General features: G+C 37.0%; 1 protein-coding gene across 1 annotated transcript; it reads left to right on the forward strand.

The window, feature by feature from the left end:
• Window positions 1-14278: 14278 nt before the first annotated feature.
• ALX1 (ALX homeobox 1) lies at window positions 14279-36806 on the forward strand. The gene is given in 6 exon segments (XM_006083987.3): window positions 14279-14326; window positions 14328-14443; window positions 14445-14503; window positions 17259-17563; window positions 20507-20635; window positions 36405-36806. Coding segments are annotated over 6 exon segments (978 nt in total). The 3' UTR covers window positions 36726-36806.
• The last annotated feature ends 35283 nt before the right edge of the window (window positions 36807-72089 follow it).

Here is a 72089-nt window from a genome sequence, read left to right on the forward strand (position 1 = left end):
ATAATGCATTTGAAAATAACAAATGTGTTTATAACTTCTAAAACATGAAATCAACACATGCTTTATGCAGTACTGCCAAAGCACCATTCTTCCTTTCCCTCCAAATATCATATAGATCATCTACTGCTCCTAGGAGCCAGAATTTTACCCAAATGAAAAATTGAAAAACTTGTCATGTGGCTTTTCACTTATAACCTGTATCCCTGCCTGCACTCTAGGGTAAGAGCCCTCTCTAGTAGATCAGGAATGACCACCTACCTGCAGGGAAGAGGCCTATTTAGAGCTCAGTAAGGAAGAATTGATAAAGCAGCACGAGAGAGCACCACAACTGGCAATGTTCGCTTTCACACTGCATGGTCAGAATGAGGGCTTCTCTGGTACTTGTTCCTCATCTTTGCTTTTGGAAAATAATTAGCCAAGGTACTACAAAAAGACAGATCCCTTCTATAAAGCTTTTGATAAAAGTAAACCAATTCAATTAACAGTACAGCAGGTGAAGTTTCCCTCTTGTTTCCAGGCTTATTTTTGCCATGACTGAATGTAGTTTTCATAGCATCCCTCCCTGTTAGGAAGTGTGGGTATAACCACGTTTACATTGCAAGAACAAGGGTGAGAACACACTTCAAGCCTAGGCTTTCCTTATGGGGGCCTGAATGCATCCACCAGGTGAGTAAATATAAAATAATGTTTTTAACATGTCATTGGAATTTCTGAAAACTAATTTTCTCCTCAAAGGCTATAACAGAAACTTTCAAACTTGTTTTAGGATCCTCATAGAATTGGCCTAGATCAGCATTATACAGTACAAATATAACATGAGCTACATATTTAATTTTTCTGGTAGCCACATCACAAATGTAAAAAGAAATTGATAAATTAATATATTTTATTTACTCCAATATACCCAATGTGTTATTTTTATCAAATGAAATTATAAAGCCATTATATTATAAGGAAAATTTCAGTTATACTATCCCCTAAAATACATATCTTGGAGAAAAATAAAAATGATCTAAAAATGATTTCTGATATCTATAAATGTGTAACTATTAGTAATATTAAACTATGCATATTCCAAATTGAATAAATAAATACTAACTCTACTGCTTTGCTTTTTGATGTGGATTTGAGGTTCCCTCCCACATTATTGGATTCAAGATATCTCTCCAAATTTCATATCAACAGAAAATTGCAAGAAGACATAGTGAGGGTGTTTCTCTTCTTCTCTCTCTGGCTTATTCAGGTTTGGTTTAACCATTGACTTTCTAATAACTTTAAAATGAAACCAATGCTTAACATAACTCAGTGTAATACATAGAAGAAAGTAAGGAATCAGCATAGCAATTTTGTTCTGCTTAGTACATATTCTAATATGATGCATATGGAAGAAAGTGAAAAAAAAATCATGCATTTCGTAATTCAATTGTCCTGTGTTCTAACATCCATTGATATGCCATTTTGGACAAGTAGCAAATTCTCTGAGCCTGTTTGCTTATTAAATTAAGATTATAACTCATAGGATGCTATGGGATTAAGTGACAAAGTCTATGTAAAGCCCCTGGCTCAGTACCTTGGGTATCATAAGCACTCAATAAATGGTGACTTGACACAGAAAACCTTTCCAGACCAATCTTCCAAAATTAAACCAAAATCGGATCAATTCTGCAAACCTTATTTAGGAAGTATTTCTATGAAAGGATGGAAAAATACTTTTAAAAGATCTTTAAAATGGATTCTCTAGAGTTGCCTTGAAATGGCAGTGGAATTCAATGTTTCCAATATATACATATTGAACATCCTTTACTGAAAGTGTGCAGAATACTTGGCATTATGAATGACATACATTTCTAATAACATGTTAACTTAATTTTTCATGTGGACAAGTAAAATATATATTTCTAAAAAACAGGCTGAGATGTCAGCACTAGAACTCTGTGTGCAAAGCTTTTATTCCAAAATAGAGCCCTGAAAATCTTTCCACTACCAGGTCCCAAAGCAGATGCCAGGTAATTGGCTAAACTGGTGACTGGCTCACATTCTTCATTTCTCTCTCATTCTCCACTTCTAATCCGTTTCCTATTTTCTCTGTAGGGAGACAGAAGGATATCCATCCCTTGACTTGATTTCTTAATGTTTTTTCTATTTTTTGAGAACAAAAAAATTATTTGATAAATAAAAATTAATTTTAAAAGATGGGTATTAAATTAGACCCAATAAACAACCCTTAAGAAACTTTTATTTTAGTATTCTAAAGGAGATAAATAATGTTTTGTGTATGGAAAGGATTAATTTCAAATGAGAATGGGCAAGGAAAGGGTGCTTTCATATTCTACTTAACTGATATTGAAGAAGAATATTGACAAAAGCATTTTAGGCAAAGGCTACAGCCTGGGTAAGTATGTGGAGACAGATAACAGCGACATATCCAGGGAATGGAGAATAGAGCAATCAGGGACACTGTTATTGGACAGAACTAAGAGAGCCTGGTGTAAAAGGCTGGGAATTCGTGGGAAATGTGACTGAGAAGTAGGATTGGGTAAAACACCCTGAGACCTCTCCAGCCTATAGATTTTAGGTTATAAGTGTGATCTCTAAGTGGAAAACTTCTATGTGATGGTTTTCAAGAATAGGAGTGTGATAGGATTCTCAGATAACATTATTACCAATAATTACAGGGATCATATAAAAATAAATATGATTAGGAGGAAATATTGATTTAATTCAAATATGAAATAACAGTAAAGTTACTTACACCAAAGCCCCTAATTAATGGGTACACTGATTTATTATTATTTTTTTAAATATTTGTTATTGATTTTTCACAGAGAGGAAGGGAAAGGGATAGTTAGAAACATCATCGATGAGAGAGAAACATCGATCAGCTGCCCTCTTACTGGGGATGTGCCTGCAACTGAGGTACATGCCCTTGACTGGAATCGAACCTGGGACCCTTCAGTCCGCACGCAGGCTGACGCTCTATCCACTGAGCCAAACCGGTTAGGGCATATTATATTATTATTATTATTATTATTAATGTTAGGTAGGTAAAAACTTGAATGACAGAGGCATTAGCCTTTCAGTCTGTTGGAGGTTGATTTACATATGCGGGTACTTCTTAAATATGAGGGAAACTCTTTGTAAATGTGGACACTGGCAGATCTCTCTGTAAATGCTTTTCTCAGAAGGATATTGATACTGACAGTAATTTTCAGAACAAGCTTTTCCACTTCCCCAAGAATGAGTTCCATGAAGCCTTCAGAAGCACTGTGCTGAGTCCTCTAAGTCTAGTAATGGCTGTAAAAAGTGAGTTTCTAATATTATTGATGTGGAGTATATTAGAAAGAAAAATATTAAAAGGTCTCTGTCTTCATCTGCTTGAGCTGCTCTAACAAAGTACCGAAGACTGGGTGACTTAAGCAACAAACATTTATTTCTTGGTTCTGGAGGCTTGAATTCCAAGATCAAGGTTCCAAAATGGGTGGGTTCTTGGCTTACAGATGGCAGTCTTCCTACCTTATCCTCCCCTGGAATGGAGAGAGACATCATGTCTCTTCACTCATTGATGAGAGCATTAATCTCATCATGAAGGCTCTACTCTCCTTCAGGTATATCATCCTAATTGCCTTCTAAATACTCCACTTTCAAATGACACACTGGGGACTGTTTCAACATACAAATTTTGAGGGAACGCAAACATTCAGTCCATAGCACCCTGCTAGAGACTGCATAGTTTAACTGATAAGAATTGTATTTCTAATAATAACTTCAGTATAATCTTTTTTCAATACATTGCTTAAAATGAGAACATTTTAACAAGATGTTGAGATCTTAATAGAGACCTGTACTTGTTTTAGGTTATACAGGTTGATGTGTTAATTACAGAGCTGGGAGTAGGACTCCAGTCTTCCAAGTCACAAAAATCTTTTAAAAATTGTTAGGAGTAAGCCCTGGCTGGGTAGCTCAGTTGGTTGGAGCATCATCCTGTACACCAAAAGGTTACAGGTTTGATTCCCAGTAGGGCACATATCTAGATTGAGGGCTCAGTCCCAGGTCTGGTGGGTATAGGAAGCTACCAATAGATGTTTCTCTCTCACATTTCTCTCTCTCTCTCTCTCTCTCTCTCTCTCTCTCTCTCTCACACACACACACACATCTTGCTCTGAAATCAATATCAATAATAATGTATTAATAATAAATAATTAATAAATAATAATTGTAAAAACATTATCAAGTAAGAACTTAAAAAAATTAGGGGTAATACCAAAGAGCCTAACAATAGTGGTTTGGGGCAAGCACACTTACCTTAAACTAGTACATCTGGACATAGAATTCTCATGGAGATTTGTCCCCCATATGTGATCCTTTCTCTTCCCTTAAATAATTTATAATTCTATATTTGATTTTCTGAAATAGTTGAATTTTCTACTTTAAAACATTTTTTGTATTGATTTTTAGAGAGAGAGAAAGGGAAAAGGAGAGCAAAACATCCATCGGCTGCTTCCTGCACACCCCCTACCGAGGATTGAGCCCACAACCCCAGGCATGTGCCCTGGTGGGCATGGGCCCTGACCAGGAGTAGGAAACCTTTCGGTGCCCCAGATGATGCCCAACCAACTGAGCTGTACCAGCCAGGGCTGAATTTTTTATTTCTAAGTCAATTTCTGTTTCATAATACTATTAGTTTATTTTTACTATGCCCATAATCTTTATTAAATGCTTCCCCATTCTGAATTTTAAAAATCATGATTACAGTAAACAAACAGTGCTTATAGTATGGCCAGGCACTGCCCCTGAGTGCTTTAGATACATGGACTCTCTTTATATTTACTCCCACCCTTTGACATAGACACTATTCAGAGCCCCATTTTACAGAAGATAGTCAGGTACCTTTCTCAGCATCACACAGCCAGCAGGTGGGAGAGTTGGATTCAAATCCTGTGAGGCTGAATCTAATTTGTACTTTATTACACTTTTTATGTTATAGATGAAATAGATGTGCATACATATACATTTTCACAAAAGTTGTGAACCAGTTAACCAAACTTGCCATTCATAGGTAATCAAAAGGGTTATCTAGATCATAAAAATATAGGCAGATCAGAATGATGCTGTGGTTACTAGACAGAAAACTTGCTCTCTAAGTGTAGTCTTTAATTTCAGGTATCATTATTGAGGCAAAATATGATAAAAATTTATTTTTTCTCCTTAGAGAAAACTAATTCTAACTTGGAAATTAATAGTGCAGCAGTTTTTGTGTGGTAACGAAACTTCAGAGATGTGATGCTGTTGTGAGCATGAAGGGCATCATTCGCTGGCTTTGGTTTGGAAGAGACTTGCACAGCACATTCACATCTGCAACACCTCTTGTCTGGTACAGTGCAGCTTTGAAAAAGCCCACTTTAGTCATAGAGCACGTTCGTTGTTAGAAAGCTTGCTTTTTACATTAAAACAACAACAACAACAACTGTATTTTACCTTGAGCCAATCCACCTATTTCCACCACTAGGGCTAAATTGCGTAGGTTTAATAACTCCTTTGCAGATCTCTTCTTAGCTAAAAATCACTATTCTTTTAACCATTCATAGCATGACATGGTTTCCAAATCCCCTTTGACTCACCCACTGTTCACTAGCAAAGCTCAAAGTTATCAGTTTCTCTGAGCACTTCTCAGTTCCCTTGATTTCTGTTATAATACAGTGTGTAGTGAGGATCTGATCTGTCTTGATGCGTGACTGCTTCACTTTTGTTAATGTAATGTAAGTTAATTTTGTTTTAGCTACTTTAGCAACTAAGTCATGCTGTAGATTCAAAATATCCTCAGATCTTTAATGTATGGACCTTTATAAGCTTTGTTTTCCCTCTCCTATATTTATTTTTTAACTTAATTTGTGACTTTGTTTGTCTCCATTGATTTAATTCCATCATTCCACCGTCTCCAAAAATATTTGCCTCTCATTTTTTCTCTTTTAGCTTTATAAGTAAGAATGCATACTTTGTAAAACCATGTAACTACAGGATCATATTTGAGAATTATAGAATTAAGGCCCACCTTTAATGGATAGTACTTGAAGGAAATTTGTTTAATGATTTACAGGATTCCCCAGTGTTCATCTCTGGAGCTAACGAAGTTGTTTGGAAGTCCTTATGCCCTATACAGTTTGCCTCAGTATAGTCTTTTGTCAATACATTGCTTATAATGAGAATATTTTAGGAAGAGATGTTAAGATCTTAATAGAGAACTGTATTTGTTTTAGGTTATACAGGTTGATGTGTGAATAATAAGAGCTGGAATTAGGAACCCAGTCTCCCAAGTCACAAAAATATTTTAAAAATTGTTAGGGTTAATACCAAACAGCATAACAGCTGTGATCCAGCAGTTAGAGATGCCCAAAGATGCTTATATGGCTCAAATGAGATTGCCCATAGACCTGTTTTATTGCATAAATGAAAATTACATTAACAAAGTTTCTTTTCTTTGTTCATTTTGCCAAGGCTTATATTTCTTTTTAAAGTCTAAGTCAGTATTCCAAGTTGTATTAACATTAGAAAGAAGACATGATTAAAAGGCATTCTTACACAAAAGAGAATAATCAGTTACTTCAATGTTGCTTAATTCAATTTAATTATTGAACAATTCTTTATGTAGCAAAAGAATGACTGTAAACCCCACTCCCCAACACAGGTGAATCAAATGGTGTAAAAGACACCATTTCATTAACATTAATCAGAAATAAACTTTATTGGAAATGTTAGGATTTCCTATAAGTAACTGCATTTAAGAGATTTTCCCCCAAACACGTTCCTTTTATACTGAAAATTCTCTTTAAGAACTGAGTTTATTATAATGTTTTGATATTGTGTAAGTGATGGCAATCTCACAAATAATCTAATATAAATGAACTACTTAAAGCCAAATTTCTCTGTCTTTCTGATAACTTGAAAAAATACTTGCTGAAGTTTTTGATAAACTAGCAGTAAATACTTCAATGGCTTGTTCTATTTGAACTTAATAATCGGCACGTTCATGGTGTGGCGGGGCCACCCTGCTAGAGATAGTGCGCTCAGTTTTGTTCAATAAAAAGGAAGACACACGCTCAGAAAAGGTGAAGAAGCTTTCCCTATGCCCGCCTTTTCCCAACGGGAGAGCGAGGCTCCTTCGCTCCTGAAGACAGGTCAGGGCGAGGCGTGCGCTGGCCACACACACACACACACACACACACACACACACACACACACACACACACGCTACTGTCAAAGAGAGTTACAACTCTTCTGCTTCGTCCCCCAAATCTGCAGCAATTTGCAGTATGGATGAATTCTGTTTGCCGACTTGTACAACAAAAAGGGCAGTGTCCTTACCAGGGGGCGGTTGGGTGATCTATTTGCCAATATCAATATTTGGATAGAAAGCTTAAAAGACGTTGCTTTCCAAGAGTTAGACTTGAAAGGAGGGAAAGCACTACCCGCGAAACCTTAGCAGCAAGTGGGTTAAGCACTGACTTCTCTCTGTCCTGGGGGATCTTTTGAGTTGACAGGAGAGGCAAGCTTCCCTCTCTGCTCAGAACAGAGACGACTCCTCCTGTGCGCCCTTAACCACAGCGTGGTCCCGGGTCCGAGGCGGCTTCGCCCACGGCCTCGAGGTTCAATCCAGCGGCCTTTGGAGACTCAGCCCTCACCCCAGAGGCCCCCCAGGGCGGTGCCCTGCGGCTCCCGGGACGGGCGGTCCCTCGCCGCGGTGCGCCCGGGCTGGCGGCCGTGCCGGGGGCCCCTCCCGCCTCGCCTGCCCCCGGAAACCTGCTCTGCTCACGGCCTTCGCACAGGGTTCCCCGCGACGGCGCGGCGTGAGGCTGAGCCGCCGCGGACCGGTTCAAGGCGCAGCTACGGGGACCGATCCCAACCGCCGGGCGCGTCCACCAGCGGAAACTGTCGACTTCAAGAGGGCACTACCAGCTCACTCTTCTACCGGCACAGAGAGCTTTTTGTTCGGAATCCCTGCTGAAGACACTTTGCAAATTAAAACTCATCAAAATCCCATCAGGAATCCATAACGCTGGGGGCGGGCTGCACAGATGGGGAGAGGGAAGTGAGTGAACAGGAATCTTCATCCTTCTCTAAAGTTCTTTAATACTTTTTCCAGTAAAGGATTTGGCGCTCCCTCCCCTCTCTTTCCCCCTGAATAATCCTGGAGCGATACAGGTGTTTGCGTTTTTCTTCTTTCTGTTGAATTCACGAAGCACCGCCGCAAAGAGGGTAAGCTGGATAGCTCAGGGTTTTCAGCTACTCACAAAAGGTGCCTTCTGAGCTCACCGACCAGGAGCCCCAACCCAGTCCTCCCTCCAGAGGTGAAGGGTGTCGGTGGGCGAGGGTGGGGCACCGTAGGTGGGGGTCTACCCAGAGGACAATCTCATTCTCTCTGTTTGGACCCGCCTTGATTATGTCTATTGGCCGGGCCTTGACCAGGTTTGCTTAATGACCATGGACGGTATACTTACATTGTATAAGCCCAGTCCAAAGGAGAAACACACGTTGTTATTTTGCCTCTATCTATATTGCAATATGCTTTAAGGAAAGGTAAAAAAAAAATCAATGTGTGAATGTGTATGGATGACACTGTTTTGGAAAGAAGCTGTCTTTCAGACATATCTAGTGAATCAGCAGGAAAGTGTATCTAAAATATTTTAGATAGAACTTTTACCAATTGATATCTCAAATAAGATAGCGGAAGATGTGTCATAGGTAAAAGATGATTAATTTCTGGTAAAATCTGTATTTTTAAAATTTAATATCAGTGGTTCTCAACCTCCTGGCCCTTTAAATACAGTTCCTCATGTTGTGACCCAACCATAAAATTATTTTCGTTGCTACTTCATAACTGTAATGTTGCTACTGTTATGAATCGTAATGTAAATATCTGATATGCAGGATGGTCTTGTGAAAGGGTCGTTAGACCGCCAAAGGGGTCTGACCCACAAGTTGAGAACCTCTGGCTAGCTTATTATTCATATTTTAAAGGTATGTATCATAGAAGAAATCTAACTTTAATGTTTTTTATAGAGCAAAAAATAAAGGTGATTAGAATTATTGCATTATGATTTTTAACATTTGTAGTAAAATGCACTTCTATAATAAATGTAAGTAATATCTATAGTAAGTGTCAACAATGACATTAGAAAGTCAAAATATTTGCATGTGGGGGAAATAATCTTATTATATTTTTACATTTCAATTGAATCCTTTAGATAGTCAAATCTGTTTCTTTAAGAAAAGGTCAACTATGTGAAAACTATTATTGAAACAAATTGAATTTCAAAACCAAGTATAGCTTTTGAAAAATCCTGTGACTTCTTGAATTGCCAAAACACTCAATATTATTATTTAAGTCACAGATAAATTGTATCCATTATATTTGAGAACGTTGTAACAGTACACTTGAAAGCCTGATGGGATTGATTGAAATTCAGTTATTGGTTTTTTAAGTTAAAATTTAGAGGCTTCAAAGACGTGACAAAGTTATATAGTAGTCTGTGGGTGTGTTTTCTGGAGTAGATAATGTTGGACTGGGACATATATTTTACAGAAAAGCTTAAATACTTCTTTGTGTATGCATATATTTATTTTCATCTTGATGCAAAGCTCTTGAACTGCTTTGATGCAAAATGTTTCTTTATCTCCTCTGTCCGCAGAGTTGTGAGAAGCTGAAGATGAAGCCAGGGAAAAACACAGCAGTGGAGCACACACAAACATGAGGCCGCCTGGCTTCTTGCCAACATACATGACATTCAATTATTTTAGTGCTTTTTCATGAGAGTTTTCCCTCCACCCAGCTTCCCTGCCCTTCTCCAAACCCTTGCTTTCTACATTTGGCATAGTTCGTCGGATTCAGCACGCATTTTTCCCAGCGTCACTTACTAATATGTCTCAAACTCGCCCACAAAATAAAGTGCTAAGATTAAAATTCTTGCAATCCTATCTTGACATTCCCACTATTACTATATAACTGTGACGTTTCTTTTAATAAATTGAGAAAGAAAGGAGCTAGAGTGGTCCACACAGTGCTTCAACTGCTGCTTTGATGTATGAACTCCAAATATTTTTCATTTCCCAAAATATATTCTCATGGGGGAGGAGGGCATTAAAAACAGCTTTTAGAGCTTGAGATATTTTTTTTTCAAAGTGTAATAATTTAGCCGACAGACAGGCAATCTCTTATCTGAACTTGACTTATCTGAATTTACCTTTATGTGTACATGGTGGCAGGGGTCACTAGTCATTTCAGAGGACTTTTCAACTAGTTTAACTTATTCAATTGCTTTAGTTCTAGACTCTAAAGGGAACTAAATAAAGACAACTTTATTAAAATACCCCAAATCTCTGTGTTTGGGGAGTTGGCACCTAATAACAACAGCAACAGCCACAAACTGTCTGCGGGGAATGTTAGATATAACTTCAAGTCAGAACACCAGCCACTTCACAGAATAGCCTTTCTACTGTGTTGGCATCCAATGATGCCAGAGGAATGAAGAGAAAACCGTATATCAAAGAGGCTGAGATGCGAACCTGCAATATGTTTTGTTAACCCTCAGTCTTTTGCTTCCTGGACTATGCACATTCCTTCACTGCGCTTCACTCCCATCAAGGCGATTCGAGGAAGCATCAGTGGTTACACAGCACCCCGAGGTCTGCCAGTGCTGGAATCCTAGGATGTCCAATATTTTGTTAGACTTCAAAAGAAACTGATGCCTCCCCCAACTCTGTCTCCCTCCTACTCCCACTCTCACCCATCACCTCCTACTAGTGTTGCCCGTGTATAAATAGCAAAGGAGAGTCGCGTTATGCCTAGCAGATTAATTGATTGACATGAAGGATGGGAAGCAGAATCCTGGGATTAGAACCCAGGCTCTCCTGTGGAAAGATATGAACTGTTGATACTCTCAGAGGTGAGATAGAAAGCTGGAGCACAGATGGGAGTGGTGGCCTGAGGGTGATGGGCTGGGCCTGCTAAGACAAAATCCCAATCAGAACCTCACTTAATAACTGGGTCTCACTATCCAGCTGATGGCTCCACAGAACACTGGCCCCTGGGGCCCTGGCCATGGGCAACTGTTTGGAACTGGGGAGGGTTAAGATAGGGAATGAAGGTTAGGAACAGGTTTTAAAAACCTACAGAGGAGTGAGCCATGCAGGTCTGGATAGGGTAGCTGCAAGTGCTGGTCAAAGGGATATGGTCATTTTCCGAGAAGGCTATTCTCCAAGTGCCAGTTGGCACTCGTATGTCTCAGAGAAGACGAGACAGCCTCCCATCTGACTTCTGCTCTCTCCTCGTGACCTCTGGAAATCAACTATGATCGTTTCAATTAATATTATTTTACATTTATTTTTAATACTCCAATACTCCATTGGCTAGAGCTGTGCCATTCCCATAAACTCCCTCTCAACCTCTCAAAATCTATTTAATGAAGCTCTTGGCAAACAGAAACCCAGTTTCTTGCCAAAAACTGCAGATTAAGCATTCCTTATGGGAGTTTGCCATTAGCTGTTCCTTCTGTAATAGGCACATGTGGTTACATGTTCCAGAACACACAGGATTCCCTGTGAGAGACTTGCATTTCCAGGAGTTTCCAGGGATGTTAAGTGGGGTTGGTGACACTTGGTCCCATCCCTCCGACCACCACCATCTCACGTGGGTCCGAGGGAAGGGTGGGAAGGACTTGCCGGGCAGTGGTCCCCCGTGGCTTCCCTGTACCTTCCTAGGAGCTGAACTTGTATTGGTGTACATATACTAGAGCTCACATCATATGCCTTTCATTTAAAAGACACCGAATGTTTCTCAGGGAACTTAGGGCTCTTAAGACGCATATTTATAAACAAGCCGACATGGCTCTACGACATAACTAAGTTTATAGCTAGGAGTTGTTTGTATATGTCCTCCAGTCTGCAAGGCGTTCCTGCTGCTGTGAATTTTTAGGGGGGAAAAAACACACTACTAAACGGTCATTTCTCTTATACCCCCGTGTTTATTAGAGAAACTCAGACTTTCTGTATATCTGAAAGTACAGAGGGGGATGGAGCATGAAAAAGCACCAACCCACACAGGAGTGAGTGGATAACTCTACACTCAGCTTTCCCACAGGGGCGGCCCAGGAACCCGCTAGGAAATGTCCAGGGAGGGCATGGCCGCTCCTCCTTACGCACAGCCGGGGGCCCCAGCCTTTCCTGGGCTTTTATGGGGTGCCCAGCCCAGGATGTCAGGCTTGGATTTCCCGAGCCTTGATGCAGTCTGGCTCTCTCCTGGATCAAAGTCCCTGAAAGCTTTTCTGTGGCCCTGCTGGGTGCTGGCTGCAGGAGACAGTAACAATAATAATACAGCAAAAGCTACATCATTACAGGAATCGTGTCAACTCCCCGGAACCTGACTGCGCGCCCAAGTCCACTCCGAGCGCGCGGAGCGTGAACTGAGCGAGTGCCCCTGCTCGGGAGAAGCGACTGGGGGAGCGAGGCTGCTGCTTGGGGCCGCCGCTGGGCCGCCATCAGACCGGACCTGGGTGTTTCGGCCCGGCCTGGCGTCTGGGGCAGTGCCGGGAGCCGCTCCGAGGTGCGCAGCGCTCCGTGATCTCCATGGTGGTTCCTTCCTGGCTGTGGCCTGTCCTGGCCTCCAAGAGGGCCTGCCAGCGAGGCTTGGGTCAGCCAAGACCCCGAAGAGGGTGGGCATTTCCGAACGCGTGCGGACGTCCGGATGCCCGCCAGCGTGGGGCTTGGCCTCGCCGCTCCCAGAGTCGGGGCAGGGCTGCCCGACGTGCCAGATTGGCCCGGGGACACGCGACGGGCGCTGCGGGGCCTGTGCGGGAAAGCCCGGAGCAGAGGCGTCCCTGGCCAGGCGCAAGCCTCAGTCTCCAACGGGTGGGAGCTTTTTACCAAATTTGCTAGTTTTAGAGACCTGTCGCCAATGGCTGCCTTCTCGTGCCCAAGGCCCTGCACGCGTTCCCCTCGGGGGCCGCGGGCTGCTCGGACACCCGAGTCTGTCCCAAAGTCACGAGGGGCCTCTCCATCCCGCAGCGCTACCCCGCCCTCGGGGAGCGGCGGGTGCCGGGCCGGCCTTCCACCCTCGGGCGGTCCAGGCCCTGTGCGCGCCCCGGTCGCCGCCTCTCCCGCATCCAGCTCCGCGCGCCCCGCGCTCCCTGCACGCGCTTTTCAAAGTCATTGCACCGCATTTCTTTAAAAGAAAAGGAAAAAAAAAGAATAGTGTTTAAAAAACAAGGCTGAAGGCCGTCCTCGTTCACAGATCCCTTTGTGTAATGAGCACCCCTCTGGCCTACACCAAGAATCCCTCGGAGGCACTTTTCCTACGGAGTTTTCTTAAAATAATCTGGATCTCAGGATAAAATCGTGGACCGCGGGGATGGCTGGGGAGGGAAGGGGAGAATAGGATGGTATTGGTGTAACGGTTCCCAGGCCTCTGGCTGGGCTGCCCGCTCCCACCCAGCGCCACCAGCCTCCGGGGCCACTCGCCGCTGGCTCCGGACGGGCCGCGGGCTCGGCAGCGCCGCGAGCGCCGGGTTGGGAGCAGAAGCGGGCCCCCTACCTCCGCCACCCCAGGTCATCGCTGCCCAGGTATCTGGCTTCTCGGGCTTCGGATTAATGTGGATCTTCCACACAAACGATTTACGGATGAAATAAAAGCCCCGTAGAGCAACACTTCCTTTCAAGTTCTTCAGACGCCTCTAAATCTTTCTGGTCGTGAGTGGCCGGCGTGGGGGCGGGGTAGGGCCGGGGGCGGGCGGACCGGGAGCGCGCAGCGAGCGGGGAGTGGAGGGTTAAGTGCTTTGCGATCTCACCCAGCTCTTCCGAAATGCCAGTCGCTGCGACAGTGTTTCTGGGTGTCGGGGCCTCGTCCCTCCTGGCATGTGTCTGAAATGGAGCTGCCTGTCTAACCTCGGCCCGGACGCGCCCTGCCCGGGGAAGTGGGGGAAGGTGGGGAGAGGGTGGGGGCGGAGGGGGACCCGGGGTGGAGTTAGTCGCTGGCCTATTTTCATATTCATTAGAACTGGGAGGTTGCCCGAGGAGCCCAGCTGAGTTTCAAGATATAAAAGCAACTTCGGGTGCCCCCTTTCCAGCCGGGACGCATTAAAGGGCTGGGAGCGGGGCAGCTCCCGGCGCCGCAGCGCTCGCTTCCCCTTTCCCTCCTCGCGGCCCCTCCCCTCCTCCCGCCCGCCCCTTTCCCTCCCCCCAGCGCTCCCCAGACTTCGCGCCCCCTGGAGCCCCCGAGACAGCTACCGGGATTATGGAGTTTCTGAGCGAGAAAGTTTTCCCCTCAAGGAGCCCGCAGAGTAAAAAACAGTGACTTTTACATGGGCGCGGGAGGCGCGTTGGAGCACGTTATGGAGACGCTGGACAATGAGTCCTTTTACAGCAAAGGCGCGGCGGGCAAATGCGTGCAGGCCTTCGGGCCCCCGCGCCGAGCATCACGTGCGCCTGGAGAGGACCTCGCCCTGTCAGGACGGCAGCGGTGAGTCGGCGGCCCCAGCCCCAGCCCCAGCTCCCGTCGCGGTAGCCCGTGTGCAAATCCGAAGTTCCGGGGACCCATCGGGACAGTGAAGGAGGAAGGGAAGGGAAGCGGGAGGGCGGAGGGAGGCAGGGCAACGCTGCGGGTATCGGGAAACGGTGTTGAGCTGCCGGCGACTTGGGAGGGCAGCGGGAGGAGTGGGCACCGCCGTGCCTCCGCGGCTCCCCTTGGGCTGCGCACTGTTGTCCCCCGCGGGTCCCGATTCTCTGTACCCAGGTCCAGGCGTAAACCGATAGGCGGTAAATAAAGCGTAATTGAGTCAAGACAGCGCGCTTTCTCTGCTAGCCCGCCGCGCCGCCCGGCAGCGGGAGCTGAAATCCATCACAGCTCGTTAGAGGATGTCACTGTCGTCACGAATGAGAACACTCTGAACTCCTTTAGATGAAAAACCTTTTTTTTTTTTTTAAATTTCCCCCCAAGACGTAGCGATATCTTACTGTGCGAAGCTGGAGAGTTGCTAGATTAGCTTGTGTGAATTTGTAATTTCTGCTTCTTTGGGTTTGCAATACAACCCAAATTTTTGAAGAACAGTCACTTTAAATAGCTTCGGGCAAAGGACCCCAGTATAATCACTCACTCCGGAATTGTGCACGGTGCAGTTTTCTGACTCCACGTTAAAAGTCACCGCAGAAGCTTTCGGAATGCTTCTGGGTGAAATCTTCAACTTTGAATGGCCAAGTCTCTCAAAGTCAAAATGTTATCAAAACAAACCATCTTTCTATCTTGTAACCCAATACAAACCTATTTTTTCTCAGAGCGCGACAGCTCAATCAAGTTTACAATTCCAAGAGGACTTTTCCTTATCATTGTATATATTCCACAGTTAAGCTGTAAGGAGCGGGTTGCTTTAAAATAACAAACGAATTAAGTGTGAAATATTTACAACAAGCCTCCTGCCCCCTGTTTTAATGGAGGTTGAAGATCTGGCAAGCACTGGCTCATAGTAGCTCCTTTTCTAAATACTTTGTACACAGTTCCTACTTTATTCAATGTTGCAAGTTTCTTTTGACTTGCAACGTTAAACCAAAAATAAAGGCGGAAGCGATAGAGAAAATCAGTTAATCGTTTCGGTCATTTATTTAGAAAGACACATCAATTCATTTTTATTTTTAATACACTAAATGTTTGGCTTTCTGGATGTATTTTCAGACTGCAGTATCTTTAGATGTTTGGAATTCTTAGGTATCTACGTAAGAATGGACAGGATTTTGTTCTTAAATGGTTCTGTAATGCCCTGTGCTGACTGCTGGATAGAACTCAATCATAATATTTTAAATTGTCGGGAATCCACAACAAGAAGAGAAATAGGTGATTTTTGATGCTTTATCGACTTTTAAATGAACATCACACTCCTAGGACTAGTTTTACTGTGAAAGAAGGAAGGTGTACATAGGCAGCAGTCCGCTCCCTTTAGGAAAGTTCAGTCTTTCTCCTGAGATGCCCTTAGTTACAGGACTGCTTCCCCTCCCCCTATCGCTAATTACCGCAGTTCCCCATTTAACTCTGTCCACAGAGACAAAACCGAATTGTTCATCAGTCATGGCTCTTCTTTATATTTAGTTTTACATCACATCTTCTTTTGCACAAAAGTTATTTGGCATTTCAATTATATAGGCATTCAAGTTCAATAAATTGGTAAAATGATTAAAGCAGTTATAAAGATCATTTCAATACAGACAAAAGCAAAAAAAATTATGACAGTTCATTGGAAATTATTGTTCTGGCTGGGTTGACTTTACTTTTCAAAAAATGCCTCCCATTTTATTATGTGCATTAATTGCATTTGTGTGTGTGTGTGGCACCACATGATACATTTTTTTGTTTTATATCATACCCCAAGCATGCAACCAAATCTGGAGGAAATCACTGAAATTAAAACATCCCTAAACAAAATGCCAGCTGTAATTCTTTGTAATCTTTTAATAGATGGTTTAATTGCTATGCTTTATTAGAGGTAAAAATAAAGCTTTCTACCTTAAAACATATTTTATGAGTTAAGAATAAATATGGCATATTTAGCAAGAACTGTAAACAAATTTATAAGCTGAAGAAGTCTACTTCAGTTTTCTATGGTAAACACTTTCAGAAACTAATATAAAATCATTTTTAAAATTTAGATCACTTTTTGAAAAAAAATTAAAGTGCAGACATGAATATACAGTTGAAATATTCAAAATATAGTAGAAACAACACCATGTGGGAAATCTATAGCTTTTGTGTGGAGGAGGAAGATAACTTTTGGAAAGAGTTTGGATTTTGGTTTACAGATATTTAAATTTGAAATATCTTTCTTGGGCCATGTAAGTAGCTTAATTTTAATTCTGTCTGCTGTGAATAAATATATGACTTATATTAAATTTGATTCAGTTTTCAAAAATTATGCTCACTTAGGCTTTTTAAAATCTGGAGCACTTTTAATTTGACTGCCTTAATTTGATTATAAATTATGTGCATAAACATTGCATTAGTCCTGTAGAACGATGAATTTGGGCAAATTATATGAGTTCCATGTACACATTTTAAAATGGCTTTAAACCTGCCCAAAGTGGATTAATACTTGTACCTAATGTGATGATTGAATTAGTACGGGCACAATAAATCATTAGCAGACCATTTTCCTGATGCTCTAAATTGCAATGTAAGTCCTTCATCTAAATGCTTCACAGTGTTGAGAACTGTTGTTTTCCCCTGGTTACAGTGAACTATGGGATCACTAAAGTAGAAGGACAGCCACTTCACACTGAACTAAATAGAGCTATGGACAACTGTAACAGTCTCCGGATGTCTCCCGTGAAAGGGATGCCAGAGAAGGGAGAACTGGATGAACTTGGGGATAAATGTGACAGCAACGTATCCAGCAGTAAGAAGCGGAGACACCGAACCACCTTCACCAGCTTGCAGCTGGAGGAGCTGGAGAAGGTCTTTCAGAAAACTCATTACCCAGATGTGTACGTCAGAGAACAACTTGCTCTGAGGACAGAGCTCACTGAGGCCAGGGTCCAGGTAGGAGCCATATGATGGCCTTGGGTGGGTGCTGGTGGGTGTAGGTAGGTAGTGTTAGAATAATTCAATAGTTGCATTTGCCGCAAAGGAACTATTGAAAGATGTAGAACAATGTTATGTATGTAGGTCTGCTAAAATTTCTTTTTACTTGCAAAGAATGTAACAACTTACATAAAAACATAAAAAAGAATACTTGAGTTATATAGGCATAAAACCATCGATTATTTAAAGAACTGAATATCTTAACATACCTCTGATTTCAAAAATTAATTTTAAAAGGCAAAAGATAGAACCATAGTTATTCACTTATTAATGCATGTGTTTTATTTTGTTTTTCTATTTTATCAGCTATTGAGTTTTGTTTTAAGGTTATACACCAGGTATTGACAAGTTATTTGTATAATGGCCTATAAATATATAATTTTATTGAAGTTAAGGTGATAATAAGACAAAGAAAAAAAGAAACAATCTCATAAATTCCCAATTGTTATGTAAAGCAACTCTATTTTTATTATACATAATTAAAGAAAGATCATATAACTCATTTTCAATTTTATCACCTTAGTAGTTGCCAGTGATGTCATTCCATTCAATATTTTAAATATAGATAACTTATATAGTTTTTGCAGAGGCAATAGAAATAATGATCATACAGTAATTTAAAAATATGTAGTAAATTATAAGTTGTATTCAAATGATCAAATTGGATGATTTAATATACTATATTTGTAATCATTTGAAAAGGAAAAATTATACTGGATAAAATTTTATACTCTTAGGCATGTTTTATTTTTATTAGAGTTGATATTCTTGCACTACATTTTATTAGGTTCCAAATAACAATCATTTGGGAGAATGACCTTTTTCCTTGGCATGCTTTTATTACTCTAAATAGGAAACTATTGAATTCTGCAGTTCCCATAAACGACAGAATAAATGAATGAGTGAAAACTTTTGTGCTTAGTGGAGTAATAGTATTTATTCTGAAGATTAAGCCATCGTTAAGGCCTTTACATCATTAAACACAACATCTGGTGGTGCAGGGGTAACAAGCAGCAGGTTTTTTTCTGTAGTTGTGGAAGCAAATGGTTACTTTATCTTAGTTCAGGAAGTAGGTATATAGAAAGTTGATGCTAACGAAAAGTTTTAGAATTGTCAAGTGTTAACAGGAGCCCGCATGTGTTCCTTTTTCCTGGTACCCACATATTTAAATTAGTTATACTTGTAAGCATAGAAAAACGTGTTTGCATACAGAGGGGTCAGCTGTGTACAATGCATATTTCCCCCTTAACATTTCATCAAGTCCTGATTCATTTTTTTGTCTGAGAACATGCACAGAGAGCCAGCCTGAACCTAATTTACTCAGGTTGTTTTCTTTCCTGCTTTTCACATCAGAGTGGTTATTGGCATCCATTTTAAGGAGATTGTCAAGGTCTTTTCTTAGTGAAAAACACACACAAAAAAGCACACCTTACTACTGAATTCCCTTAGTATGCTCTTGGTGCCTATCTGTGGAGACAGCAAGGCATTACATTTTGTTTGGTTTGGTTGTTGATGTTGTCTTGAGTCTGGGCATAGTGGGTAACACACATTGGCCAGCAGTGTTGTAAGAAACCACACTGAACAGGTAACTCCCTTTGCCTTGTTTTAATTGCTGCAAACTCTTCCAAAGTGCCATCTTAAATCTGCGATATATGTTTACATATTAAACTGAGTGTTCAAATGTTTCCATAAGTGTGATTATAATTGAATTTGCAAAAGAATAAAGCTTTCGAGTAATTTTAATAAAAGGCTTTTTAACAATTTGCATTTTTATATTTGATTTCCAGCTTCTTTCCTAAATATTTTATATTCTGAACATACTTGTGTAAAGACTAAAGAGTTCCTGGAAGCTGCTTGTGTCATGTCTACTCAAAAATATCAATTTATACATATTGAAGATGCTTTTCTATATCTCCCTTTAATACATGAAAATATTAAAATGAAAATTCTGGAGAGTGATAAGTATGAATTAGTGAATATTTAACCCTCTGTGGAAAATGGTTGTTGCAATAAATATTGTTAGTATGAGAGTGTAGTGACCCTGTAGAGGTCCCACTAACTCATAGACTTCCTTCACACTTGGTTATATCTGCTCTATTTCTTTTATTATTTATTATCTGTAAGTCATTTACATTGGAGAATAATTTTGATGATGGCTGAATATTTTTTATAAGAGAAGATAAATGTTATAAGTGGTATGATGTAATAAACACATTTGTTTATTTCAAAACCATAATTGTACTTCAGATGATTCCATTTTACCTTTTGTCTCTATCATGCTCAGTATTATATCTAATCTTAATATTTTATGTTTCTATATAATCATGATATTTCTGCTGATGCCATCTAGTTTTAGATGAAGTCTTTATATTTAAATTTTTTTCTAAGAGTATGTAAGTATGGGTATAATCAAAAGTCTTCACTTTATGAAATGCTTTAAAGATAATTGTTTTGATAGACCCAGATATTCATTTGGTTATAAATTGGCTGGGTTAATGTCATGTGCATAATCCCCAATTATAAAGTCATGAACATCTCTCAAACTTGCAGCATTCTCTGAGAGGAGGATTATCTATGATAGTTTGGAGATATAAGGAGTCTTCAGGATCATATACTCTAAATACTTTTTATTTTCCATAACTGAAAAAACAGAGGCTCAAACATATTAAATAAATGTTTTTAAAGTATTTTGTCTTTTTATGTTAATTTATAGTGCCTCATGGTTATACCACTTATCTAAAGGTAAAATAGAAAGTAAAATTTGTGGATTTTTTCTGATAAAAATTTCTTTTATTAGTAATTATATTGACCTGATTTACCTTTCTGATTTGAATTATTTTAACATCACATTTATATTATCAAGTATTCTTTAGCTAAAATTCTACTTCTTTGAAAAATTAGGTTTGGTTTCAAAATCGAAGGGCCAAGTGGAGGAAAAGAGAACGTTATGGCCAAATACAACAAGCTAAAAGCCATTTTGCTGCCACCTATGATATATCAGTTTTGCCCAGGACTGACAGCTATCCTCAGGTATGATAAACTGTGTGAAATACTGATCAAGAAAAATACATGCAGTGTGTATATTATTAAAAGAGCTAGTATAGGCTTTATTATATCTAATATAGAGGTTTGGAATGAGAATTTTAAACTCCAGAAGGCCTTTTTTCATGTTTGTTAAATTTTACTAAAATATTTATTTTGTTACTATTTTTCCCCCAGAGCCATTCATTGAACAATATTTCAGGGTCTCTTCCTTGTTATACAATGCAACAGCTGAAGTAGCATCATTCAATTGTATATGTATGCTAATTACTCTGCATTTTAATTATTCAAAATCACTTCCCTTGTTTATTTCAAAAATATATTGAATATTGTTTGGCATGCTATCTCTGTAGATAATGTTTCACAAGTTGGTCCTACACAACCTAGTGTCAAATGTAGTATAAGTTGCTCATTGTTTGAAGGAAACATTGAGTCCTTTGCTTCTTAACATGCATGTAGAATTAGGACTGAATATAATTTAAAATTTTTTTATCATGTAAAAAAATGCTTCCCTTTATAATGGGAGTTCTCATTTTAAGGACTAGAAATTATTTTTTCATCTATTTTTTTAATTTAGAGTGTTTTTTTTCTTATCCATACTCTTTAATGCATGTAAGTAAAAAATATTCTTACCTTTCTAAATGAGTATTACTTTATCCTAACACTGAATTATTCAGAACTGTATTTGGTACATGATTGATGCATATTATAAGGAGCAAGCCATCTGTTATTTACTTCCTTTTTGTTTAATGATATGCGCTGTAAGAAACCACTTAGATAACAAATATGTAACGTGTATGTTGGTGGAATACCTTGATAGTCCAGTAACGAAATCGTCACAGCCTCAAACTTACTTAAGGTACTCATTTTCTTCAACTATAAATTCATACCCTTTCAGTATGAATTCAGTCCTCTATTTTTCTACTATCCTTATGTTCTGATGCCTTTTTTGACCCTTAACAGCCTATCTTGAGACCTTCACTCCTCCAGATAAATTCACCAAATTTATTCGTGTAACATTATATATGTACAAGAGCCTTAGAGATCATTTTATTCTGCTTCTTCATTTTAGAAGTTAGGAAAGCAGACCCAGGTGAGCTAAGGAATTGGTCTGTGATCATACAAGCAGCTCCTTACAGGCCAGTCTGTAAGGGAGGCTGTGGCTCAGCCTTGTACCACAGTTTGCTAGTAGCTTTGGAATAAATGCCACACCTGCCATGAGAAGAACTGTGTTTTCTCTTACTTTTAAAAATGTATCTTAAAGCAGTTCCCTTACTTTTCCCTTCTGTTTAAAAGCAGGTATACACTCCTGGTTACTTATCATCATAGGGCTAATGAAATGTTATGCACCAAATATTTTTGAGTGTCCTAGTTGAGTTCTAAGCAGAGGCCTAAGGGGCTCTTTCCCCTCTTGGCTACAAGCTCCCTGAGAACAGGCACTGCAGTGTTCTCCTCGTTGTTATATGACTATAGCCCTTACTCTCTGAGGCACTGTTCTAAGCAGGGTGTGTATATGAACTCATTTAATCCCCACAGCAACCTTATGTGGTTTGCATTATTATTTATCCCCATGTCTCCTGTGAGGAAACTGAGGCACAGAGAGGGGAGGTATATACTCATCTCCACTGGTGGTGAAGCCCTGATTTGACCAGAGGCATTCTGGCTCCCAAGGGCAAGAACTTAACTGTCAATATAGACTGTCTCAGCAAATATGTTTAAATGATTGCAGGGTTAGCAAATTAATACCAAAGGAGCATACTGCTTAAGCTGTTTATTCGAATTTGCATTTTAGTTTAGGGGAGCAGCGAATATATTCACAACCAGTGAAATAACAATAAAAATAATAGCATATATTTTATTTTATTTTTTAAATATATTTTATTAATTTTTTACAGAGAGAAAGGGAGAGGGATAGAGAGTTAGAAACATTGATGAGGGAGAAACATCGAGCAGCTGCCTCCTGCACACCTCCCACTGGGTATGTGCCTGAAACCAAGGTACAGAATCAAACCAGAATCGAACCTGGGACCCTTGAGTCCGCAGGCCAACGCTCCATCCACTGAGTCAAACTGGTTAGGGCGACATAGCATATATTTTATATAATTTTGAACTATTAGAGGCGATAGCTGACTATGAGGACTTTAGAAATAAGTCACATATTAGGAACTATTTTCAAGTGCACTTTAAACAGTCTGATAAGTTTATTCCACAATAGTTGAATATATATTTTTTATACCTTATTATTTCAATTGTCATTCCTTTTCTTGTAAACCCCATTTTTTACTTTGTTCCTTGCTATTGGTTGCATTATCTCTAACTCCCCTTTCATCTTCAGTGTAGCCTAAAGCATTAATTATAGTACCTGGCACCAATTAACCTCTTTATAGTGGCTTAATATTACCTAATATACTCTGACTAGATGCCCCTTTTCCTAGGATTATCATGCCATTATGTTACTGTGCTGCATAGCTTTAGATATTAACAATTAGCAGAATGAGGCAACCCAGCAGCTCAAGCAGGAAAGAAAATGGTATGAGTTATACATTTGAGTCTTTTACACTCTAGCAAAGGAGTAATTTAAAATTTCCCTTCACGAGTCATGGGAATTTCACACTAATTCTCCCTGTGGCTTCTCCATGCTGTATGTACATTGGTGATACCACCTCATAATTTAAGTATGGAAGCACGGAGATTAGATGTAGAAGTTATTTTGACAGTGCAACTTGTCAACAATAACTAAAATCAATACTATAACATCCATAGTGCTTTTCTACACTGGTAAGTCATGTAATGTTTGCTTGCCAGAAATTCTGAAATCAAGTGTCTTCCACTCCCCCACTGTAAGGAGAAATTTGTTTTAACTTAAAAATATGAGGTTTACTTTTTAGTTTGTTTGAAAAAAGAATTATGACAGTACCATGTCTCCAAGCGTCAGCCTAAAGGAAACTTTTTTTTTTTAATCTTGTGGCTTGAAGATAGAAATGTATAATGGGAAAAATAGAAACCAAAATAGAACGCAACAGCTCAGTGCAATAAAACTTTGAATTTGGTTACTGTTACTAATTCTAGAAAAAAGTTATTAATAATCAAAACAGTTGGAAACTAGAAAATGTTGGAGGCAGGACAGAAACAAAGAATTAGCAATTTGGCAGGAAAGCAAAGGCATGCACAGAGATACACGAAAAACGAGATGGCTTAGAAAGATCTTCTCCAGCCTGCCCAGTGTAGATAATGATCTTACTTAGCATAAAGGTATCCATATGTAACATATAATATGGTTACTTAGGAATAATAATTAATATTTTCTAAAGTGTTCTCAATACTTTGTTTCCACTGGTCTCCGTGGCACTATAGTAACAACAGCCATAACAGTAAGAGAAAGTAACTGCAGGCTGAGGGCTTATTTCAGCCCGACTTTCTTCCTGTAGCCATTAATCACTGAACCTGAACCCAGGATCTCTGAGTGGGAGTCCAGGGTACCTGATGTAACATTATCTCTATAGTGTATCATTGAGCAATCAAATAGTTAAGTTTTGACCCTAAAACGTTGAATTACCTTGGGAAGCAAAAATGCTCCTATTTCAAAACGTATAAAATAAGGACATAAAGCATGAAAAATGTAGACATTGTTAGACTGTTTTCATATATTATTTTTCTTTAGCTCACTCATATCTGATAGTAAACAAATAAGGAAGTGAGTGGTGTGATATCAGTAGTAAAATAATTTAATGTAGTACTGAAAATAGCATTAAAAAAACACTTTAGCTCACAATATTAGTTGCCATTCAACAATACTATGATTTAGATAAGTTAAACTACTTGATGTTCTCCAAAACGTGATATTTTTAAAAACTGTTTCATTGCTTGTGCTGAATTTGTCCCCTCTCTCTTGAATTCCCTTCCCCTCACCTAACCCCTTTTCCTCCATGAAACCTTTTCCCAGTCCCCCTATAATCAGCACATCACTTTCTCCACTGACTGTGACGGGCTATATACAGTGTCTGCCAGCCAGCTTACTATATATATAAAGTTTTTTAAAAGATGACTCAATTCTTACCTTTGTATCACCACAGAATTAAGCAAATTATACAGGGGTGGATAAAAGTGGGGTTACAGTTGTAATACAAATAAATAATAACTAATAAATAATAATACAAGAACAAACTCTATCACATACAAATGTAAACCTACATTTGCCCACTCTTGCATATACAACGAATAGATGTGGACAAAGTATTGATTCACTTCAATATTTTTTTCAGGAGTACATTATAAACCTAAAATTAATCAATTTTCAGTACCACAGTTGATTTTTGAATCTCTGCTATTAACCAGCTCTGTGGTCTTAAGCAATCAACTTTTCCTTTTTTATCTCAATTTTCTCCTCTGCTAAAAGGAATAGACTAGAAAGATTTTGCTGAAACCTTTCAAGTCAATTATTTTTTCCAAAGTTGTTTGCATTTTATCCAATAAATATAGTATGTGTGGTACTGTTGTATGCATGGGGGTTATACAAATGAGCCAGACCAATTTTCCTGCTTTGTGGACAAATTAAGAACTAGGTGACTCATTTATATATGGAATCTAATGAACAAAATAAACTGATGAACGAAATAGAAACAGAGGTATGGATACATGGAACAGACTGACAGCTGTCAGAGCAGAGGAGGACTGGATGAAGGAAGGTGAAGGGATTAGCTAAAGAATACATATATGCACACCCCATAGACACAGACTACAGTGTGGTGATGGCCAGAGGGGGGCTGGTGGGGACTGGGTGGAGGTCGGCAAAGAGGGTGATGGGGACATCATAATAGTGTCAACAATAAAAATAAAGATACCCTCAAAAAAGAACTAAGTGATATTTGTACCAAATTCTGCAAATGCTTCTTGATGCAAATTAGACCCAACAACCAAAAATACCTTTGCCCTTCAATTGAAAATGCACGAAAGCATCTATCAACATTAGATTCTAATTTGTTTGTAATTTATCAAAACCAAAGCATTTTAAAAATTATTTTGGTGATTAAAATATTTAGTTAAAGTATAAAAATTTCTGGAAGATTATAACTAGCCTTCATTCTTACAAGGAACCCTAATTTTATGTCCTTAGATTTGCTTTGGATTGTATTAACTTGATCATTTACTAGTGGGGTAACTTTTGATAAGTCTCTTTACTTCCTTAATTTTCAGATTCTTTATTTGTAAAATGGAAGCATTGTTAGTGCTAGAGGTGGTCGCTATGGTGGTGTAGATGCTGATGAACATCATCATAAAGCTTTTTCTTTTATTGAGAGGAATAGGTTGATTTCTAAACAGCCTACTGAGCTAAATCCTGAGACTTGAGGAGGGCCAGGAGTGAATGTATGACTATGGGCCTCACAGTCAGGGAGTGGTGAGTTCAAATCCTGGCTATGCCAGGTTAATATGTTTTGGAGCTTTCCCCAAATGAATTAACTTCAAGGAATGTTTCTCCTCATTCATCAGATGGGGATAAAGTTCTTATAATCTTTGAGAAGATTAAACAAAACAATGCATGCAAATTACTTAGAACATTGCCTAGTACATAATGAATGCTCAATAAATAGTAACCATTCTATAATAGCCATTAGTTATTATTATTTTTTCCTACAATAGAGAGGAAAAGTAAGTGTTTTAAATGTTCTCTTATGTTGCATGTTGTAGCATTTAAACTAATTCAGTCGGTGAGTAAATTTACTATTTAGGGATCTAGGGAAAGACCAAATTCAGTTTAATATTATTTCTTCTTTAAATTAAGATAACTAAGTCTGGTGACTTTAGGAAAGTTTGAGCATATTCTTCTTCTTCCAAAATATTTTCATCAAAAATTTCAAATAAGGCATGGAAGATTTTCCCAAGAAAAATTTTAATGAGGTTTTACTTAGTACATAGTGAAAATGATAACTAAATCTATACTTAACAAATTACAAACATTCCTGCACAGTATCTTGTTTTCTGATGTTCAATTGATGACTTTATAAATATATGCCCCTTTGAGTTTGAACATACCAAGAGTTGGATTCCAGTTATAGGCAATTTGTACTCATTGTGGTAATTTAAAACACAAATTAAGGTTGTATAACATTTCTAGTTTAACAAATTCTAATTCAAACATTGTAAATGATGCAATTTTAAAAGGAAATAATAAAAACAAAAAAGAAAAAATGAAAGGGAATAATAAAGCAATAAGATAGTGATTGTGAGGATATTGTTCACCCTATCCTCTTCTATCACCATTTTTTGTAATAATCTTAAAGTTTACATTTACTTAAGCTAAATAAGGAATAAGGAACTTCCCTCCTTAATCAACTGTGCTGTAGCAATTTGGTATCTGGATCAGTTTTTAACCTTTGGAGAAAGTCTCACAATTTTATCATTGTTTTTTTCTATTTTCCAAATATTTAAAGTAAACAACCCAATAAACTTTGAAAAATGTTAGTAATAGCAATATAATTATACTTGATGTGTGATATAATGAATAGTCTCATATATATGAAACAACCAGTGCAATGGTTATGTAATTATACAGTGAAACTCCCTTTATGAATGGAGAGACAAAAATGTTAGCATCATTAGGTCCACAAGTCATATTGATATTGTACAATTTCTCACTGATTAAGAGCACAAATATTTAAAGTCATACAAGGAATATGATAGTCTATTACTCAAATAAATATATATTTTATAATTGATAAAGTTGATTTAATTAAATATATGCAAGCTTTATATAAATATGTATAAATAATATTTCATATAGAGGTGTATATATATATATATATATATATATATATTAAAAGTAAATTATATGTAGCATGAAGCAGATTTTGTCAATATCAGTCTGCTGAAGATGCAGCTAGACACAAATGGTGAATAGCTTTTATTTTGTTGAAAATACATATAAAGAGATAAAGAATGTCCTCCAAAAGAAGTAATGTGCATTCATGTTCTAGATTATGAAAATAGATTTAGTTCTTTAAAATATTGAATATTCAAGTTTACTGTGATTTAATGACATACCCATAATTATAACTTATCTAATTTTTGTTGTTGTTGTTGCTTTAAATGGGTGGTCACTGTTAAAGCATTAAATTTAACTTAATTGGTCATAAGTATTATATATATTTCTTTAATTTTTTCCAATTATACTTGACATTCAATAATATTTTGTATTAGTTTCAGATGTACATTATTTTATATATTAAGAGGAAAGAGTAAATAAAAAATTGAGTAGATTACCAAAATAAATAAGAAATGTAAAAATAGATTTTGAAGAGTGCCAGTGTTTCTTATACACATGAAAACTACCTTACAGGAGACTAGAGAAGAACTAGGGGGAAAGTAAGCCATGGAAGCCTGGGAAGTCTATGAGAACAGGCCTGTGGGTTAAAACTTGCAGTTCACACTATTATTGTTAGTCAATAACAATAAGGTTAGTGAACCTCATGAAAAACTTTAATCCAGAATTTTATCTGTGCCATATTGATTAAGCCTCATGTTTCTGTGGGTTCTCTTTTCTATTCCAAATCATGGAGCATTAAAATAGAGAAAAAAATTTTGCACAAACTCACACTTGATTTAAAAATCACAAAAATTAAATTTCAGTTTTGTAGTTAACACAAATACACAATATATATAATTTATGACTTTATTCAGGATTTTAAGAATAAATTCAAAGTTCATGTTTGACATAAATTAGACATTTCTAAGATTTAAACTATTCTGTGCAAATGAAAGTATTTGCATATTTGATTTATATTAATAGAAAACACTTCATATTTTAATCTTTGTTTCTTATTATTGTGAACTTCATTCTTTTAATATATATTTTATTGATTTTTTACAGAGAGGAAGGGAGAGGGATAGAGAGTTAGAAACATCGATCAGCTGCCTCCTGCACACCCCCTACTAGGGATGTGTCTGCAACCAAGGTACATGCCCTTGACTGGAATCGAACCTGGGACCCTTCAGTACTCAGGCTGACGCTCTATCCACCGAGCCAAACCAGTCAGGGCTGAACTTAATTTTTAAAATATTTTTATTGATTTCAGAGAGGAAGGAAGAGGGAGAGAGAGAAACATCAATGATGAGAGAATCATCAATAGGCTGCCTCCTGCAGGCCCTCCCACCTGGAGCCTGCAACCTCAGCATGTGCCCTGATAGGGAATCGAACCATTACCTCCTTGTTGATAGGTCAGCTCTCAATCACTGAGCCATGCCAGCATGGCTGGGTGTGAACTTAATTTTAATTGGGCAATTGTGTCATCAAAAATGAATCAGGCCCTGATAAATCAGCAATGGTTATCATGCATGTATTAAAATACAAGTAAAGGAATGTGAAAAAATAATTGAAAAATACTTTATAATTTTTGCTGGATAATAATAAATAAAATAGAAAATGCTAAGTGCTATGATTTTATGATCTCTTTAAGTTAGTTGAGCTGAAAAGTTTTATTTTAAGGAATATAGGGCATACTTTCCTATAATTTTTTTAATAATTACTATACAATTTGTGAACACATCCAGAACTAAAGGAAAAGAAAAAAAAATGTCTTTAATGTTTCTTATATATTTGACTTGGTATTTCAAATATTATTTGAATAATACAAAATTTAAACATATTTATATGATGTCATTCTGAAAATTTCCAGACATTAACATTTCTTATGAAACTTAGTGCCTGTATTTTTGTACTAAGAAAAGATATATGCTTTCATTTTTCTGTAAAGCAATTTTTTTCTCAGATTATTGGTCTAATATAACCGTTATATCTAACAATGATTTTTTTTAACTGGAAAATGCATTCTTTCTTGTTCCAAATCTCTGTCCGTATTTGTAAGGTGAAATTTCATTTTAAAAATCTAAATAGCAATCAGTATTTAATATGTGATTCTTTTCTGATGAATTGATTTTTAATCACTTCAGCTTAATAATACTATATGCTGATAATATATACTTTTGGAATTTTTAAAATGTAAATGATTTCCAAAAAAGTTAATATATTAATTTTTCTTTGGCCAAATGACACCTAGTAAGTAGGCACTAATGAAACTGCAACCTCATTTCTATCTTAGATAGTACCTCAACAAGATCAATCGATCTTTTTACTGTGATTTATTCTAGTTGGGACTTTTTCCCAGATGGACAAAGCCTCAGTGTGTGTGATTCACTGGTAGCAAACTCCCTACTTAGAAAAACACTTAATTCCTTCTCCCTGCCAGCAACCTACTGATGTAGTTACTAGAAAGGTTAATGGGACCCTAAAGTTAGTCAACAGCTAAAAATATCTTCAAGTTACCAAACATATGATTCTTATTAATATTTTACCACCCTACATTTTAAAGGAAGTGATAGGCTAGTAAATAATGTAATAGCCTCTTAAAAAATTGAACTGCTTTTGTAAAAAGTGTTGTTTATATTTTTTAAAGAGACCATATAAAAAATCCGGTAAATTATATGGTGATAATGTGGTAATAAATCCATATAGTAAGTATTAAATGATATGCAGAGTAATCAATAAATGTAAACACTCTGTCAATGATGAAAAACCAAAATCAACTTTTGTATTTTAATGCAAATAAGCTATTGCTATATTAGCATCACAAATACCTCTTTGTGAATCCCTGATTTCTGCTCTTTTAAATTAACTTTTAACAGGGAAGCGTGTGGTTATTTGATGTGAGGGTAGTGTGTGTGTAGTAGCATGATGTGTGTATGTAGTATGCGTGATTATGTGTGTATATATGGATATTGGTAGCAGGTAGGAGCAGTCTAAATATACAGAGAAGTATGGTTAAATGAAATTATTTTAGTAGACAAATATTGGTTTTAGAGATGCTTTGAAATTAAAGAATGACTGTTAATTGTATATTTTCATGTTTATAAGTATCTCTATTAAATCCAGATTCAATTCCATAGGCTTCTGTCTTCTATATAGCACTAACATTAGTATATAGAATATATAATGCTGTCACGGAACTCTTTGATGTCTTTTACACATCATGTTACTTTAAAATTAAGACAAAGACTAACAAGGTTTTTAAAAAGTATGAAAACTACTCACAAAATCATTAAATATATTTGAAATGTGTACCATGTTTAGCATACTAAAATTTCCTTTGTAGTTTTGGCTATATAAGAATATATCTATATCAAGTTTCTAGGTGAAGGTAATTTCCATATCCATGATTTACCATATTACTTTAATTCATGACAAATATATATCCACAGTGAAGAACTCTTAACATGTGTGTATTTTGTATGGGTAATATGCATGTATATATGAACCCTCTTCTTCCTACCTATAGCTTTTAATTTCTTAGAATGAAGATGAATGTTAAATAAATTTGTTTTCAGTTTGGAAAGAATCAGACAAAAAAAATAACTTTCCTCCAAAATTCAAAGTCATGGAATAATTAAGTGTTAACTTTTTATTTGATTAGGAAAACATTAAGGGGCAAATAAATGTTCAAAGTGGTGTGTAGAAGTCAGCGGAACTTCTATTCATGCTAATGGGAGGCAGTTGGCTAAGTTCCCTGGACAGTGCTTTGAACATATCCCTAGAACTTTTAAAAACGTTGCGAAGCACATTAAAACACAGAATGTTTTAAGATTCTTCACTCCTTTTAAACACAAAGAAGAAAAAGTGTGAAGGCAGGCAGTCTTTTTTTCCCCCCAGTACACATGAAAGAAGGATATTTAATAACGTTCTTTCTGGTTTAAAGCCCTTGACTATTATACAGTTAGAGGCCAACAGAAACACCCCAAAATTTATTTGGTGCTGGGCACTGCCATTGTAGGCGTCTGTGAAATAATCCAAAAGAGTAACAATTCTATATATTGAAAAAATATGCATTCAAAATGTAACAGAAAATGTAGTATTTCTTATAATGAGTCAGAGAGTGAGATTTTTGTATGGCTTTTCTGTTGACAAATATGTATAAACAGTTTTAGACAATATGACTTGTAGACCTAGCACATAGCTTTAGAAGGACCACCTACAGAAGAATACAATTGGTGGAGGCATGGGACAGCCATAGAATGAGACCACCTTGACAACAGATTTCGTAAACCACAAGATCACACAACTTTGTAGTTAAATATTGCCTTTAAATATTAACAAAAGAAGATAATCTGGAACAATGATGCTACCTGCCAGGTTCCCCTATAGTGGTGTTCAGACAACTTCTAGAAAATGATATTCTGTTCCCAGGGCTGGATATTGATGTGGGTGAAGGGTGTTGACAGCCTCTAGCATATCTGGGGAATGTGACTGGAATGAGCAGTCTGGAAACCATGCATATGAGGAATGCTTAAAGAAGAGAGACTTGCAATTGTGTAATAATTTTGTAGGATATTTGAAGATTTTCACATGTGAGAAAGACACTACCTATTCTGTATCATTTTAAGGAACAGAAATAGAAGCGATAGATAGAGGAAGATAACAGTATGCATGCATATAAGCATAACTAATGGACATAAGACACTGGGGGGCAAGGGAGGCCAGGGGATTGTCAAGGGCGGGGGGTGGGGGAAGGACACATATGTAATACCCTTTGTAATACGTATTATAATATTTTTTTAAAAGAATAAAAAAAAACAAAAAAAGAAAAAAAACAGTTTGCTTTTTAAAATGTCTTTATTGATTAAGGTATTACATATGTGTCCTTATCCCCCCATTACCCCCTAGCCCCCCCCCCCCGACTCATGCCCTCACCTCCCTGTTGTCTGTGTCCATTGGTTAGGCTTATATGCATGCATGCATGCAAGTCCTTTGGTTGATCTCTCCCCTTTACCCCCACTCCCCCTACCTTTCCTCTGAGGTTTGACGGTCTGATCGATGCTTCTCTGTCTCTGGATCTGTTTTTGTTCATCAGTTTATGTTGTTCATTATATTCCATAAAAGAGTGAGATCATGTGATATTTATCTTTCTCTGACTGGCTTATTTCACTTAGCATAATGCTCTTCAGTTCCATCCATGCTGTTGCAAATGGTAAGAATTCCTTCTTTTTTACCGCAGCGTAGTATTCCGTTGTGTAGATGTACCACAGTTTTTTAATCCACTCATTTGCTGATGGGAACTCCCATTTGACCCAGTGATCCCACTTCTAGGAATATATCCCAAGAAACTAGAAACTCCAATCAGAAAGAATATATGCACCCCTATGTTCATAGCAGCACAATTCACCATAGCTAAGATTTGGAAACAGCTTGCTTATTTTTATAGAGCTCTCCAAAAGGGAATGGAGTGTTTTTAAAACAGGTGAGCTTCTTGTCAATGGAAGTGAACATAATTAAAAGTGTAGGAGGGGTTTTTGCATGTGGAGGGAAGCTAGACTCTAACAGTGTTTCCCAAGCCTTGGTGATTTTCAGAATTGCATGTGTGTATTATGGCCTTTATTTTAACATAGGCCCCTTGAGCCACACCTTCTGCTTAATGAACCAGAATCTCCAAGAAGATGCATCTATAATACAGAATAAGTATTTAATAGAGAGGGGGGGGGGGAAATCTACCCAGAGAAATAAAGTTAGCAAGGTGTAGGTATGTAATTTTATGATTTCTATTAAGATAATAATTGTAGTATGGTGATTCTAGAGTTCAAATTATGAAACAAAATGTAGATCATTAGCATTAGCATGTGTTGCCCATAAAAGTTTGATTGCATCTGTAAGATGGATCAGTTCAAATTTCATGTTCTTAGAGTTTTTTCAATCACTTAATAAATTTGTATTCAGGGTTTATTATGTGTTGTGTTAGGCCTGAGGATGAAGAAAGAGTCTAAGCAATCATTGAGGATTTTGCGTTCAGAGAGTAAGCCTAAGAACCCCCACAAAGTTAGGATTATGAATAAGTAAATAAGCAATTTTAACTTATAGAGTAATTTTTACATCATTGTAACATTGTTTACGATTTGCTGGGTTCAGATTTGATCTCCACCATTGGAGTCATTCAATCTTGGGTGAGATTCTTAAGTTCTCCATTCTATACGTTTACCTTCTACTAAATGGGGATAGTAAAAGCTCATACCTTTTAGTGTGTTATAATAATTAGAAGTCTTCATAAAGCATTTAATATAATGTCTGACACATGGTAATTGATAATCATAAGCTATCACGAGCCTCATTTTGATTATCTTACATCCAGAAGAAATGAAGCTTTAGAGGAAGGAAAACCTCAGTTCATTGGGGAAATTAATTTTGTGTCTTACACATAACTTTCAATATGAAAACCAACTAAATCCCTAAAGTCAAATGAAGACGTATCAGAAATTTTAAAATGAGAGCAAGACATGGGTGCTATGAGGGGAGACAGAGGTCATGGAAACAGAACATATCAGTAAAAACGTGTGACACTATTGCCACCCATGCAAATGTATCTTCCCAAATCTAACTAAAAGCATTGCTGTGGTAGCTTGCTTTACCAATCTGCTCTGTTCTGAAAATATTTCTATATGCTAGAAATTCTTTCACCAAAAGTAACACATTTAATTTGCCTAATCATGTCTAAATAAGTTTTGATAAAAATAAAAACATTTGGTTCTCATGTCTTGGAAACTGGAGAATTTCTTTTCAACTTATAAATAGTTTAACGTTAATTCCTTTAGGGAGAAAATACTCTCTTAATTTATATTCATAGATTACCTTCCCTGTCTTTACCTTTCTTATTTTCCCTTTTTTACCTAATTGGTAAATATATTTATATGCATTTAGAATATGAGCAGATGCTTTTAAAAATAAATTCTAAACACTATGCATAGATTGACAAATCCTTTAACAAACATAAAATGTAAATAATCTTTCTCTGCCACTAGTTTGCCTTTCATTTACTTTTTCAAAAATAAGCAAGCAAGTTCACTTTCATTTCCTGAAAGCCCTTTTGTCAGACATGTGACTGGTTTTTTCAATGCCGCACAATGTTTGATTGAATGTCAGAGGAAAATCAACCAAATCAACTTCGAAGAGCTGGTTGGACAGGGTAATGACATCAACAGCCTCTCCTGTTGGTTTGAAATACATGATTCAGTAATCACTGGCATCAATCATTACGTATTTTTCTAAAGTGGGATACGTATCATAGAATGAGTCATAGTTGAAACAACATAGACCATGACGATGTAAGGATTAATAAAATATGCATATTATTATACATATTTGTAGGTATATCTCATAGATTTGACATTTATAGCAGCTTACAAAGTATTCATATGAAGAACTATTATTAAAATATAACTAAAATAAGCATCTTGCCAATTGTTGCAGTCCCACCTAAGAGATGAAATCAGATGTTCAGTTTGAAACTGGCTACGTGGTCTTTCTTCTGTGACAGAGTAACTTCTCTGCCAGTGTGATCTAGAAGAGTCACTAACATATTTTCTACTTTTAATTGGAAGTAAGTTGTTTTAAAAAGTACAATTTAAGCTTGGGTGTTGTAAGACACACCAAAGGCCAGATGTAGTAGACTGGAATCTTTGAGTAAAAATAAATATAAGAAAACATTGTAATTGATAATTCTAATTATCATGATTTTTTAAAAGAAAGCAGATGCGATAAATGTGTAGATTGCTGCTGTGTTCTACTACACATCTATTGCAATAATGCTGTAAAAGGCATACAAAATTTAAATTTCATCTCCTAAGGCTGCATGTCTGCCACACTACACCATGCAACATTGCCCTTTCTGTTTTCCCTCAGCTCCTTCCATTTGTCATGATTTTCTCTGTGCTTCTCAGTAATGCATGTGATTGTTGTGTTTCTATCCTTGTTTAAATATCTAGTCTTAATCTACTTTCTGTTGAAAATTTATATTATGCAAATTCGACTTAGGGTGTTTTTACATGCTCATAACTTTAGAGAAATTTGTGTTTGTTGGTAATATTGTACTAATTGTTTTCTGTAGAGATTTAATGATATGAAATGTGAATTTCTTGGGTACAAATTATAACCCAATTTTCAATCATAAATGTGATGTTTGTTTTTTAGTACTTACATTATATTCAGATATTTTTGCTAATACTTGAATATTTGTCTCAGTTGCTTCCATTATTTGGTAATGGTCATGTTTTAGAATTCTAAATTTGTTTTACATGTCATACATCTGTTGTAACCTCACTATATCATATATGTCAAAGAATAAATGTTTAAAATATGTACTTATTTTTCATATTCACAGATCTATGTATTCAAGATGTTACAAAATAAAAGGCAATGAAAGGTTAAACATTTTCCAAAATCAGTTTGATCAAAAATATCTACAGAGCAAACAGCTTAATGTCAGCAATGGTTTCCAACAAAAACTGCCACACTGAGTCCAACTATGGAGCGTAAAAAATGAAATTGTGTCATTTGTTTAGAAATATGAAAACTATATTTAAACTTAAAACCACCTTTTAAACCGCTTTTCTAAGCACATGAATTGGTCATGAATCATGACTAAATCTTCCAGATTTCATTTTAAAAATTATGACTGTAAAAAGAATACTCAAGAGATTGACATGTTTTGAGAGTATTTTATGTGGTTAAGTATGTGGGTTTCGGTGATCTATTACAGTAAAACAAATTGGAAGAATCTTTCAAATTATTTTTCAGTAATCACTTTACATACTCAGAATGTAATGACAGACCACCCATCAGGAGCAAACAATGAGCAGCTAACAAAATGTAGCAAATACAGCGTAACAAAAGCAAGGGAACAAAAGCGAGGACGCGTAAATGTCATACTTGTTGTTTTCTATATTCCAGATTCAGAACAATTTGTGGGCAGGAAACGCGAGTGGAGGTTCTGTGGTCACGTCATGCATGGTGCCACGTGACACTTCCTCCTGTATGACACCTTACTCTCACTCGCCTCGGACAGACTCCAGTTACACAGGGTTTTCAAACCACCAGAACCAGTTCGGCCACGTGCCCCTCAACAATTTTTTCACTGACTCTCTTCTGACGGGGGCTGCCAATGGACATGCATTTGAAACGAAGCCAGAGTTCGAGCGGAGGTCTTCCAGTATCGCAGTCCTTCGAATGAAAGCCAAGGAGCACACTGCCAATATTTCATGGGCCATGTAACATACAGTACTCTTATTTTTCTTTAAATGGAAAAGTCAAACATCCTTATTTCTCATATTTAAAGGATATCACAATAAGCTGCTGTGTGCGGAATTGCTAACGGTCAAGATATACAGTGAGACCGGCTTAAATGAATAGTTGTGATTATTTAACATTAAAATCTAAGAGTGGACATCTGAGGACTAAATAGGTTTACCATGCACCAGTCTCCACCAACTCTGTTTTAGTAGTAACTTTCTTCTATTGTACAAATCGATGAAATATGGTCATGCAACCTTCTTAAAAGAATAAATGTATTAAATAAATTCCTCTGTTATAGATTGATTTATGTTAGTTCTGCACAACAAGAAATCCCTTGTAAAGTAATACCTGATAAAGGAAGAAACGCACTGGGGAGCCTGTCAGGATACCGGAGCTGTCAGGTAAATATTGAAGCAGGGTGTTTCGGGGAGTTAAATGCCATCTCTCCCTCTCTGGCTCCAAGACACAATCGGCATATCCCTTGCTGCTGAGAAATTATCTTCAGGTCTCAAAGATTTTTTTTTATCCTTAGATGCTTAGTTTCCAATCCACGCAAAAAGAACTCTTCTGAAACGACCAGCATTTGCATGAAATATTTGGGCATAGTTTCCTGAAACCATGTGGCTGAAGGTGATCACTGAAATATTCCGGTGTGATTTAAAATATAGTCATGATAACAGTTTTTTATAAATGCCATCTTTCGAGTGAAAAAGTCAGCATGGACTCGGTGTTTTAGTTATCAGACACACAAGAAAAAAAGGAAGTTACAAAACCCGCTGTTGCTTTTAAGTTAGAATTGTCAAACGGTATACACAAACATATAATACATGCACTAAAAGAAATGTATTCTGTGAAAGGGGTCGTGAATCCGAATTTAGATTTACTTCATGTGCAAGTGCACTTGTGTCTGTGTTTTTTGACATATAATCTGTATGCATTTTTGGCTACTGTGGTTTTGCATAGGGAATTAAAATGTCAGAAGACTCTCTGAAATTTCTGGTGGAAAAGAAGAAGAAAAATACATTGCATCTGGAAAATTGCTAACCCCGTTGATTTACTTCTCCTCCCTTTCCCCTGTCACATTCCAAGCTTTTTCAGATGAGTGAAATGTCAACCTCCTTGAAAGACTTAAGTTCATAAAGGCAAAGTAAATTAATTGAAATGAAGATGACTTTTGTGGCATGGAGCAGAGCGAGATCTGCTCTTTGTCCTCTCTTAGAATCTTCCTTGTGGTCCCTACTGCCTTTGGGGATATGCTTGGAAGATCTAAAGGCTAAAGGACAAGAGTACATGCATTTAAAAATTAAATTGAAGAATAAAAGTACTTATATCCAGTAAGTTTCTCTTCCTAGTGGGAAAATATTTACAGCAGTTAGACATCTTTTGTAATAAAATTTTAAATCAAACAGATGATGGAGATGAGTGATGTCCTAAACAAACATTCTTTGACTTCCTAATAACTCTGTTCTTTATTACTTTTGTGTTCTCTCTTTTTAGTTTTGTTCCCAAGACAAACTTGTTCAACTTTGGCCCTGAGAATTATGCTTACATGCAGGAGCGTGTGTTAAAAGATTGTTTAGGCAGCTGTTAAGTATCCTTCATGTTTTAGAAGACAATAACTTCTTTTAATATATTCATATACAGGGTATGTGGTTAGTTGGAATTCGTGAACTAAAACTTAGAACTAAAATGTAATATATTTTTTTAAATTCCCAAATTAGTAGTATTCATGTTCATTTTCCTTGCTTTCTTAGTTGAAATTTTAGTGTTCCTTGGCTAATACTTTCGATTTTTTAAATGAGAAACAAAACTCAGAGTCCAATTTTAAATTTCAATTCATGCCTTAGTTTTCCTATTCTGTTTTTCCTCTCATTTTTTTCTAATAATCAGCTGAAGCTTCTATAGTTCTGTTTTTTTAAATTATATCACATCTTTTAATTGAGGTTCTACATACATAATGCTCTGTATAAATTTGATTCAATCCGCACAATTTTTTTAAACACCTGCAGTGTGTAAAGTACTATTTGGGATAATTAAGTAACAACGGACCATGATTCTTGTTCATATTGAGCTCACAGTCTTTCTGGACAGACACATGAATAAAGCATCCTTAACCATGCCTCACAGTAAGAATTGATGACAGTAAGAAATGAACCGATTTTTTAAGTTAATACACTCACCTTTTTTATTGGCTGAAAGTGTTATTACATATTTAAGTTGCTAAAATATAATGAATTGAACTTTGATATAATAGGAAAAGATAAATCTTTTAAAAAGTCATAAATTCACTTCCTGAATTTTCTCTTGCTCTTTATGAACAGGCTAAACCAAGTTTCATACTAGAATTAATATTGTTCACAATAATGTTGAACTTAGATACATGAGGACAAACTAAGGGTTTCATTTCCTTTTATTGGCATCTTCCTTGACTGCATTGATAATTGAGCATTTTGCTCACATTTCATCCCCTATCTGCTTCTTCACTCATCGTCTGGCACAGGTGGATTAAGAGATGATTCCTGTACTCTTTTCCCTGAGCAATTTAGTGTACTTTGGATCTCATGATAAGACATAAATTTAATGGAGAATTAGATGAGGTTTGAAGTTTCTTTCATAAACATAAAATGAAATTTCAGAAGTTTGTGGATTTCTGAAGTTAAATATTTTATTTCTTATGAATATTAAAAGTGATTATCTTATGTAACTTCTTATGGAAGCAATCAAAAGAGAAGATAGAGAGAAAGAAAGAAAGAAAGAAAGAAAGAAAGAAAGAAAGAAAGAAAAGAAGGAAGAAAGAAAACTGTAATCTTTGCCCTCAGTCCTACAACATATCTCAAAAGAATAACATCTGCAACAATAAAAAACAAAAATAAAAAAAGAAAAACAGAGTTACTTAATCTATATAACTTTGAGGGAAACCATGAAATTCTGTGTATAAATTACAGGAGTGTATTAGTTTCATTATTTCAATTAGCCATTGACTTTTTCCCTCCAAAGAAGGGAAAAGGGGAAGACCAATGCACCTAGCACAACTTCTTACAAGATGATATGTTATTGTTTCCTTCTAGTATCTTTACTTTCTCTCCTCAAACACTTGACTTCCATAGTAGAATTCATGCATCACTTCCCTGAGTTTCCTATAGTGCTGTTTGATATATTATGCTGATTGTAGTTTATAAGCAACTAAGGAATGAGTTGGCTAAAAAAGTTAAAAGTCAACTACAGTGTTTACATAAACTGTTTGAAAAATTTAAAATAAATTTCTAAACTTACCAGTGACCCTGACTTTTGCCTTTCAACATTTAATGTGAATAGTGTTGTAAACAATGAATGATTTTGTTAGATATAATTTTAATTTATAAAGTTACCACTTCTGTTGCTAAATATTTTGGAAGAAATATGGAAATGAACTTAATTTTTAAGTCTTAGTTGAGCTGATTTCTTTTTTCTCTGATTAGAATATAAAGATGTATGTTTATCATCTATAATAATAAAAGGGTAATATGCTAATTAGACCAGACATCTTCTGAACATCATTCCAGATGTCCTTCCTGATGAAACTGGGGCCAGAGGGAAGCCAGCTCTGGTCCCGAGTGCCAGAAAGAAGCTGGTGACAGCAGCCGGGGAAAGGAAGGCCTACTCTTGCACGAAGTTTTGTGCATTGGGCCTCTAATTTAGAATATAATTGTTAACTTTAAGCCATCTCTAAAAAAAAATTAGAAATCCAAAATTCCAATAGACATTGTTTCCTGATAGCTATTCATATTTTGCATTGAATATGAATATGGATTTTGTAAGGAATCTGTTTAATAAAATTATATCTTAAGTAGTACTTTTGTACTTAAGTTCTAAGTCTCATCATATATATTTTATACAAGTCAGAAAGAAATGTCACTGATGATTCAAATGAAAAAAATCAATCAGAAGTGAAATGTTTAGCAGTAGAGTTAGTATTTATGGTGCAAAACAGATTAAATGCAAGATTGGTCTTACAGGGAATAGTTAATGCTAAAACAGGGTATTTTTGTTTGTTTTAATAACTCCTTTTTAAATTGCCATAATGTATCCTGGAAATATATTGCAAAATTGGCGAGCAAGGCTTTACAACAGGGTCTTGCTAATTCTTTAATGTCCTAAATAAGTATTAGGATATGGAAAGGAGATTTTTCTTTTTTTTCCTTAGTCTTAGAATTATATACCGCTATGCATTTTTAAGTCCAATACAACTTAAATATTGTAAATATTTAGAAAATATACTTGGTTCCCCTATTAAGCCTATGTGTTTTATTTATTTAAAAACATTATCTAAGAAGGGGTTCCATAGCACAAAAGGGATTAAGAAATCCTTTTAATGGACCAGGGGCATTTCTCCAGATTAAATAATTGTTCGCCTTGAATATAGTCATATGTTATGGAAGTAGTAAAATAAGGTACATAATAGTTTATTAGGTTATCTCTCATAAATAAATTATTTCACTAGAGCATTTCATCATGATACTATTTTATAGCATGTCTACCTTTATTTTTTATATTTTTAATTTTTTATTGATTTCAGAGAGGAAAGGAGAGGAAGAGAGAGATAGTAACATCAATGATGAGAGAGAATCATTGATCGACTGCCTCTTGCACTCCCCTTACTGGGGACTGAGCCCGTAACCCAGGCATGTGCCCTTGACCGGAATCGAACCTGGGACCCTTCAGTCTGCAGGCCTATGCTCTGTCCACTGAGCCAAACCCACTAGGGTAGCATTTCTAACTTTAGAATACAAGACATTATATACTGAAGTTTTTCATGAAGTTTTTAATGAAGCTTTCACATAATGTATATTTATAATATTTCCTCTTATCTAGGTACTTTAACATACACTTTAAAGATTTAAGACAATATAGTAGTCACCCTTACTCACGGTTTCTGAGATTTTAGTTACCCACAGTCAACATGGAAAATTCCAGAAACAAACAATTTAAATACCATTATGAGTTTTAAATACTATTTGGAGTCGTGCAACAAAATCTCATGCGGTCCCACTCTGTCCTGCCTGGGATGTGAATGATCCTTTTGTCCATGTATCCAAACTATGTACACTACTGCCCGTCAGTCATTTAGTAGCTTCTTAGTTATTAGATCAGTTATCAAAGTGAGAGAGAGCTCACATCCACTTAACTTTTATTGCAGTATATTATTATATGTCCATCTTATTATTAGTTATGGTGAATCTCTTAATGTGCCTAATTTATAAATTAAACTTCATCCTAGGTATAAAAAACATAGTGTACATCGGGTACTATCTGCAGTTCATGCATCCACTGGGGGACTACTGTAATCGAGAACAATTGCCAACATTGTCAAAACATGACAGGTTCTCAGTAGAAGGCAAAAAGAGCCCCCTACAGGTTACTTACACAGTCCAATTGGTGGACATGAAAAGACTCAAATGCTCAAAATCTCCCCGTATCACTAGAATAGGGTTCATAACTTAGTGGGCGGTGGGTAGGGAAGGGGTAACTCTGGATAGAGTTCAGAAGGTTCATAAACTGACATGGAAAAATAATTCTGTATTCATTTTCACTAACCCCTAGAATGAAAAGTGGCATTTAAAAAAATTATGAATGTGGACAACAAATCTCAATAGTACCAGCAGTGCCTGTGATTTGTCACCAATAGAAAGAAAATATAGTTCTCATATTACACTTGTTAGTTATTATAGATATTTTGAAATAATTATAATTTTAGTTTATCATTTGATTAGGAAAGTTTTCAAACTTCAACACTTTTCAAGCTACTTCAAATTTAGGGAAGTTTTTAGTTCTATTGCTGTATCTTGTTATTTATCAATCTATCAATAAAGATGCATAGATATTAATACAACTTGAAATTAGTTTTATAAATGTTTAGACAATATACTTGGTTCCCCTATTAAGCCTATGTGTTTTATTTATTTAAAAACATTATCTAAGAAGGTGTTCCAAAGATCAGAGTCCATATCACAAAAGGGATTAAGAAATCCTTTTAATGGACCAGGGGCATTTCTCCAGATTAAATAATTGTTCACCTTGAAGATAGTCATATGTTATGGAAGTAGTACAATAGGGTACATAATAGTTTATCAGGTTATCTCTCTTGAACAAAATGTAGGGTTGAAAGAAATGAGCCTTTTTAAAGCAGGCAACCCCAGCATATAGAATGAATGAATGAGGCATTTTAGTGAAATCACTGGACGGGAACTTGATATTTGGGAAGAAGGAAAATTGTTTGGGCAGTCAGTGTTAGGGAAGAAATACGGCCTTAGGAATCCTAGTTCTACCACCTTTTGGCTTTAAAACTTTAGGTAGGTCATTTAATTCCTCTGAGCCTTAATTTTCTCCTCTATCATTGAAAAATTGTGTAAAGCTTTCAATGAACAGGGCACTTTATCATTTATTTTCTCCTTTGACGTTCACAATTATGTGACAATGGGTATTATTATCTTCATCTCACAGATGAGCAAATTTATGGCCAGAGAATATATGGAACTCCTAAGTTTAAAGCCTCTTCTTCTGCTTCCTTATCCTACAGGTTTTCCTTAGAGCTAAGAAGAAAAAATAATTGAAATATGCATTTGAAAATCCTTTATCATAGTCTGTGAAGTACTTAAATGAAATATTTTAACAGATTCCAACTTTCCCTCCTATTGAGTCAATGTCATATTTTTTCTTCCTTTTCTTTATATTTTAATCTTTAAATTCAGTTTTATTTACTTTATCAAACATTTATTGAAATCCTCTTTGTGCCAAGACCTAAGAGAAAATAAACATGCTGTCTGGGGAGTTAAAAGAGTACAATAAATAATTAAAAATTTCCATAGAATTTACTCAAGCAAAATACTATTTGAAAACAAGTAAAAGAAAAATTAATTCAAACCTTTATAAGTCATGAAAAACTTCAGATAAGAGGTGACATGTGAGCCAGACATTGAAAAATGAATAGAAGCTTGTAAAACTATAGCATCTTATCTCTTTTTCTCTGAAAGAGAACCCAAATAAGATTTGATTGACTTTGGGTGGTGAGCACACAATGCAATATACAGATGATGTGTCATAGAACTGTACACTTGAAACCCATATAATCTTATTAACCGATGTCACCCCAATAAGTTTAATTTAAAAAGAGAAAAAAAGAAAGAAAAGCTATGTTTATGCTAGTTAAAATACTTACAATCCTTTTTTTCTTTATATTACACCACAACTTTTAAAAAAATATATATTTGTATTGATTTCAGAGAGGAAGGGAAAGGGAGAGATAGAAACATCAATGATGAGAATCATTGATTGGCTGTCTCCTGCACGCCCCCCAATGTGGATCAAGCTCGAAACCTGGGCATGTGCTCTTGACCGGAATAGAACCCAGAACCCTTCAGTCTGCAGGCTGACGCTCTATCCACTGAGCCAAACCAGCGAGGGCCACAACTTTTCTTTATATTTAAATATTTCCTTTACCTTTTTAAATTAACTGAACCAAAGTTCTCAAGTTCAGCAAAGAAATGATTTGTTTCATTCAATAATGTTTTCGAGTTTTCTACTCTCAAATAATTCAATGAATATGAGCTTAGTTCATAATATTACAATGTGCTATGCTAGCCATGGGAGTTATGAGTAAATGCAAGCCACGGCCTTTATCTTCAAAGAATATTAAGTTTATTTGGATAGATGACATTTTCTGAAACTTGCCTATTATGAAAAGATAGCATACATATTTTAATATAAACTCTATATAAATGTATAGCAAAAGAAGGAAAAACTGTAAGTGCGGCTTCAAATACACATCTGCAGAAAGTTGATAGAAAAGTTCAATAAGAAGAAGGTTTCACCCTGGTATACCCCTTGATCTCTGACCAAGAAAAAGACAGAAGATTCTGAGGTCATTACAGGAAAAATACTCCCTTCCCCATGAAAGGGAAAAGAAAAAGCAGCAGCAGCTGAGTGTTGCTTTTGTGTCTTTAATTTAACTCCTTGTCTGCCTCAGTGTTGCCGAAGTTTGTCTCACTTTATACAAAAATCCTTTTCTAAATTTTATAAGCAGAGGTTCAATGGAGGAATTGCTCTCTCTTATCTAGATCCCTCTATTCCCAGCTGTGAAATTGATTGATGTTTTTAAAGGCTTAAGAAGCCTCTCCTTGTAGATATGTTTGCCGGTTCAAAGAGGGGGGAAAAGGCAGGATAATTTTTTTTAGGAAAATAACTTAGAAAACATCTTCAGAGATCTATAGAAGTAGGTGTATGAAGAGGGGAAAACCCTGAAATTAGTCAATGCATTAAGAGTGAAAATAAATGGTGAGAGAACCTGCTAGGCTCATGTAGCTATGTGTCTCAGATTAACATTTGTAGCTGTATGAAATTCCCTTAGATTTAAACTTCTACATGTAACATTTCCATTGGCTTTGGCTCAGATCACCAGCTCTTTAGCAGAACAGAATCAAGATTCTGATCCCAGAAGTGTCACTGATGTTCAGTGCCACCTCACCTCTCAGTTCTCAGAGTTCAATTTATTCAGCAAATATTTATTGAGTGCTTATGGCTGCTGACTTTCCCAAGTCAGAGAAAAATAATGAGATGTTAGCAAAATGTGACATGTCTTGGGTAAGACGGTATCACATATGGAAAATCATGATCATCCCTGGCATTTTAAACCAGAAGTTGAATTTAATCGCATGAATAACACCAGCAGTGTGCATTGCTTTGCGGTACAATGATTTCCACACTGGATTCTGATTTTTTCATCTTCAAGAGTCACTGGATACAAGCCACAGTCCCCAAGGCTTGACTTATATGTAAAATAACACCATCCCCTGTCTAGCCTCGGTTATGCACATCCCTAATAGCTAAGCTGAGGGACAGCATTAGCCATTATATAAACTAATTGGGTTAATTCTGCTCTGGAATTTAGGCAAATAATGTAACTGAGATAAACAGAGGGTCACTTATGCGTCTACTTGTACACATTTATCTACACTTCTTATTTATACTACTAAATGCTTAAAACAACACTAGGCTATAAATTTGCCTTTTCTTTCTGATTCTCTTGGCAGGGTTTCTTACATGCTTAACTTTTAAAGAGTGGAGTTCGGTCTCCTCTCAAATAAATAAGAGAGCAGGGGAAGGAAAAAACTGCAGCTACAAAGTAGTTCTAACCCATTAAACACAGATGGCTCACAGGGGGTTTAATCATCAGGAGCGAACACACATCACGCTGAAATATAGAGCTGTTTTCTATCACTTGTTACCATTTGAATGTCTGTCTCAGGAAAGTGAATTCCATATATCTTCCTGGCCATCAGCTGCCCTTTGAATACTCCTCTCTCTGATGTAGCTCGATTTCTCTTCAGAACTTACTGAGATGAATGAGCTCTTGCCACACGTAGAAGTGAAAGAAAACATTTCTTTCTCTGCCAGAACAGATGAGATTCGTCATTAGGAGAATGGATTTGACCTTGTAAAGTGGACCAAAGCAATTAACAAACAAACCCCTTTGCAGGCAGATTGCCTTTATCCTCGTCCTCCAAATCCTGTAACAGAAGCTTTCCTTTTTGTCTTTTCCCCCCCTTTTCTTTCTTTCTTTTTTTTTGATGTGCTCACAGCTAAGTTGCCACTGATCACCTGAAAAGAATTCCAAACGTGAGATAAGAAGTCAACTCTAATTTAAGCCTTTTCATGCAAAGAGAATTTTATGATCACTTAAAAAGTCAGATGGAATTATCCTCAGCTGTCATTGGCCAATTATCAATAAGTCATCTGATCAGAAATTATTAAAGAGATCCATAAAACTAGTTTGATGGCAGTATATAAAACAAAACTGGAGATCAGCATTAGTGCCTATTGTAAAATGGTGAAAAACTCAATTTGAGGATAATTATGATACCTGAGAAAAGATTGATTGCATTGTGCATCTCTCTTCTCAACTCACAGTATGAGTTCCTTTCATCTATTTATTTCCTAAGTGATGATCGCTCTTCAATAGTTTCTTTCCCACACTCCTACCTATCTCTTATTCTTCTTTTTATCTACCCTCCCCTTTCCTGGAGCCCATTTCTAGCTAAAACCCATTCTTCAAGACTAAAGTCTTAGGTGACTTTAGGGAAAGACCTGCTACCAATCCCTGGGATAACAGCAAACGAAGCAGCTTCCTTACTTTCCCAGTAGAGTGCACGATGCTATTACAGCGAATGACATAATCTTGAGTAAACCCAGCTGATACACCACGTGGAGGCTGCTCATGTATCTCGGACCAGCAACACTTCTGTCTTACTAGCTCATTTGTCTTTCTGACCGAGTTTGTAAATCACTCAGCAATTTGGACATTTAGATACAGAAGAAAAGTTATTGTTTTACCCTGGAAATAATTCAGCTCAATCCATTTGTAGAAAGGCATTCTTTCTAAAATTTTTGTGCATATATTTTTATTTTTTACTTGGCAAACCTATCTTTTGAAAAGCAAACGAAGGATAGGTAAGGGGAAGGATATAAGAGCAGCAAAATATCTCAGATGTCAATGCATTTTTTAAAAATTTAAAATAAATTATTACTTAGGGAAATATTAAATCCTACAATTATTTTTATTTTTACCAGTAGATGGCACTGCACAGGTGTAAGATATCTACACCAGTGTGACTTGGGGGATGAGAGGATCAACTATGCTGACTGGTGTGAAACATCCTCCATTAGAGTTATCTCTCATAAAGTATTGTATCCAGGAGGCCCAACAAATTTGCAAATACTGATTTTATTTATAAGCAGTGCTTTATTTATCTATTTACTAGCTCTGTGACAGGTAAGTAGATCCTCTTATTTCCTTGTTCAGATAAGAAAACTGAAGCGCAGAGAGGTTAAGATTTCCTACTGGCACAGAGCTAGGAAGTGTAGGACCAGGATTTGGCCGGATATTTTATCTATAGGCTGTGCGCCCTCTGCTTTGCATCCTCTCAATTCACTAACATGAATCACTCACTCAGCTGTTCAACATTTTTTAAGGAGCTGTCTTGGAAAACTAAGGCAATAAAACAGATTCCCATCAGAAAACCAGAGAAGATTTAGGAACATGGGGCTGATTTTAAGAAAAGCAAAGAGGTCCTCAGAGGGAGGGGATGTGAGGGTCTGTTATGGGGGAAGAGAGAGCAAGCTAAAAGCAATTAGAGGGCGCTGGCAATATAGCTCAGTTGGTTAGAGCATCATCCCGATATGCCAACATTGTGGGTTTGATCTCTGGTCAGGGCACACACACAGAATCAACCAATGAATGAATAAATAAATAGAACAACACATTGCTGTTTCTCTCTTCCACCCACCTAAAATCAATAAAATTTTTCTTAAAAAATAAGGGTAATATGAAACACTAGTGGAGGAGAGGATGTCATAGGTAAAATGTACCAATTTGTAACATTGCTTAGAGTCAGGATGCTGCATATTTTTAAAACAAATATATTCTTAATGTTGCGCAACTATATTTTACATTTTGGCTGATGTAGGAAATACTTTAAAAACTTTAAGAAGCAGATTGAAAACAGTTCATGTCTTGCAGCATCAGTTCCAGTAACTCTCACCTCTCCCTTAATGCAGGCATCTACATTTCTGGTGACACCCAGAGCTTTAGATTACTTAGAATAGTGCCATCTTGGAAATCGGAAATAACAACTTCCTGACATTATCCAACACCCTTAAAAAAATTAACTTAGTTTCTTCAACCTGCCTATTATCTGACTCCATCAAATCCTCTATTCCCTCTACCTTAGTCCGTTATCTCTTGACACTCTCTTCCATATCTACTTCCTTTATTATCCAGCTTAAACATCACAGCCCTTTTTTTTTTCAGCTGTTCTGGCCAATACCTTCAAAAGCCTGCTGTTTTCCTTTTATCACACCCGCCTCCACCTGGGCTAATCAACGTCGCTTAGAACACATCAGGAGTGTGTGCAGATTAGCTCCACTAAGGGAATGCCTATTAACTCCACTAAAAATGTGAATCTTTGTTCCCGAAGGGACCCTCCCCATACCTGAGCAGTCATTCCTACCTTCCTATTTTCCACCATAAACATTTTGTAGCTGCCCGCTCTTCAAATATTTTGTCCTAGTATTCCCCCATCTCACTGCACCTTATTCACAGGAAGAAAAAAAAAAGCCATCCTAAGAGACCTGTGTCAGTTTCTTGCCACTACATTTACCAATATATATCCATAAGCCTCTTTATTTTTCTTCTTCCAGTTTATTTTAGGGAAAAGAGATTCTATTTTTAATTCTAATCATTGTTCTATATTGTATCTATTCCCATCTTATTAGAGTTTTAGTGTATCTCCTGTATGTTTAAACTTCTCCTTTCTGCCATTTACCTAATCTCATTTATTAAAAAAATAATAACAGTGGGGGAAACATCTTCATGCCCCCTCACTTCTTCCAGATTTGCCCCAAACCTTCTGAAGAAGGTATATCTGCACTCAATGGCTCCACTCTTTTACTTGCTACTCACACAATTCAAAATTCCAACACACTTCTGCTTTGAAAAAAATATATATATAACTTAATTTTTAGAGCAGTTTTAGGCTATAGCCCCTCCTATTATTAACATCTTGCTTTTATTTGGTACATATGTTACAACTGATGAGCCAATTTAAATATTTTTTTTAAATATATTTTATTGATTTTTTACAGAGAGGAAGGGAGAGGGATAGAGAGTTAGAAACATCGATGAGAGAGAAACATCGATCAGCCGCCTCCTGCACATCTCCCACCGGGGATGTGCCCGCAACCCAGGTACATGCCCTTGACCGGAATCGAACCTGGGACCTTTCAGTCCGCAGGTCGACGCTCTATCCACTGAGCCAAACCGGTTTCGGCAAAAATATTTTATTATTAACTAAAATCCAAAGTTTATGTTAGGGTCATTCTTTGTGTTATGCCTTCTGTGCTTTGACAAATGTATCCATCATTACAGTAGTATACAGAATAATTTTGCTGCTCCAAAAATCCTTTCTGCTCTACCTATTCATCCCTCCCTCTACCTGAACACCTGGCAATCCCTGATCTATTTACTGTCTCCATAGTTTTGATTTTTCCAGAGTCATATGAGGAATTATACAGTAATTAGCCTTTTCACATTGGATCTTTCACTTAGCAATGTGCTTCTGAATTTCCTCCATGTCTTTTTGTGGTTTGAGGGTTTATTTGAATAATATTTCATTATTTGTCTATCCATTTATCTCTTAAAGGCCATATCAATTGCTTCTAAGTCTTAGTAATCATGAATAAAGCTGCCATAAGCATTCATGCTGAGATTTTTGTGTGGACATAATTATTCAACTCATTTGGGTAAATACCAAGGTGCATAATTGCTGGATTATATGGTAAGAGCATATTTAGTTTTGTAAGAAATTGCCAAACTGTCTTCCAAAATAACTGTACTACTTTTTATTCCCATCAGCAATCAGTGAGAGTTACTTTTTGTTCCACATTGTCACAGAATTTGGTATTGTCAGCGTTTTGGATTTTGGCCATTCTAATTGGCATGTAGTGATATCTCATTGTTGTTTTAGTTTGCAATTCACTGATGACATATAATCTTGATCACCTTTTATGTACTTACTAGTGGCCCAGTGCATGGATTCGTGCACATTGAAAGAAAATTAATTATAAGAAAGATATATGTTACTGCAAAAAATTACATGTCAAAATAGTATACATAATATAGTATTATAAAATTAAAATACAAAATATTTTAATATCACTATTCACCCTTTCTCTATACTAATAGAAGTGTCAGAGATGAAAGAAAATTAAATAAACAGCAACATAATGTAACAACAACAAAGACATGATATAAAAACAACAAAAACATGATATAAAAACAACATTGATAATAACAATGACTAATAAATTGATTAAACAACAGTTGGTCTTCAGATACATTCTTTTAACAACATTGGCTTCTTTTGGGTTCCTAGGTATGTTGTGCCAATAGTTGGTCTTCAGACATATTCTGGCATTGCACATGATTGGTGCCAGTGAGAGCTTTAAATGTATCGTGCATGTGAAAGTCAACATTTAGTTTTTAAACTAGAGGCCTGTGAGGATCAGACCAAAACTGGCTCTCTGACATGCCCCGAGGGGTCCTGGATTGCAAGAGGGTGCAGGCCAGGCCGACTGACCCCACCGATGCATGATCGGGGCCGGGGAGGGGCCAGGGGAGGACTTCAGGGCATATCTGGCTTGTCTAACCCAGAAGCAAGCTAACCTATTGGTCAGAGCATCTGCCCCCTTGAGATCAGTGCGCATCATAGCAACTGGTAGAGCGGTCTAACGAATGGTCAGACACTTAACATATTAGGTTTTTATTATATAGGATTGCCACTGTGCGTCATATGTACCAGCTGGTTGGTCAGTCAGATGGTCAGACAGATGTACGGTCAGTAACTTAGTCTTTTATATATATATATATAGACTAGAGGCCCGGTGCACAAAAATTTGTGCACTCGTGGGGTGGGGTGGGGCAGGGGGTCCCCCAGCCCGGCCTGTGCCCTCTCGCAGTCTGGGACCCCTCGGGAGATAACGACCTGCTGGCTTAGGCCTGCTCCCGGGTGGCAGAGGGCAGGCCCAATCCCTAAGTGCAGCCCCTGGTCAGGCTCAGAGCAGGGCCGATTGGGGAGCTGGGGCGCCGTCCCCTGTCATGCACAGAGCAGGGTGGATCGGGAGGTTGCAATGCCTCCCTCAGTCATGCTCAGGGTAGGGCCGATTGGGGGGTTGGGGCACCGCCCCCTGTCACACTCAAGGCAGGGTCGATGGGGAGGTTGCGGCGCCACCCCCTGTCACGCACAGAGCAGGGTGGATCAGGAGGTTGGGGCGCTGCACCCTGTCACACTCAGGGCAGGACCAATGGGGAGGTTATGGCTCCGTACCCTGTCACACACAGAGCAAGGCCCGTGGAGGGGGTTTGGGGCGCCACTCTCTATCACCCACAGAGCAGGGCCGATCAGGGGGTTGGTGCGCTGCACCCTGTCAAACACAGAGCCGCAGGGCAATCAGGGGATTGGGGAGCTCCCCCCTATCAGGCACAGAGCAGGGCTGATCAGGGGGTTGGGGCGCCTTCCCCTGTCACAAACAGAGCAGGGTGGATAGGGAGGTTGTGGCCCCGCCCCCTGTCACACACAGAGCCGCAGGGCGATCAGGGGGTTTGGGCGCTGCACCCTGTCATGCTGATCCCGGTGCCGGGAGCCTCGCTGCTCCGCTGATCCCAGTGCCGGGAGGCATATTACCCTTTTACTATATAGGATAGAGGCCTGGTGCACTGGTGGGGGCTGGCTGGTTTGCCCTGAAGGGTGTCCTGGATCAGGGTGGGGGTCCCCACTGGGGTGCCTGGCCAGTCTGGGTGAGGGGCTGAGGGCTGTTTTCTGGTTGGGGAGTGACTGAAGCTCCCAACCGCTCCTTGTTTTCTTTTCTTTTTTTATTCTGGGCCAGCTTTAGCTCTGAGGCCTCGCTGCTGAAAACATCGATACAATGTTGCGGTCGGCTGGCTGAACTTGGCTGACTGACAGCCGGTTTCTGGGGTTTTGTTTAGCTTCTTATTTGCAACATAGTACATAGTTGCTTAGAGTTGCAACTGAGAGGCCGGCAAGGCAGGCGGGGAACGTTGGAGTCCACAGTCACTGAAGCAAGCAAGGCTCCGTGCTCACTTCAGTGCATGGCTGCCGGCCGCCATCTTGGCTGACAGTTAATTTGCATAAGGATATGCTGATTAGCCAATGGGAAGGGTAGCGGTCGTATGCTAATTACCATGTTTCTCTTTTATTAGTGTAGACTAGAGGCCCAGTGCGCAAAATTGCATGAGACCCAGACCCGCCGCGCCGGTGGGACCCAGAAACCCACTGTGCTGGTGGGACCCAGAAACCCACTGTGCTGGTGGGACCCAGAAACTTGCCTCGCAGGCGGGACCCAGACCCACCGTGCTGCGAGACCCATCAATACACCTCCTGGTGACCAGTCATTTGGTCATTACGGCATTACAGCCACGGCTTTTTATAACATAGATTTGCCATTTGTATATATTCTTTAGTGAGGTGTTTGCCTGCCAATTTTTACAATTGGGTATGTTTTCTTATTGTTGAGCTTTAAGAATTCTTTGTATGTTTCAGATAGATACAAGTCTTCTATCAGATGTGTGTTTTGTGAAAAATTTCCCCCCATCCATGACTTGTCTTTTCATTCTCTTTCACAGAGCAGGAATGTTTAATTTTAGTGTTTCTTAATGTATCAATCTTTTTCTTTCATGAATCATGCTTTTGGTGTTATATCTAAAAATGTCATTGCCAAACCCAAGGTCACCTAGATTTTCTCCTAGGAGTTTTACAGTTTTGTCTTTCACTTTTAGGTCTTTGGCCCATATTGAATTAATTTTTATAAAAAGTATAAGGTCTATGTCTAGATTCACTTTTTTTGCATGTTGATGTCTACTTGTTCCAGCATCATTTGTTGAAAAGACTATTTTTTTTCTCACTTGAATCAATTTTACTCCATTGTCAAAGATCAATTGACAATATTTGTGTGAGTCTTGTGTCTAGACTATATCTGATTTTCATATGCCATTATTTTAACTTCCCCAATAGAAACCTGGGTATCATTCTTTATTCCCCTCTCTTCTCTCTAATAGCGAATCAGCCACCAAGTCCTGTGCTAAGCACTTTATGTGTAATGCTAAAATAACCCTGTGCTATTATTAGGCCCATATTAATAGTGACAGCCTGAGCTCAGAGAGGACTCTACTTATATAAAAAGACTGAAACATCTTTATTCTTAACCCGTATGGTGAACTGCCACACAGCTCATAAGTGACAGAGCAATTAGATTTCAAAAAATGAACCTTCAACCATTACACTACTTTCTAAATATATTTTGAAGTCATTAATATATCTTTATCCTCATTGCCACCATATTAATTCAAGGACCATCACATTTCAGTAAGTTTACTAACAGCACTCTCTTAATGGGCTTCTTGCATCCAGTCTGGCCCTAATCCAGGTTGCTACTTCTAAAGCACAAATCTGATAACACTAAACATAAAACCATCTCATGGCTCCCCACCCCCTCCAAAATATGTTTACAACTTCCCCCTTCATTCAAATGTCTAATTCTGCCACAGTGACCAGCTTGTACTTCTCCACAGGCTCTGGGTCCTGGGTTAAATCTTCATCTTTGTAGATAGGCATCCATTTGCTTCTGGCGGTCTTTCTGTTTCTCCATCTGACTCTTTTCTTCAGGTCACAACTGAAACACCATGTCCTATACCAGTGATGGCGAACCTATGACATGCGTGTCAGAGGTGACACGCAAACTCATTTTTTTGGTTGATTTTTCTTTGTTAAATGGCATTTAAATATATAAAATAAATATCAAAAATATAAGTCTTTGTTTTACTATAGTTGCAAATATCAAAAAAATTTCTATATGTGACATGGCACCAGAGTTAAGTTAGGGTTTTTCAAAATGCTGACACGCCGAGCTCAAAAGTTTTGCCATCACTGTCTATACAGTTGCCAGATTTAGGAAATAAAAATACAGAATATAGGAATAATATATAGGTATAATATTTATACATAGGTATAAATATTGCATGGAGCATACTTATATTAAGAAATTATTCATTGTTTATCAGACATTCAAATGTAACTGGGCATCCTCTATTTTATCTGTGTTACAGGGCAGCCTTCTCTGAAACCCAATCCCCTGCGATTGGGCTAAGTGCCCCTCTGATCTGCTCCCATGGCATCCTGTGTTCACTCCATCACAGTACTTCCTCCTTATCTGCCGTTCATGTACTACATCCATCTCTGCCACTCTCCTTAGGACAGAGATTGTGTTTCTGTCAGGAACATGTTTCCAGCATCTAGACATTCAATGCTTGGTGCTCAATACCTGTTTATTAAATGTTTTTAAATGAATCGACTTAACACCTTTAATTCTAACACTTTGCCATTGTAGGTTGCTATTAGTTGTATTATTAAGATATATTACACCTAATTTTGGTGTATTTAGTAGGAATTGCTTTTTATTATTTAAGTTTAAAGTCCTTGGTTTAGAATTTTGTGAAACTGTATAAATTATCTCAATTGATTCCTGGCCAGCCTCAGCTCCTCTAACCACAAAGACAAAGGTATGCAAAATTCAATGGCAGGCTGCTAGGTATGTGACTTATCTAGATTGCAGCAAGAACTTGGGCTTCCTCTCTTTCCAGAGGCTGGATGTGACAGCTGAGATACCAAATATTGCTCACTTAGGCAATCTAATGGGGGGGGGTACTATTTTTCTAAATTAGTCATCCAAATTAATATTTTTTCTCCCCAATATGTGTCAAGGAACACTAATTTCTCAGGTTGGCAAAAGGTAGGTGTTCTTTATTCATTGAGTTTATTGGGGTGACATTGGTTAATAAAATTATATATGTCTCAAGTATACAATTTTACAAAAAATCATCTGTTATTGTATTGTGTGTTTACCACTCCACATCAAGTCTTTCATCACCAATTATCCCTGATAATGGGTGCTCTTTAAATTAAAAAACATATTTTAAGTTTATTTATTAGTGAGGAAAAACAATTTTGAACATATTTCTGGTCTATATGAATTTTCAGAACTTTTAACATATTAATGTACATACTGAATCTCAGATGTGACATATATATATGTCATATATATATTATAGGGAGGTTACTAGTCTAATTGATCCCAGAATATTTTTGTTAGTTAACACCTAATCTGGGAAATACTAATGTAAATTTTGATGTTCTCCTGGGGGTAAGTGAGAATATCGACCCGATTTTTATTGTTAAATACAGGTTCTTTGGAATGCCTGACTCAGAGATGTGATTACATAATTTATACAATAGACCTCATTTTATTGGGTCATGTGCATCTGTTTTGAACTAAAGTGCCAAAAGTTTCCAAAATAAATGTCTTTAGGATTTAGTGTATATAAAATAAAGTTTGTATTTGACATAGAAATTGGTAAGCTCATAGGAGAAAGAGCTATATTCAATCCCAGATCAGTTATATATAATTTGTGGATTGCTGAGTATTTGGTATTATTGAATTTTAAAACAAGAACTTCAAAGGTAAAATACAATTCTCACTAATAAAAAGCACATGTGATGTAGCTGAAGTCCCCATAGGCAACCGTCAGGGCAGGCCTGGAGCGCGATCAGAGTACATGACCGGCCACCTGTGAGCTGCAGAGTGCGGGCCTGACCCTCAGCTCTGCCTTCCAAATCATGCTCATTTCCATCTTTTGAAGGAGGCCGAGTGTCACCAGCAGGTTAACGCATGTTATGCTGCATCTGAAAGTTGGCACATTACCCATTAACCTAGAAGTGAGTATAGCTTTTTGTCCTATTTTTGTTAAAAGCCGTAGCTCTAATAACAATTTCCATTTACTCAATCACATATACCAAGTACTATACCAGTTACTTTACATGATAGTGACAGTAGCCAATATTTTTGAGCATTTAGTGTGCTATGCACAATGCTGTTTTGCACTTTACAGTATTTCAATTAATTCTTCCAACAATTCCTTGAAGTCAAGCTCACTGTTTACATCCAGTTTGCAGATGACGAAAACGGATGAGACTTACTCAAGACATATAGTATGTAGCCAAGATGGGCTTTGACATGATCTCCATCTGACCTGAAATCTGCATTCTTAAGCATTATGCTATTACAATGCCCCAATTTGGACACATCACAGAACACCAATATAGGTATTCTTGTCATCTTTTATCATAGAAGAAATTGAGGCTGAGAAAATATATCTGCATTGCTCAGGGTCTTGAAGGAATAAATAAGTACCTAGGTTTCATTATGGGAAATTCAAGGCATACATTATGTGAAACTACCAAAGTAAACAGAAGCGCCAAAAGCGAGGTCCAGGACAATGAGAACATACAGGTCTTGGCTTTGTGGAGAGAAGGTGAGGAGGAAGAGAACCAAAAATTGAGTAAGATGAATCCCAAAGAGCAAATTTGTCTTGGTAACAATTGTTTCAGATTTTAAGGAAAAGTTGACTATTTAAACTTGATGGTGTTTTCCATCTAATTTAGAAACTATGTAAATAAAAAAGAGGTTTGAATATAACGTAATGCTTTTTTTGCTGCTAAAAGCATTAGGAAATAGACCACTTGAGGTCAGGGTAACACCAAGAAGAATTTCCCAGCACTAAAACGAACCACATTGCAAGCTCTTTTTAAGTGCTTAGAAACGACTTGAAACCACTCCATTTATGTGAGGCTTGAGAAGCGAAAGGGGCCGCCTGTGAACTTTTCAACCACACAGAGGAGTGTGCTTTAAGAAAATATATTCAGAATCATATAACAAGTTCTAAATATAAGCTGGTGAGTCTCCTTAAGAACAAGTGTCAATAAAACTTGTTGTTTCTGTTAAAAATCAAAATAGTTCAAGCTTCAGAAATTAAGTTTCTGAAAGCCATCATAATTAAATATCATAAGTTTAATGCTTTTTATATCCTTTTAAAAATATTTTTATTGATTTCAGAGAGGAAGGCAGAAAGAGATAGAAACATCTTTGACGAGAGAGAATCATGGATTGGCTGCCTCCTGCACACTCCCCACCAAGGACGAAGCCCCCAACCCGGACATGTGCCTTGACCTGGAATCAAACTGTCACCTCCTGGTTCATAGATCTACGCTCAACCACTGAGCCGCATAGGGTGGGCAATATATAATATAATCAGTTTTTAATTTCTTCTGTTATTTTTCACATGTGTACTCTCTCATTAAAGATTCTTTATGCAACACCTTATGATTGGGTGATACAGATTTATATTAATAAAAATGGGCATTTAGTAATATCAGACACTCTACTAAGAGGTTTTGGAACATAAAAACTAAGAATTTGTCATGGTTGTTGTTTGATTTCAAATAAGCTTTCCTTTCAAGCAAACATCCCCTAGAGTAAATGATGGTTCCAGATCTTACAGCCCAAATCGGGGTGAAATTATGAATGATAGTTGATATATTACAAAGCTTAGCATAGCAAATCGTTATTCTGCTAAGCACTTCATCAACAACTTTCAAAATCGTGCTATGAGACAGCTACTATTATTGCACCCAGTTCATAGACAAGGAAACTGAGGTTTAGAGCTTAAGTAATCTATCCAAAGTAAACGCAACAAGTTAGTCAATGGGAGAGCCAGGATTCAAACTCTGACAACTTTACTCCACAACCAACCCTTGTAACCATTATAGTATGCATGGTCTCCCATAGAAAGAGCATTGTTGGGGAACCAGTTCTGACACAGCTCTGACCTTAATGTCAATGTCTTAGATTCCCCGTCTGTAAAATGAGGGGATGATTTAGCTGATACTTCAGCTCCATGAAGGTCTCATGTTCTATGATTCTCTCTAATTGTTCTAGCAAATTCTTAGAGAAATGACTACTAATGCAGTGTCTAAAATGGAATATATTATAAATGGAAAACTAGAGAGAATGAATGGTGATTTATGAAGGGGAAGTAAAAATCATACATATTAATAACTTATGAAGTACAGTGAACTCATTTAGTGTTCCCTGTACATAGGAAAAAATTGCTTTTACAGATGCCTTTGGCAATTGCATACCTTGACTGTGGAACTTAAACCTGGAAAACATTCTCCTTTTTTTGGTTATGTTTTATGTATTTGAATTCAGACAGCTACTAGTGCCCTTTTTGAGAGTTATATTTGTAATTAATGATACATTTGAAACAAAATTTTCTAGGGAGCCTTTAACCCTCTATTTCTAAAATATGCTTGTCTGACTTACTTGGGTGTGACCAAAGGACTTTAGTCTTTGTTTGGATTTTCAAGTGAACTTTTCCTCTTTGTAACTCCATCTTCCATTTTTATTAACCACTCAAGCATGTTTTACTTTATACTGTGATAAGGGGATCAGAAACAGCTTCCCCACATCTAAGGCGATCTTAATCAATTGCAAGGGATACATGAGTGGCATAGTGTGGAAGCTTCCTGCCTTGAGGAGGAAGAGATCGCCTCTGAATTATTACTTTTGATTCCATTGATAGAGGGAGAAAATTTGGTAACTTTGAAAACAAGATACTTTTGACTGTGAAGCGTTTTGAAAGAACATAAGGTAAATTGTCACATCCCCCCTTGACCTTCAACTAACCTTTTACTTTTAACATATGTTTTGAAGTGCCAGCCCGGTTGATTTCCATGGCTGTTTGGGTACAAGTTTCAGAGAAACCTACTGCCCCCAAGTCTTTAATCACTTTTTGAACTTCTAATATAAGCATTTAAGATGCTTATAGAGCTCATAGAGGACTGGCTGACTGGCATAGACTACAAGTCCTCTCCACAACGTACCTTAAGTAGCCCTCATTCAGAAGCCTAACTATGAGATGAGGTCTTATTAGCCAGAATGCACAGTGAGTGGTGTAAGCTCATTATGCACACTGTACTGAAGTGGCGATTGAGTCATGAAATGTACTCCATATCCTGAATTCTTCTTTGTGGCACAGCCACTGGAAGGCCCACTTGCGTCTGGGGCATTTTCCAGGTTAGATCAATGTGAATCAAACTATTGTGTGAGGATATTTCTGTCTTTCAATGCCATGAGGATCGAGAGATGAAAGAATAAATGTACAATTCATGTGATGGGAGACTGACATAGCAAAAATGCAAGCAAATTATCAAGGGTTTTTTTTAGGCAAAGGCTCTTTCCTGTGGAGAAATCTAAAAGTGCCAATGTGCAATTCATCACACACACACATAAGATGGCCCCCCAAAGAAGCACAAGTGTTAAACACATTGAATTCTCTTACTTTTTCTTTTAGCTCCTGTTAAATAACTTCAATCCTTTTTCTATTGTTTTTGCTACCAATGCCCCCACCTCTAAAAAACCTACCATATTTTTCTTTTTTAGAAGAAGTAAGGTCACACAAATGGAATGAAAATCAAGTCTCACTAATGTCCAGGGCAGAGCTGGCAGCCTTCCAGAAATGCTTTTCCAAAATACTGGTCTCAAGTTTTCATTGTCGAGGGGGAAGGGAGAAAGGGGATCTTGGAACACTGAGAACCTCTGGGGATTATCGCTGGCTCAGACACCTCATTACAGAGCTTTAGAGGCAGAGTGACAGGGGAGCCCTGGAGGCCAGGGAGATCATGGAGACTTCATGAAAGTAGGAGCATAGAAAGAAAAGTAGAGAAGAAAAATAATGTCTTTTATTTGTGATATTCATGGTGTTAGCTTTCAATCTATGTGCCACCCCAAATCACCTCCTGGACATTGACATCTAGATACTAATTTCTAATGAAATAATCAGTATAATCATACTAAGTAAGGTGACAGGACTTACAAACTCTGCTATAAAAATGTATAATCCTTTTCTCTTTTGTGAGCTCTCATTGGACAGCAAAACATTACACTATGGATGGCACACCATAAGTAATCAATAAAATTTGGTTGAATTAATTTACCGGTAGATTAAATGTCATGTATGGATAACATAGCTATTGATCAAATCTGAACATATACTTTATGTCCAGCAGTGTGTTAAGTATCATGGAGGATACAGGAATACATTCTTAGATATAGATCCTCTCCTTAACAGATTTATAGCTTAACTATTACCATAATAAAAATTTAAAAGTTAGTTTTATATAAACTGACCTTGAGTGATTGGAATGAAAAAAAAGCATGCTATGCCACTTTAAAAATATTTTATATTGGACTTTCAATTGGCAGGGATAAACTTTAGTTTTTTAAAAAGCTCATATAGCTATGAAGAAACTAAAGTTTTATTATTAAGTAAACATATGCATGTTAATACCTTGTAGAAGAATTATCTCTTATAAAGACCCTAATCATTTTATTATAACAGCAGCTATTTATAAATAGATATCAATGTAATATCTGTGTGCATGTGTGTATGGCAATGTATGTATGATTGTATGTGTGCAGATTAAGAAGGTATGAAAGGAGAGTAAGACAGAAAGATGCTTTGAGGCCATGTTGAAACTTATCTTTCATGAGTTAGTAATGTGAGTTAATGACTAATATTAGTTTAAGAAAAAGCTGTTACTAAATATTCCACATAAAACAAGACAAAAAGCAAAATCCCTTCATATTGGAATAAAAATTTAATCTATTCATTATGGCAACCTGGATTTCTGCACCTCTGCCTCATCTTATCTATTTCAACCCATAGTCCGTCTCCCTACTGCAATAGAGTGTAAAATGATCAAATCAGTTCTCTGCTTCAAACTCCTTCATGTCTTCAAGTACTTAAAGTCAAAATCCTGTAACATGGTTGACAAGGCCTCTGTAAGTTGACGTCCTCTAAAATTTCTACCTTTTTCACTTGATGTTCCAGCCCAAGGCCAATTGTTGTTCAAGTCCTGCATGCAATCTATGCTCTTTTTGATCTTTAGGTTTTCCTATATATCACCTTTGCCTCAAAATAAATGTTTTCTTCCTCTACTTTTTTCTAATTATCCTCCCACATTTTTTTGTGGATTTAAAAAGCAATTCTTACCTGTGGACATGCTTAGAGAGAAAGGAAGAGAGAGAGAAACATCACATGTGAGAGAAAAATATTGATGTGAGAAACATTGTCTTCCAACTTGAAGCTCAGGTGTGTGCCCTGACCCGAATCAGCTGGCAACCTTTCAGTGCACAGGATGATGCTCAACCAATTGAGCTACTCCAGTCAGGCTCCTCCCAACTTGAGTTCTAACTTCAAAATCATTTGTAGGCAAATTAGCTATAATTTTTTTCTGAAGTTGCTAGAGGGCCCAGATCATTATAAAAGTCTGAATAGCACAACATACCTAAGTATCATTGTTGATCAAGTTCATCCTATAATGTTGATGGAATATCCCAATGGAGATGGCTTCTTCCAACAAGACAATGCGCCATGCCACGGTGCTCTTATTGTGCAGGAGTGCTTTCAAGAACATGAGGGAGACTTTACCTTGCTTAGGTGGCCCCCACAATCACCAGATCTCAATCCAATTGAGCATTTGTGGGATAAAATTTAAAGAGCCATCAGGCAGCTGGTTCCACAACCATCAAATCTCACAGAACTGGACAGTGCTATTCATCAGGCATGGTGTCAGATTCCTCGCATCACCTTTTAACATCTCCTGGAGTCAATGCCAGGAAGAATCACCGCAGTATTGAAGGCAAAAGGTGGCCCAACGAAGTACTGATGGGGTGGTCATAATAATCTGGCCACTCACTGTATATCAGGAGGTCTTTGCTGACTCTTTGCTAAAAATTGGCTTAGGTGGTTCTGTCACTGTCTTTCTACACCTACATCCCTGGTTATAGCAATTATCATATTTTATTATAGACTAGAGGCCCAGTGCACAAAAATTTGTGATTTTGGGGGGGAAGGGGGGTCCTTCAGCCCGGCCTGTGCCTTCTTGCAGTCTGGGACTCCTCAGGGGATGATCACCTGCTGGCTTAGGCCCGCTCCCGGGGGGATTGGGCCTAAGATGGCAATCAGACATCCCTCTGGCAGCCCGGCAGCCTTCTGGGGATGTCCACTTGCCAGTGGGGAGCAGGCCTAAACTGCAGTCGGACATCCTTAGCACTGCTGAGGAGGCAGGAGAGGCTCCCACCACCACCGCTGTACTGGCAGCCATCAGCCTGGCTTGTGGCTGAGCAGAGCTCCTCCCATGTGAGAGCGCCCTGACCACCAGAGGGCAGCTCCTGCATTGAGCATCTGCCCCCTGGTGGTCAGTGTGTGTCATAGTGACCAGTCATTCCCAGTCTTTCTGCTGTTAGGGTCAGTTTGCATATTACCCTTTTATCATATAGGATAGAGGCCTGGTGCATGGGTGGGGGCCAGCTGGTTTGCCCTGAATGGTGTCCCGGATCAGGGTGGGGGTCCCACTTGGGTGCCTGGCCAGCCTGGATGAGGGGATGATGGCTGTTTGCAGCTGGTCACACCCCCTTCAGGATGGGGGTCCCCACTGGGGTGCCTGGCCAGTCTGGGTGAGGGGCTGAGGGCCGTTTTCAGGCTGGTGGGTGACTGAAGCTCCCAACCTCTTCTTTTTTTCTTTTTCTTTTTTATTCTGGGATTTATTTACCTTCTATGGCTGTCACTGGAACTGAGAGCCGGCTTTAGCTCTGAGGCTCAGTTCCAGCTCTGAGACCTTGGCTGCTGAAAGTGGGTATCTGGGTTTGTTTGGCTTATAATTAAAACACTGTTGCAGCTCCTATAATTGCAACATTGTTTCTTAGAGTGCAGCTCAGAGCCCAGCAGCGGCATGTGGGGAACCTTGGCTTCCTCCATCACTGGAGCAATCAAGCCTCCTGTTTGCTTCAGCTGCCTGGCTGCCGGCCGCCATCTTGGTTGGCAGTTAATTTGCATATCTCCCTGTTTAGCCAATGGGAAGTGTGTCGGAGGTGTGGTTAATTACCATGTTTGTCTATTATTAGAAGGATGTTTTTGTATCTACCTCCTTATTGCAGTGTAACATTCCATGATTATAGGGATAATGTCCTTTTAAGTTCTTGGCACTTAAAACATAGTAAAATGCAATATTTATAGAATAGATTAATTCATTCATTCAGCAAATATTTATTCCTTGATGCTAGTCACTGTTCTAGGTGCTTGGCATATAGCAGTAAACAAAACAAAAAGGATGGATTTTTTAAAGGAATTCTCAAGGAGGTAAAATGCCATTCTCTTTATGTCGTGCCTGGGTACATCATGTCAACATGGCTCACCACTGATGACATTAGCCTTCATCACTTGGTTTTCTCCACTGTAAATTACTATTTTTTTTCCATTCCACACTATATTTTGAAAGAGAATTAAGCTTCACCTTTTGGAGGGAAGAAAATCAAAGAATGTGTGGACATGTGTTAAAACCACCACAGACATTAATAAATATTTGGGAAGCTACTTTGAGGCTATGCAAATATCCTGCTTTCCCTTAAAGTTTCACCTGCTAATTATAGTCTTCATTAGTAAATCTTGCCTCCAGAATTATTACTGGTGTTCTAATGGTGATTTTCTATCTTTCTCATTTCTTCTGTATTTATTACTTGGTCTTCTGTAAAAAGGCTTAAATATATACAAACAGATAAACTATATATGTATAGTTTAATATATATATATATAGTTTCACTATAAAATATATTTATATTTTGATAGTAATTCCATGATTACTTCTTAATAAAATAAATTTTACACATTTAAAAAGAATAAAAGGTAAGAGAGCAGTTAGTATTTCACATGGAAACTGTTCAGTTGGGAGTGCTGTGGGCTGACGAGTCTGAAGCAAGAATAGAACTGTGCTACCTAATAAATTAGTGTGTCGATTGAATCCACCTAAAGGAACATAAATATTGTCCATTGAAGAGTGCCTTAAAAGTTTTATATTTTACCTGATATATAGTAGATTAGCTCATAAAGTAGAACATTGTTCTTGAAAATAATGTCATGTATTCTAATTTAATGATGTATCAAATGTATTTTTATATCAAAATAATAAGGACATATGGAAAAGTTTCTGAACCTCAGTTATGGAAAATGGTAGATTGCTTTGGGTATTGTGTTGAACAAAAGAAGTAATATAAAAGCTCAACAGGACTGAAATAGGCTTGGCAAATGCTATTTATTAGCTTGTTAAAATGGCAGTTATATCTCTCATTGCTAATCATCCCAAGTCAAAAGAAAACAAACTTAAAATAGCTTCCTTCAAATTCTTTCAATAGATAACTTTGCCTGGTTCATTTCTATTCAAGATCTGATGTGCATTTTCAGTGGATAATTGCAAAAGAATTTTAAGATGCTGAAAACATGGAATCTGTGTTATCAAAGGCTTACTAGCCAAGCATAAATAAACTGAAAAATTTCCTGTATCCACACCATCAAAGAAAGCATTGTAGTGTGTGCCACGTTGTCTGTGGGCCAAAGTTCGACTATCCTTTTCCTCTTCACACAAACAGGACTTACCTTCATCTTTCTTAATAGTTTCTTTTTCCTCAGTTGAATGATACACATTTATTCCTCCCCTCCCCTCCCTCGCTTCCTTCCTTCCTTCCTTCCTTCCTTCCTTCCTTCCTTCCTTCCTTACTTCCTTCCTTCCTTCCTTCCTTCCTTCCTTCCTTCCTTCCCTTTCCATTTTGTCAAATCTTGCTTTTCTAGTAGACTGCCCCTCTAGCTCTCTACCACTCACTCCATATAATGCCTTTCTGTATTTGAAATAGAATTCTAAGTGCTATTTCTTTTACATTTCTCTTCTCCTCTTCAGTTTTATTGCAGGGTAAAGAGAATGATCTGATCATTAAATACATTAACACAGTCACTTCTATCACCCATGTGTCTTTCTTTAAATGTTCAATGTATACACATATGCACACTGGTTCTTTACACACACAAACAAGTGTGATTATTTTGTCTGTATCAGTCATGTCAATCATGAGTACACCCTTCGTTTTTTTTTTTCTCCTGACCTGACTGATTAAGTCAGTCAAAACATCAAACTGGTTTATATGACTAGACAGTATCACTCTGTGTCTTGTTTGTTATGACATGCCATGGTTCCCTGACTTTTTTTTACATTTTAAGTTATGACATGTTCTTTGAAATCTGCTGCTACTGTTTCTTACGAAGGATATCTGTGAAGTCTCTAGGTTTTCAACCTCCCAGTCGGAACTCGTCACTCTCTTCTGAATGTTTTCTTGATGCTTTGATCATATCTCCATTACCTCATGCGATATAGTTAGCTGAGCATGCAAATGTTTCCTCTGCTAGAATAGACATTCTTCAGGGAGTATTTTTTATACCTTTAGTATTTCACAGAGTTCATTTTATTTAGTAGGTGCCAGGCACACATTCAATAAATAGGTGGATATTCACATTCTAATTTTTAAAATTAAAAATTTGAGTTAACACTAAAAAAAAGTGATTATAAAGAAGTGGCAGCAATGGATATGATATCTAATTGCAAAGGAAAATAGCTGCTATACTAATCTTTAGTTCTTATATCATACTGAGCAAAAATCCGGAGTAGTTTATCTTTGCCTATTCCCCTCCCTGAGTTTATAGATCTACAGGAAAAAAGTTAAATATAGAAGAATTCTTGTGCTTATTTAGGAAAATATTTTTTTGTGTGTTTTTCATTGAATTTAAGGCAATGTATGTTTTTCAGAGGCCAAAATGCTTTGAAGCTTTTTTGCTTAAAGTTTATGTAACTTTTAATTGGTAACATGTGCTCTGTGGATGTCTATGTACATGAAAGTGTACACAGTATACCTACATATATAGAGATATAAAGAAATGATACAAATCCTCCTATATGTTTATTTTTTTTGCTTTACTGCTTTTAAAATTTACTTAATCTAAGTACAGTAGTACTTTGACATATAAAATGTATTTATGCCTCTGTCTCTCTATATCACATATGCACATTTGCAGGCAGAGGATAGAATAAAAAGAAAAAAGATAAAAACAGGAAACAAACATGTACATGAGTGAAAGTATTTGTGGGATAGCATGTTTATCCCACAATTGATCAGGTGATCAATGGACATTGGAACATATGAATAACTATATCTTTATCTTTATACCTCATTCTCTATGTATCCCATATTGAGATTACCTGGTCATTTAAAAATTATTTTTGCTTCTTTATATTTTCTAATTTTAAAAATGAGCATATTTTATGTTATCAAAAATAATAATTAAAAAATTAGAATGCTAATAATCATGTTACTGATTTCATAAATAATGCAAAATTTGAGTTTTAGTATTATAAATGTGGGTATTTAATTAAAATAAAAATGCATTGCTAGTGAATTTTTAAAAATGCAATATTCTTGCTCTCTAAAACACAAATTAAGATATCAAATAAGAATAAATATTTTATTTGACCAATCCATGTTGTTATCCTTAGGACAGATTGTGAAATTAGCCTGTGTAACTTAAAGTGAATAAATAGCCAAAAAGCTTTTAAATTTTTGTTATTTACTGTTATAATAATGTAATCTTTACATTATTACTTTCAATAACCTGATATCACATTACAGAGAAAACAACAACCTTATTTATGATTTACAAAGCATAAAAACCAAACATTTTCACCCAAAAAATACCTAAAACTTGAAACCACATAAGTTATTTAGTAAAATAGCTTATTCAAGCTATTCTTTCCTTTTTATTCTTAATTCTAAGTGTCTTTACTCTTGTCAGTTGTTCCATGTTGTATTTGCTTATGTAGAAGCTCACTTAAATCTCCAGTGTCATCTGGTTGACTTAAATAGTTGTGATTTCTAAATACATATAATCAAACAGCAATGTATTTGTTTCTATGCCTGTGGAAACATAAATGATTTATTGATAGTATAAATATGGATATTTCAGTTTCAGTAAATTAACTAGTTGTCAGCCTTGAATATAGTATAAGGAAAGCTTTTGTTGAAAAGCACATAGAAGAAAGAATGTCTATTTAAACTGGAATATTTAGCCATTAGCCTGAAGTAGTCATTGCTATAATTTTTATTCTGATAGCATTTAAAGGATGTGACATAGCCAATGTCACAAAAATAAATAATCACATGTTTGTTTTCTGGGATTTTATTTTAAGACCTGAGAAGGAAATCTTAGTCTTAGATTCATACTGATGAATGCATTTCATTTAGTCTTTTTCAGAACAAAAACTAATGTGAAAAAAAGTTTAGGCAAATAAGTAAATCTTTAATAACAATTAGGTAATAAACAAGGTTACTATCAGTTTCTTTCTTTTTCTTTTTTTACTGAATTCAATAATCCTCAAAACTTTTTGTAATTTAGAATAGGGCTGTATTTAATTATAAGGAAAAACTTGACCACAAGCTATGTCCTGTAATATTTATGAATTAACCATATATCAGCTTTTCTGAGTGTATTTTTTCAGGGTAATTGTTCACTATAGACTCACTGTTTCTTCACGATTTACATGCATACACCCCCACACACTTATTTTATTGTAGGCATAGAAGAGGGGGAACTGAAATCGTTATTTCAACTTATTAGTATTTCTGGTGAGAAAATGACACTGAAGAAGAGAATGAAATTATATACTTACTAACAACAAGATTTTGGCATTTTTAAAATTACCTCCTTAAAAAATTGGCCAAACAAATCCCCCTTTCCCCACCAATTTAGTAATAAGACCGTAATAAAGACAGTTTTTATCTGCATAAATGGCATCTGTATATCATTCTAATTCTTAATCTGAGAATTGCCTTGTGGTCTTTATTGAGATTTTCCCTTCTATATTCTCTCTCCATTCACCTGTATCATCATCTTCTTCTTTTTCTTTCAGGGAGGAAGATTGGTTAAGGATGATTTAGATAAAATGGGTGAGGTACATAGTAGAAAAGAGAAAAGTGAGGAGAGGGGATAATAAGAGAGAGAATTGCCTTGGGATATTGAATAAAAAGGCAGATATGCAGACAACATATGCTGCATATTCTTCTTTCATTTCCTGTCATCTCTTCCTCTCTTTAAGATCACTTGAGTATATATAGGTATAAAGGATAAGAAGAAACACAGATTGTTTCAAAGCACACATATGGTTCAGAAATTTGTCCATGAGGAGAAAATTCAGTATTTGGAAGATCATGTTTAAAACGTTTACAGTGAAGAAGAATGTGCCACTGCTTTTATAGATAGGCATCTAATCAATTATAATTTTCAGATAATTCATCGATTTGGTTCCTTTTGGATGTCTCAATTGTGAATATTGTGTGGTCTGTTTCAATTGTTGTGGTTGGTGCATGGATAGTGTTTAAATAAATGCACTACCTCTTCCAAAGGCATTGTGCTCTAAAAATATCTTCATTGTTTTGTGTATTGGAACTTAATAGACCTTTTTTCTTCAATAGCACACTATTAAGCATAGCGGCTAAGATCTCAGGATAATCCACAAAGACATATTTAGCCTAACTCTACACCCTATGTTGTTCCTTGATACATACATATAAGAAAAAAGGATGTGCATAACTTCACAATCCATCAGCAGAGGGAAGGCAATTTGATGCTTCTAGCTCCTGTTAACTATATTCCATCCCTTTCTCCCTTTTTCTCTCTCCTTCTCACTTCATCTTTGTTCCTTCTTCCTCTCCCAATATCACAGTTGTGGAACACTGAGCAGCACGTGAAGGTGACCTTCTCCTCCATACAGAGGAAAGTCAACTTGTATTTGCCCAACTTCATCATGTAGAGAGCGCCTGTCTACAGTAACAGGGTGGACAAGAACTGAGCTATTGCCTTGTTGTACCAAAGACAGATTTTATTTCGTGTCGGGGCTTTTCATTTTTCCTTGGATTTTCTCAGGCAGGGAGTTGTCACTGTGTGTATGTCAAGTAAGAAAGTATTTTGATTGTATCTGGCTATCCAGACTAGGCCATTTTATTACACATTTGTAACAAAATTCAACATGCTGCTAAACTGCTGAGGAATATACAGTGTATACTGCATCTACTTATGGCTTTGAACATTGATGGCGGACTGAATTACAAACAAGCATTTTTTTAGCTTATTTTTTAAAAAGGCATAGAACTACAAACATCTTCATCTTCTCCTAATGTATTTTTTTCTGATGTATTTTGTAATTCTAGTATGGGAATGATGCTCTGTTTCATGTCTCTAAATTTCACTCGATTGCATCCTCAATTTAAATTTGGATACAATTTGTGTGTGTGTGCGTTTAACATCACATCTCTAGACTGGTCAAGGTTTCCCCTTATAACTAAAGGAAATAGTTGAAAGAAAACACCCAGAATATAATATCTTAGAGAGACTCAGGCTTGGTCCTGCTATGTTTAGATTTCTTCTGAATTTTGGCTCGGTTTTAAGCTTTATTGGCAGACTCATTCAGAACTGTGGCTTTATCCTCTCTCTTTTTTTTTTCATTTGACTAATATGATTTGTTAAAACATTCTCTGTTTATTTCTTCTTGCTTAACATTTTTCCACACGGCAGGCATAATGAATTTTTGTTTATGATGGGCTGTGCTGCCTGAATTATGGTATGGAATCTGGACTTGGTTTTTTTGGAAAGGTATTTTATTGCTCTTGTAGAGGATTTATGCTGCTTCTGGTGTTCTCTTAGACATGAGTGTTTCTAAAGTTGCTTGCTAAGGGTAGTTATTTCTAAGGAAAACGAGGTGGTACCTGGTAATAAATAATTACAACATTTATTAGAAATAGATTTTTTGTTATAGGTGTTATCATAATCCCTACCAAACTACCTTGGCATTTGAATTGTGTGATGTACATTTTTCTTAAAAAAAATGCACTTCTTAAACTGAAGTTTATCAAAGGTCTTTAAAATGCCTTAGGCACTGGGGCTGGTTGATGCTGATCAGCTACAGAAAACACTTATTAAAACATACTTCCCCCCAAGAGAACTAAGGAATGTTGATATGGGCTACATTTTTAAATGAAAGTACCTGGTTTGTAGTTGAAGAAATTAGTATATCTCTGAGATACCTCATTTTAAATTTAAATTGTATAAAATAAACTTCTAAAGAAACCAAATTACAGTTTCCATATTTATGTGCCACCATACCATATATATATTGACTTGACTTGTTAGAGAGCTTTCCAAGAAAATAATATTCACTAGTTCATTTATTTTTGAAATACATATTGGAATAGAATGCATTTTCTTTTTATATCATCTATTATAGTATTTTTCTTAAGATACCAAAAACCAAAAAGAAGGAAAAAACCCCAAATCCTCATATGCAATTATTTTTAGCTTATTTCCAATACCCATTCAAATACCTTATGTCCATAGGGTACAGAGCACAGACTTTGAGGCTGGGAATTCCATTCCTACCTCTGAATAAATTGCAAAACCTATGCTGAATCTATTTTCTATCTATGTAAAATAAAATTAAAAGTGAGAAATTTGAAATGCTGTTGTACAGACTAAATGAGGTAATAAATTCCAAATGCCTATATAACATTTGGCAGATAGTACGTGCTCAATAAATGGGAGCTAGAATTACTTTAGTATTATGCATTCAATAGTAATGAGTGTATCTTGAGAGACATTTTGAAATAAAATGGGCAGCTATGACATATTTTCTGAAAACATATACTTAGTATTTAATGACTGGCAAACAAAATATGAACCAACAACATTAAAATGATATTTTTAAAGGCAATTCTAATGTAATATTGTAACATTTAAGCAGTTTACCTCTGATTCTGATCCTTTAATAGCTTTTTAAATCAACCACTCAGGATCAAAGAACCTGAAGAGAATTTCAGTGGGGAAGCAAAAGTGACTAAAGTATGAAAAATAAGGCCCAGGATAAATGGAATAAAATAAATATTAATGGGTATTTCTTATTTCCTTAGGTGGAGAGTTGCTGTACAGTTCACAAAGTATACTTGTCAAGAGTAGAGGTTCTGTGTCCGGCCCACGTGGTTCAGTGGTTGAGCGTTGACCTATGAACCAGGAGCTCACAGTTCGATTCCAGGTCTGGGCACATGCCAGGTTGCTGGCTCCATCCCCAGTGGGGATGTGTGCAGGAGGCAGCTGACCAATGGTTCTCTCTCATCATTGATGTTTCTATCTTTCTCTCTCTCTCTCTCTCTCTCTATATATATATATATAGAGAGAGAGAGAGAGAGAGAAAGAGAGAGAGAGAGAGAGAGAGAGAGAGAGAGAGAGGTTCTGAGGCCAAACTTCCTGGGTATGACCAATTTACTAATCTTGTAATTTTAAACAAGTAGCCTTTCTCTTTGTGTCTATTTCTTTGCCCAATATTATAAAATTGACCTCATAATAAAACCCTATAGATATATTTTTATGCTGCCATGTATAAATCCATATAAAGTGTTTAAAATATACCTACACATAGTAGGATCTCAATAAAGTTATCTAATAAATTATAGATAGAGGACAACAATGTCTATTCTTATTTTACATATATGTATAGAAGTCAGAATGATTATGGGGAGGTTTCCTCATGTAAAGAACATTCAGGCATCAAATATTAATCTAATTTTTTCTTTACATTACTTTTCAGTGATCAGTAGAAAATAAAATTAAAAAATAAATATTATTGTACCTATCTATTTTATTTTTCTTACCATTTATATGTAAAATTTTTATAAAGCCAGTAAATATATCAAAAGTTTATACCCATTTCTCTTTTTTTTCTTTCTTTTTAAAAATCCTTACCTTAGGATATTTTTCCATTGATTTTTAGAGAGAACAGAAGAGAGGGAGGAGAGGGAGAGAGAGAGAGAGAGAGAGAGAGAGAGAGAAACATCAATATGAGAGAGACACCTGATTGGTTGCCT

This window comes from Myotis lucifugus, unplaced genomic scaffold, assembly GCF_000147115.1.
Source record: "Myotis lucifugus unplaced genomic scaffold, Myoluc2.0 scaffold_9, whole genome shotgun sequence".
In the NCBI taxonomy this organism is placed as follows: domain Eukaryota; kingdom Metazoa; phylum Chordata; class Mammalia; order Chiroptera; family Vespertilionidae; genus Myotis; species Myotis lucifugus.